General features: G+C 38.5%; 4 protein-coding genes, 8 non-coding genes and 1 pseudogene across 12 annotated transcripts in view; 7 read left to right on the top strand and 6 right to left on the bottom strand.

Moving 5' to 3' along the window:
• Positions 1-4,801, bottom strand: part of LOC130222817 (gastrula zinc finger protein XlCGF8.2DB-like) — an 8,016-nt gene extending 3,215 nt beyond the window's left edge. The window contains exon 1 of the mRNA XM_056455379.1: positions 1-4,801. This exon is cut by the window's left edge and continues 3,215 nt beyond it. Coding sequence (XP_056311354.1) covers positions 3,156-4,010 — 855 coding nt within the window. The 5' untranslated portion in view covers positions 4,011-4,801 and the 3' untranslated portion in view covers positions 1-3,155.
• A 51-nt stretch (positions 4,802-4,852) lies between these two features.
• LOC130222819 (gastrula zinc finger protein XlCGF49.1-like) lies at positions 4,853-10,031 on the bottom strand (annotated as a pseudogene).
• A 2,579-nt stretch (positions 10,032-12,610) lies between these two features.
• LOC130222682 (gastrula zinc finger protein XlCGF49.1-like) lies at positions 12,611-13,752 on the top strand. The gene has a single exon (XM_056455210.1). It carries the CDS (start codon positions 12,611-12,613, stop codon positions 13,304-13,306), a length of 696 nt encoding a protein of 231 aa, XP_056311185.1. The 3' UTR covers positions 13,307-13,752.
• A 13,276-nt stretch (positions 13,753-27,028) lies between these two features.
• On the bottom strand, positions 27,029-34,686 carry LOC130222816 (gastrula zinc finger protein XlCGF8.2DB-like). The gene is made up of 3 exons (XM_056455378.1): positions 34,646-34,686; positions 34,201-34,350; positions 27,029-29,332 (listed from the first exon to the last, which is right to left on the bottom strand). The coding sequence occupies exons 2-3, from the start codon at positions 34,283-34,285 to the stop codon at positions 28,452-28,454; spliced, it is 966 nt and encodes a 321-aa protein (XP_056311353.1). The 5' UTR covers positions 34,286-34,350; positions 34,646-34,686; the 3' UTR covers positions 27,029-28,451.
• A 3,953-nt stretch (positions 34,687-38,639) lies between these two features.
• Positions 38,640-45,722, top strand: LOC130222814 (gastrula zinc finger protein XlCGF8.2DB-like). Its single transcript, XM_056455376.1, has 3 exons — positions 38,640-38,687; positions 38,870-39,019; positions 42,522-45,722. The coding sequence occupies exons 2-3, from the start codon at positions 38,935-38,937 to the stop codon at positions 43,493-43,495; spliced, it is 1,059 nt and encodes a 352-aa protein (XP_056311351.1). The 5' UTR covers positions 38,640-38,687; positions 38,870-38,934; the 3' UTR covers positions 43,496-45,722.
• A 12,861-nt stretch (positions 45,723-58,583) lies between these two features.
• On the top strand, positions 58,584-58,665 carry trnas-gcu (transfer RNA serine (anticodon GCU)). Its single transcript has one exon. It is a non-coding gene; the product is annotated as a tRNA-Ser (tRNA).
• A 179-nt stretch (positions 58,666-58,844) lies between these two features.
• trnas-gcu (transfer RNA serine (anticodon GCU)) lies at positions 58,845-58,926 on the top strand. The gene has a single exon. It is a non-coding gene; the product is annotated as a tRNA-Ser (tRNA).
• Positions 58,927-59,599: 673 nt separating this feature from the next.
• LOC130224225 (U4 spliceosomal RNA) lies at positions 59,600-59,740 on the bottom strand. Its single transcript, XR_008837293.1, has one exon. It is a non-coding gene; the product is annotated as a U4 spliceosomal RNA (small nuclear RNA).
• A 1,641-nt stretch (positions 59,741-61,381) lies between these two features.
• Positions 61,382-61,463, top strand: trnas-gcu (transfer RNA serine (anticodon GCU)). Its single transcript has one exon. It is a non-coding gene; the product is annotated as a tRNA-Ser (tRNA).
• A 179-nt stretch (positions 61,464-61,642) lies between these two features.
• trnas-gcu (transfer RNA serine (anticodon GCU)) lies at positions 61,643-61,724 on the top strand. Its single transcript has one exon. It is a non-coding gene; the product is annotated as a tRNA-Ser (tRNA).
• Positions 61,725-62,399: 675 nt separating this feature from the next.
• Positions 62,400-62,540, bottom strand: LOC130224195 (U4 spliceosomal RNA). The gene has a single exon (XR_008837264.1). It is a non-coding gene; the product is annotated as a U4 spliceosomal RNA (small nuclear RNA).
• A 1,640-nt stretch (positions 62,541-64,180) lies between these two features.
• On the top strand, positions 64,181-64,262 carry trnas-gcu (transfer RNA serine (anticodon GCU)). The gene has a single exon. It is a non-coding gene; the product is annotated as a tRNA-Ser (tRNA).
• Positions 64,263-69,454: 5,192 nt separating this feature from the next.
• On the bottom strand, positions 69,455-69,595 carry LOC130224125 (U4 spliceosomal RNA). The gene has a single exon (XR_008837201.1). It is a non-coding gene; the product is annotated as a U4 spliceosomal RNA (small nuclear RNA).
• Positions 69,596-71,804: the final 2,209 nt, after the last annotated feature.

Raw genomic sequence — 71,804 nt, 5'->3', positions numbered from 1 at the left:
ACTAATTGATCATTCTGTAATTTAACCACAGCAAAGCCTGCCTTTAATGTTCCATCACCTACGTAAATAGTGTGATTGGGTTGTCTGCTTCAGGAAATGGGGAGGCCATCCGGCCCTCTCTAGCAACTGCCAATCTGTTGCTGAGGCGTCTGTTTTTAGCTAACTTCCCTTTCTCAAGCTATAGTTTCAAAATTCTCTTTTTTTTTCTTTAACAACTCACTTCCTTCTCTGTCCGCTCTCTCTACTGCTTTGTCTACATACCTTTTCCATCATCACTGCCTGGTACCTCATGAGACTGTTCCATGGTCTGGGTCACACCAGCAGGAGCTCCTTGTAACACTGCTGCCCTGAAAATTCTATTAGTAACAGGGTTAGACATTGGGTTTTTATCACGTGCTTCTTCTCAGTCTTTGACAGCATCTATTTATGTATGCTGCTCCTTTTTTACCATCCCAATGTTCGCTCTGATACACTTTGTTGTCTTTCATCTTCTTTACACTGTCCTTCTGTCTCTTCCTCATCTGTCCCACTTCCTCTGTCGCTCTCTTCATCTACTTCACTTTGTCTCTTACTATGTTCGTCCAACTCACTATTTCCCTCTTTTTCTTTCTTTTCATTGGCTTGCTTGTTCAACAGCCCTACTTCCTCGTTTCTGTGTCTTAAAACAGCTTCCTGTGCTGTTTTCTCTTTTATTCCCACTTTCTGAAACAGAGATCCCTTTTTGTCCATACAATCAGTACCATAATGTTCAATAATTTCGCGTGTACATTCTCCCAGTTCTTTTATCCGTTTTTTCCTATCTTTTTTGATCCGTTTGTGCTACTAAGATCTCTACCATTTTATCCCATTGTTGTCTTAAAGGAGGACAATCATATTCCTCACATTCTATATCAAATTCTCCTTCCATTTTGTTTATTGTGTTATTTTATCCCTACACTCTCCCTATTTCTCAATTCACTAAACCTGCTATCCTTGAGAAATTTACTTGAAAATATCAAACTCTCGTCAGAATAAGAGGGATTTTCAAGGGTTTTTCCTCCTCAGGGAAAAGGGCTTCTCCTTTAAATACTTATGTATTCACCCTGATAATTGGAAATATGAATGACTTCGTCAAGACAGACAATTTCCAATTTATTTGCCTATTTAGGGAACAGGACTTCTCCGTAAATCTAATGATTCACCCTATCTTTCTCTATCACAACTTATCACAATTCATTCTTCTCTTTTTTTTTATTCAACACTATTTTAGTTAAGTTTTAATTTATGCAGTCCTGCATTCAATTCAAATGTATCAAAGAAATGAACAGTCGTATTACCGATGCCAAAATCCACTTATTTAGAATATTCAATAGCAGAATTTTAGAAAAAGGTTTCTGCTTACCTTTCTTTAGAGAGGCGCCTCTGGATTTGGCATCAGAAATAAACGTTCATCTATTTGACAGTCTCCAGTCTATCACGTCGTCGGGTCACCAATTATTGGACTCAAATGGTCCTGAGACCTGAGCTGAAAATTAAGAAGTTTTATTTTGGAGAGTACCAGTTCTGCGGAGAAGAGATGTAATTTCAGTTCAGCTCTGCTCTCTTTTGGGCTCTCCTTCATGTTTTATAATGACTTTCACACACTATCTAATCTCAACATTATTGACTTATATGATGTCATCTTGGCAGTGTGACCATTCAGCAACCAAATGTTCCTTTTTTGGTATCTTCTCTTGACAGTTGGCCTTGACCGTCGACTAGGCAAATGTTTCAGAGCACGAACACACAGTTCATACATTTCAGAGCTCTCTGCATTTTACATACACCCATGCTCAATAACAGGCAGGTTGCCGAGAGCAGCCCATCAACTCTTCTCTTATGCACATATGGCATTTAACTCCTCAGAAAAAGAAACCCCTTTATGTCTGTATTTATTAGTAAATGTTAACAAAGCCTAACAATAAAAAATGCTATCCTTCACTAGCACAACAACTTTTATATACCCATTGAGGAGTAATGCAGGCATCCAATCAAAATTTACCACATACTCCAATCTGGAGTCTTGGGATCATCACAGTGTATTAATATTGTAAAACTTAACACCTGTCGCTCTGCCTAAATCATAAAATATTCATCAAGTTTGTATTCTACTCAAAAAAGTAAATGTAGTAAAGTAGAAAGAATCTTGAACCTAAAAGTAAAGAAACTTTACTAATAAAATATGCAAGACAGGACAATTGAATGAGCTTTCTAAACTTGAAGGGAGTCAGACAGAGAACATCATCCAAAACAACACTAGCTACATGAATACACTGGAGAGTAGAGTACATATGTATCTGCACCTGTACAATCACTTGCAAAGAGATTTTAGGCCGCAGAGGTGCTGTTTGCCAGAGGTTTATGAAACTGTTTTTCACTCAGCCGCCATCATTGTGTTTACAGTAAACGCGAGGAGCGCAACACATTTACAACCCCACCTACTGCAGTGTAGGAGTGTTGGAAAACAGTATACCATCACTACGCCTTTTCAAACTTTATTCAGACATGAAATCTCCTGTGCACATGAGAAAATGTTTTGCTGCATTTATGTCATGTGTGCAACTTATTGTCCATGTGTTTCTTAAGCTGCGCCGAATGAGTGAAACTCTGTAGACACTGATCAGATCTGTACGGTTTCTCTCCAGTGTGAATCGTCTGGTGCGGTTTCAGTTTTGGAGCTGTAATAAAAGTCTTCTCACACTCCAGCACATATACTCTCACACCAGTGTGGATCTTCATTTGTTCATTACGGTTTGCTGATCGGTTGAAACTCTTCCCACACTGAGTGCATGTGAAAGGTTTCTCTCCAGTGTGGGTCTTCATGTGTTTATTAAGGTCTGAGGAGTTGCTAAAACTCATCCCACACCGAAGCACCGAATTCTGTTGTACGGCACTGCGAAAAGGGGCGGGATTAAACAAGATGATTAGACAATAAAAAATGAGTGATTGGTCCATAATTTAAATTGCTGTCCAGAGAGATCATGTTTTGATCTTTGATTGGTCTCACACAGTCAAGTGATTCAATTTCGCAGGTCAGAGTTCACCAAGCTTGAACTTTGCAAGGCAGTGAACTGCAAAACTTGATGCATGAACTTGCGTTTCCAATCTGATGCTTTCGTGTGCGCATGAATGGAAGTCTATGGGAGGAAAAGTCCAGTGTGTCTGCAGCTTAAGTGCAAGTGAATGGTTTCTCTCCACTGGATCCTCATGTGTAGATTAAGGGATGATGATCGGCTGAAACTCTTCCCACACTGAGTGCATGTGAATGGTTTCTCCCCAGTGTGGACCCTAATGTGTTCTTTAAGGTGTGATGAGCAGTTAAAACTCTTCCCACACTGAGTGCATGTGAATGGTTTCTCTCCAGTGTGTATCCTCATGTGTTTATTAAGGTGTGATGAGCGGATGAAACGCTTCCCACACTGAGTGCATGTGAATGGTTTCTCTCCAGTGTGTATCCTCATGTGTTGATTAAGGTGGGATGAGCGGATGAAACAATTCCCACACTGAGTGCATGTGAAAGGTTTATCTCCAGTGTGGATCATCATATGTTTATTAAGGTTTGAAGACTGGCTGAAACGCTTTCCACACTGAGTGCATGTGAATGGTTTCTCTCCAGTGTGGGTCATCAAATGTAGATAAAGGGATGATGAGCGGAGGAAACTCTTCCTACACTGAGTGCATGTGAATGGTTTCTCTCCAGTGTGGATTTTCACGTGTTGATTAAGGTATGATGATTGGCTGAAACTCTTCCCACACCGAGTGCATGTGAATGGTTTCTCTCCAGTGTGGATCTTCATGTGAATCGTAAGATTGCCTTTTCTTTCAAAACTCTTTCCACACTGAGTGCAGGTGCAGGTGAAACGATTCTTGTCTCTCCTTTTCAAAATACCATCAGTCTGTAAATGAGTTTTTTCCTCAATTTTGACATGATGTTCCTCCTCTTTACTCCCCACATTCTCTTCAATTAGGTCTGAAATAAAGAAATAAAACATTAGTTTTCATTAAGTCTTAAAAACTCATCAAAAGCTGAAAATTGAAAAGACACAGGAAACATTGGCTACACACATTGTAATTTTTATGCAAATTAAATGTAAAATAAATCAGATCAGATTTAGTTCGGTCCATTAACATGTACACATTTGAGCAGATTCAATTCAATTCATCTTTATTTATCTAGTGCTATTACAAGGTAAATTGTGTCAAAACCGCTTGACATAGAAGTTATAGTAAATTGAAACTGTATCAGTCCAGTTTTCAGAGTTTCTTACATAATTGATCAAAGTAATTTTGATCATATTGATAAGACACAGATTTGAAAGTGTAGAAGTCCATCTATTAGCCCAATGATGAAACTAGGTTAAATGCATGTAAGCCCTTTTTAGTGCTTCTGAAAAGAATTTTGTTATTTATTAAAATTTATTTATATTCATTTTTTAGCTCCGAATTTAATCTGAATCCAATTTTAAGTGATCATACAATGTAGACTATTTCAAATTGTAAGAAAGGATCACATTCATCATCTATGACTTAATTTAGAGTTTTGATTTATATTTGATTCCTTAATCTTCAGTTACACGTTCATTAGGGACCAAACGCTGCTCAGAGTTTCATGCCCCGGGTTTGCGTGTCTTCTCACGGACAGAATGTCGACACTCTGAAGTTAGTCAGAGGGTGCAGGATTAACTAATATTCAAATAGACTGGTTGCAATCTGCTCACTCATCCTAAAAGAATAGTCAATTTAGCCAATCCCATGCAACTTGCTAAAATCAGCGATTAGATGATCAAAGATCTCCATATATATATATACTTTTTTTAATGGCAAAATTGTCGGCAAATATCTGGGAATTACCGCCACAAAATCAGTCATTTTTAAATCGCAAAAAAATCACCCAAAAAATTGTGAAAAACTAGGGGGTCTGTTTTAAGTAGAGCTCACTCAAGTTTTGTTTTTTTTAAGTATTCATTACTTACATTTTTAAGGCAAGCAGTTTCCTCCAATTTTTTTAATAAACTCAACTTATCTGGGCTTAGAGTGTGGATAAGGTCTCAATTTTGAGGACATTGTGAAGCGTCATGTGAGCGCTGAGGCTTCTAAACGATCCTATCCTGAGTGAATCATCATGTGTTGCTTAATGGAGTCTTTGTGAGTGAGACTCTTTCCACACTAATCACATTACTAAGGTTTCAGTGTGACCATTCATGTGGTTCATGAGGCTAGCTTTACATATGAAGCTCTTTCCACACTGATCACACGGAAACGGCTTCTCTCTGCTGTGACTTATCATGTGGTAATTGAGTGCACTTTGACATATGAAACCTTCACCACACTCTGTGCATATGTAAGGTTTCTCTCCAGTGTGTGTTCTCATGTGGATTTCAAGGGTGCCATTTTGGTTAAAACTCCTACCACACTGATGGCAGGAGTAAGGCTTCTCCCCAGTGTGAATTCTCATGTGCGCTGCAAGGTTTCCTGTATTATAGAAGCTTTTCCCACACGGTTGGCATGTGTACGGCCTCTCTCCAGTGTGAACTCTCATGTGAACATTAAAGTTTGATTTTTGACTGTAACTCTTCCCACACTTTACAGGTGAAAGGCCTCTCTCCGGTGTGAATTCTCATGTGGACTTGAAGGCTGCGTTTTCGGCTGAAGCAGTTTCCACATTGACGACAAGTTAAATTACACGCAGATTTGGATCTCCGAGGTCTTCTGCATGAAGTCTTTTTAGTCAGTGTGGGGTTTTCATCAGTCGTTATTTCTTGGGGTTTCTCAAACTGCTGTTTCTTCTCCATTTCATTCAGTTGATTAGTCTCTTCTTTCAGCACCATCAGGGCTTAAAAAAATTAAAATAAAAAGTGAACTTTAGTATGAAGGCACAAAGTGACTAGCATGAAATGGATGTTTTTCTCAAAAATTAAAATGACCTCACCATTTACTGTCCGTCATGTGGTTTTAAACATTTCCTTTCTTCTGGAACACACAGAAAGCCAGCGTTTTTTCACAATATCTCCTTTTGTGTTCAGCAGAATCAAGAAACTCAAAAAGGTTTAAAACCACATGAGGGAGAGTGTGACGAGGCGTGGTGGAATACAGGCCACAAAGAATATGGCAGAGGACTTATGTGCAAAATGTAATTTATTGATAGTTTCCGTTCCTCTTTACAGTCCACCATAAATATGTACAAATGATATCCGTAAAAAAAGCTATCAGGAAAATAAAGAAACAAAAATCAAAACAAGAAAACTAACTAGAAAATAAATATTTACTTGTAGAAATTACCGCTCTTTGGTGTTCAACCTTCCACAAAAAAGGTACGACACACTAGCTCTATTTGCCTCCTACTGCAAAAGACCCCCTCAACAACCAACAGGTCTGGCTTATATACTAGATGCCTCACCGCACATTAAGTCCGCTAAATTCCCTTCAGTGAGTATTAAAACATTGCACCTTTATAGATGATCACATACATCCCATTGAGATAATCTCCAGTATCATAACAGGTGTATTTAACATTAATAATACATCATATTGACCAATATATGTGTCAGTTCATGTATTTTCCTATTACTCTGGTTTTGTATTCCCAGCTCTCCCCCCAAACAGGCAACGTTAAGACGTTATCGGAGTGACCACGCATGTGCAGTGCAAGTTTAGCATTAACAAGCTTTCTAGACAGCTACCGGAGTTTGCCAGTTGCTTGCGGTAACCTTGACTGCAACACCACACAAACAAACAACAAAAGACGAGATGTTAAACTTGCAGATAAGTTCAATAAATATTTATGTGTACTCTTTTTGGTGTCTGTGTGTATATTGAAAATATCAGCAGATGTGGTGACGAGTGAATGTATGTGTGTGCGTTATATATGCAACATTAATATTATACCAACCTTTGTGTTCACCCAAGGTTAAGAATGGCAGAATCACTGATGGATATTAGACTGTGTGTAAATGAAATGACGTACTGTCGTGATCGTGAGAAAAATGAGGCAATTTTAATTTCTGGTTGAACTATCCCTTTAAAGCATATGTCTCAAACTCGATTCCTGGAGGGCCGCAGCTCTGCACAGTTTTGCTCCAACCCCAAACAAATACAGCTGATCCAACTAATCAAAGTCAGACTACTAGAGACTACTTTAGACATCCCAAGTCTCCCGGAAGTTCCAGGAGTCTCCTGCATATCCATAGGGACTCCCGGGTGCCCGCAAACGATTGATAAGCTCCTGGAAATTGTGCGTCTCCCCGCCGGTCCTCAAATACGTCGCGCACCCCTCTCCAATGCATCCCTCCCTGCCTTAAATGCAATTGATCAAATGCCCTCGCTCTAGATTACTCGTGTTGTGTTCCCTCATCTGTATCTACCACTCAATTTTAACATTTTTAACCTGCTTGGAAGACCCGATTGAGACAAATCCTGCATGTTCGTAGCAAGTGCGCATAATTCACGCTTGTACTTGTGAGTTTGCATTATTGTAAATAAATTATGCAAATGCTTAATGCAATGTTTGCTGTAAACTGGAGTGATGAGGAGATGGCAAGATGACATACTTTTCTACTTGTTTTCATTCATTTGTACTTTTGTTTTCCTGCCTTTGTGCATGTCCTGAGGCTTAGCTGAAGACCTACATAATGACATTTTATATACCTGACAAGATGCAGAAATGCCATCTTAAAAGGTTTCCTGCTGTTTGTCTAATCAGGGACAGTGACAACGTAAATATACAAATAATAATGTTAACCCGGGGTTAGGGAATGTGAACCGTCTGTTAATGAACACCCAGGGTTATTTTTTAAGCCCAGGTATAGCATGAGCAGTGTGGAACATGATTACAGATAACCCAGGATTCTGTTTATCCAGTGTTAGAATGACCCAGGGTGAACAATTTTTTGCATCTCATCAGCATGCTGTAATCCATTTCTTAAGTAGTAAAAGTCATTTTAGACTAGTTTGTTGGCCAGTTGTAGTCAGTGCAATGCTAAATGTTATTGTTCCACTATAATCTGTTCATTTTACCTCACGTCGTCTCACAGCAACATCATATAGTTTAGACTACTGTACAATGTTTTATAATAATTAATTATTTTAGTGTCCATTTCATTCAGCATATTAAATATTGGGGGCATCCACGTTTTTTTGGCATATTTTAAACCAGGGTTTCTGCAGGTTTCACCAAGTTAAATGTAAGACTTTTAAGACCCTTTTGAATGAAATTTTAGACTCATAAGGCTAAGGAATTTTTCAAATGGCCCAGATGAAAAAGATTTTTATTTGTCCCATCAAAAAATATTATAATTTAATACAATTAATAATACAATAATAAATGAATAATAAAAAAAATTTTCTTTTTGATATTTGTTAGCAAAAGATTTAAAATATTGTGTAAAAACAAGCAAGCTTTACTTGTATCCACACACTTTCTTTAAAATAAAATAAAAAAAATAAACAAATGTTTTAAAAACTATAATAAACTAAATCTATGGGCAACAATATGTCCAGGTCGATGTCCTCAGCAGAAAATACATGGAGCACGTTTAAACAAATGTTATTGTAAGGAAAATAATTAAACTATTATGAGAAATAGAGTTAAAATGACCTTTTTGAATGAAAAGTTTAAAGTTTTATTGAGATGGATTGTTGGTGATTGTATGGGTTTTGGCCAGATTGGATAGCAAAAGATGAACAAAGGAAAATGAAGACTTGTTTAAAAAAAAGATTTAAGATCTACAACACAATATTTCAGTAAATTTAAGACTTTTTAAGACCTGAAATTTGGAATTTACAACATTTTAGACCCCGCAGAAACCCTGTTTAAACACAATAGCCCTGCTAATTAGTTATTATAATGATGTAATTCTAACTCAGGTACTATCTGTGAGAACTAGTAACAACTATTAAAACAAGTTTAAACCCAGAAAGTTGATGAAAAAAAAGGGAATTGTGATCAACGTGACATATGCAAATGGAAAGTACTAAGCCAACACTATCACTGTAATAGCAGATATCTTCTATGAGAATACTGTAGGTCAAATATCATCAGCTCAGTTAAACTTTTTTAATTTTAGGTTTTTAATTATTTTATGTAGCGCCAGTGCTTAAGGACGCTTTAAAAACAGTAGAATAACAAGAAAAGCAATAACCTTAAAAAGGTAGAGAAGACGGGAGACTAAAATACATAAAAGAATGACAAAAGACACGATAACAAGTGACGAAAGAAGCTCATTCCTGTCTTTCAATGAGTGCTTATGTGCATTTAGGAGAACTAGGCAGCACACTCAGGGCTTCAAGATGGATTTAATTTAGTATTCTTATTATTAAAATATATCTGAATGAGGATCAAATGACTGAGTTGGTCTTTGAGAATGAAAACCAACCTGTTTGTTCCTGCAGATCTTCCTGTTTGACTGTGAATGTTTCTTCAATCTTCACATCTTCACTCTCCTCTTTAATAAACGCCATCTTTATAACAGTGTGGAGATCAGTCGCTTCAGCAGGAGTTTTTCTCTGTGTTTGGACACTTTATCCTGTTTAAAATGAACAAAACAATAAAAATATCCTGTTTAAAATGAATAAAACAATGAACAGAAACAAAATAACTTCTCTTCAACACTTGCTTCAACAGTTTCTTTATATGAGAGTAATTAAGAAACAAATCAGGTAAAAGAGCAAGTCCGAGCAAGAAACAATGACCTGATTAAAACTAGTACTCCTTTTCTTGTATACTTCGAATGGAATGACATTATGCTATTTAATAAATTAAACCTTCATTAAAACACTTATTACACACATTTCTGTTAACTTATTCAAACAATAGACCTTCATTACTCTGAGTAAAATAGTACTACGTTGTGTAAAGGGTTTAAAAAATTTTGTCAACAGCAGGTAAATAATTTAGCATCGGGTAAAAAACCTGAAACTTTAAACAATCGGTTAAAATTCATGTAAAAGCTTTAAACACAAACCTTTCTCCAGTTGAATCCCAGTGCAGTAGCGGCGCAGGCTTATGATGTCACATGCCACGCCAAAATAAAAGTCTTTTTTGTTTAGCTTTTTTTTGCCACTTACTGTTATTTTGGTGTGGCGTGTGACGTCATCAGGCGGCGCCGCTTCAGTGCTGTGATTCAACTGGAGAAAGGTTTGTGTTTTAAAACGTTTACAGATATAAACCGATTTAATTAATGCACAAAGAATGGAATTCGCCAAAAAAAAAACTAAGAAGAAAAAGAACCGATTTAATTAAAGTTTTAGGTTTGTTTATCCCATGCTATGTTCCTGCTGTTGAAAATATTATTTTAACCCTTTATACAACAAAGTACTTTTTTATTTTCAGTAACCGAGGGCTAATGGTTGAATATAACAGAAATGTGTGTAATAAGTGTTTTAATGAAACCTTTCACCAGATTTATTTTTGTTAATTACTCTCATATAAAGAAACTGTTGAGTGTGCTGCCTAGTTCTCCTAAATGCCCATAAGCACTCATTGAAAGACAGGAATCAGTTTCTTTCTTGTTACTTGGCACTAAAAAAATAAACAAAAACAATAAATTAAGAAAGTTTAACTGAGCTGATGATATTTGACCTACAGTATTCTCATAGAAGATATCTGTTATTACAGTGATAGTGTTGGCTTAGTACTTTCCATTTGCATATGTCACGTTCCCTTTTTTTCCATCTATTCCACAATTTCCATAACTTTTAAAGTTGTCTTAGTAGTTGTTACTAGTTCTCACAGATAGTATCTGAGTTAAAATTATTTCATTATTATTATAATAACTAATTACCAGGGTTATTGTGTTTAAACAGGGTTTCTGTGGGGTTTTAAAATGTCTTAAATATCTAAAATCTAAATTTTAGGCCTTAAAAAGTTTTAAATTTACTGAAATATTGTGTTGTAGGTCTTAAATCTTTTAAGTCCTAATTTTCCTTTGTTCATGTTTTGTTACCCAATCGGGCCAAAACCCATACAATGTCCAACAATCCATCTCAATAAATTTTAACTCTATTTCTCATAATGGTTTAATTATTTTCCTTACAATAACATTTGTTTAAACATGCTCCATGTATTTACTGCTGAGGACATCAACCTGGACAGATTGTTGTGCATAGATTTAGTTTATTATAGTTTTTAAAACTTTTTAACAAATGTTCATTTTTTATTATTATGTAAAGAAAGTTTATGTTTGAAAAAAGCGTATGTTTTTACACAATATTTAAAATCTTTTGCTTAGAGATATCTAAAATATTGTAATTTTTCATTTATTATTGTATAATTAAATACATGAAATTCTAATATTGTTTTGATAGGACAAATAAAAAACTTTTCCATCTGGGCAATTTGAATAATTCTTTAGCCCTTTATGAGTCTAAAATTTCATAATTATTGGTCTTAAAAATTTCTTAAAAAGTCTTGCATTTAACTTGGTGAAACCTGCAGAAACCCTGGATTAAAGTATGTCAAAACACGTGGATGCCGCCAATTTAAAATATGCTGAATGAAATGGACATTAAAATAATTAATTATGATGAAACATTGTACATTATTCTAAACTATATCATGTTGCTGTGGGACGACGTGAGACAAAATGAACAGATTATAGTGGAACAATAACATTTAGCATTGCACTAAAACTGGCCAACAAACTAGTCTAAAAATGACTTTTGCTGCTTAAGAAATGGATTACAGCATACTGATGATATGCAAACATTTGAGTGTAAAGTTCATCAGAATATGGACCACGTAGAATGGGACGATAACCACTTCTAATGTCTAAAACCGCCAAATGCTATATGTACGTTTTTTATGTTTTAAGTTTTTTAGGACACAGTATCTCTAGCAGAAAAGATATCCAAAGATGCCCTTTTAGATGGCTGCAGCTGCAACCTAGTACTGGGAAACATTTGCATAATTTAAATACAATAATGCAACAAATATTAGCGTGAATCATGCGTACTTGCTGTGAACATGCAGGATTTGTCTCAATCGGGCCTTCCAAGCAAGTTACAAATGTTTAAATTGAGTGGAAGATACAAATGAGGGAACACAACACGAGTAATCTAGAGTGAGTGCATTTGATCATTTGTATTTAAAGCCACAGGCACAAAAAGAGCTTGGTTTTTCTCTGACCCCCAAAATTAAATCTTCTGCAAGGTATATGATCTGATTTTGAGCTAAAACCTCAGACACATTCTGGGAACACCAAAGACTAATTTTACATCTTTTTAATTTGAGGGTGAAACATCCATTTCATGCTTGTTGCTTTGTGCCTTCATACTAAAGTTAACTTTGTTTTTTTAAGACCTGATGGTGCTGAAAGAGGAGACTCATCAATGGAACGAAGTCAAAGAGAAACAGCAGTTTAAGAAACCCCAAGAAATAACGACTGATGAAAAACCCACACTGTCTAAAAGGACTTCATCACGCGTAAGACTTCGGAAATCCAAATCTAGGTGTAATTTTAACTGTAAACAGTGTGGAAAGAGTTTGACTAAAAAGTCAAAGCTTGATGTTCTCATGAGAGTTCACACAGGAGAGAAACCTTACACCTGTGAACAGTGTGGAAAGAGTTTTGGTCAAATACAAGGCTTTAAAACCCACATGAGAATTCACACTGGAGAGAGGCCGTATACATGCCCCCTGTGTGTAAAAAGCTTCTGTCATGCAGGAAACTTGGCAGCGCACATTAGAATTCACACTGGAGAGAGGCCGTACACATGCCAACAGTGTGGAAAAAGCTTCAATAATACAGGAAACTTGGCAGAGCACATGAGAATTCACACTGGGGAAAAGCCTTACTCTTGCCCTCAGTGTGGAAAGAGTTTTAAACAAAATGGCACCCTTGAAGTCCACATGAGAACACACACTGGAGAGAGAAGTTTTACTTGCACACAGTGTAGGAAAAGTTTTTCTCAAAAACAAAACCTTGACACCCACATGAGGATTCACACTGGAGAGAAACCTTACACATGCACAGAGTGTGGTAAAAGTTTCCCATATAAAAGCACACTCAAACACCAAATGGTAATTCACGCCAGAGAGAAGCCGTTTGTATGTGCTCAGTGTGGAAAGAGCTTCACGACCAAAGCTAGCCTCATGAACCACATGGATGGTCACACTGGAACCATAGTGTTCACATGTGATCAGTGTGGAAAGAGTCTCACACGCAAAGACTCCATTAAGCAACACATGAACACTCACTCAGGAGAGGATCGTTTTAGATGCAGTGAGTGTGGAACGGGCTTTAAACATAAAAGAATCCTCAGCACTCACATGAAGCTTCACAATGGTGATTAGAGTCCTCAAAATTTAGGCCTTGTCCACACAAATACGGGTATAATCAAAACGGCAGCTTTTTAATATAGTTTGGCTGTTCATTCACGTGAAGTTTATTTATAAACTACTTTCGAGAGGATCACATGCTTATGATGGTCCTGCATTAGCTAACACATGATTCACCAATCAGATGAATCCTAACTCACTATAAATACCCAGAGTAGATTTACCTCAGTTACCTTCGTCTTGAAGAATACCCCTCTTTTCTAGATTGGGCGACACGGCAGCCCAGCGGTTAGCACTGTTGCCTCACAGCAAGAATGTCACAGGTTAAAGTCCTTACTAAACCAGTTGACATTTTGGTGTGGAGATTGCTCATTCTCCCCGTGCTGACTTGGGTTTCCCCTGGGTTCCCATGTTTCCCCCCAGTCCAAAAACACACAACCTAGGTAAACTGAACATTTTATATTGGTATCATAGTTGAGCTCTTAGTGAGCCAAATATCTCCCTTTTGCCATCCCTACAGTGCATCCGGAAAGTACTCATAGCGCTTCACTTTTTCCACATTTTTTAATGTTACAGCCTTATTCCAAAATGCATTAAATTCATTTATTTCCTTAACATTCTACTCACAATACCCCATAATGACAATGTGAAGAAAGAGTTTTAGATTTTTTTATAAACATATATTTTTTCAACATATGCAAACAAGTATCAGCATCTGAAAAGGTGTGAACCAAATGGCCTACAGGAAGGTTGTGATCCAACCAAAGCAGTTGGGTAATCTCCGGGGGGTTACATGCTTTGTTATAAAGTAATGTCTCACAGAGAGTACTTTGGGTTAAGTTACTTGAAGACCGACGAGTTAACATCACTGCTCAGGAACTGCACTATTCATCGTCTTCCGCCCGTAAGAACTTTGGTCAGCTTACTTATTTGATGTCATCTATACATTGGCGAGCCACCCATGAACGGTTAAGCCAAATACAGCAAATAAATAATCTAAGAATGTGTTTCAACTTATTATGAACCAATAACCATATTTGTGCACATTTCACACTTCAATCAAACGGTCGGCACTGAAAAGATAATAAGAAAGATTAGGGAGGAGAAAATGTTTAGGGAGATGCAGGGAACACTGTCCTACACCCTTAGATTGTGTTTTTGATCATTCACATTGCTTGATTGGCACATGCGTGAACAAACACAGATTTACCTCCAATTTTGGACTTTTGTCTGCAATTTCACAAAAACTTTTTTGTAACCCAGGTTATCAATATATACAAGATTAGAATTAATTAAATAAATATGCAGAACATTTAGTTTTTCTTTTTCTGTTTTACAAATTATTTTTATAGGCGATTAGAAGACATTAAAATATGTTTTTGCTGTAAAAGCGATGTGAAAGGATTTGGAATGTCGTGACGTCTTTCCAGTTCTGGATCACTGATGCGGTTAGAATTCGCGCACACTCGCATCGGCGGAGCGGAAGAGAGCAGACGCAGATTTAGGTCTCTTTACATTAACTTTGAAATTAACGAGCAAATAAGAGATTCTTGATTGAATGTTGAATTATATGTGTCTAAAGACAATATAGCAGGAAGAAAAGCTAGAAGAAACAGTTTATGTGAGAGAAATCATGTTTAATTAGTTAATGGTTGTGATGGAGCTGATAACAAGAAGCCTTGTTAAAGTGAAACTAACTCGATTAACATAGGAGATCGTCTGAAAAGAAACACGATTAGAGTTAAATTAGATCGAGTGAAGAAGTTCTTCACATTAATGAGATTAAAAGTTCATCTGGTTTTGGTCAGGTTTTATTTGTTGTTTTATTTGTCCTCTTTTACCTGGATTGGTGCCATCGTTGTGCTCCTGTGTGATCCATTGAATTGATGCTGGATTGGGATTGATGCTTACTGGATTCTGGATTCGTTCTGACTCCTGTGATCGCTGAAGGGGTTGGGACTGGCAAGCCACACGGACCTAACTTCAATTTGTCATTGTGTGAAACTGATACTGTTGCCGATCTGGATAGTAGAAAACTGAACTATAAGCACACACAGTCGTTCAATTCTTTCTTTTGGGAAAAGGAGGAGAAACTGAGTGACAGACATTTCGTTGTTGCTACCTGAGAAATTTTATAATCACAAAAATATAAGTGAATATACATTTACTGACTGCTTTTTGCAGGAAAAGAAAAGACTTTGGATAAACTGAGTTTATAGAGAATAAAAAGAACTGTGAAGTGATCATATGTGAACTGCTTTATTGGTTCGTTACTTCATTTCTTGTTGATGTATCAAGTGTAATAGGTTTGGGTTTGTTTTATTTGTTTTTTCACATACAAAAATTGCATAGATCAGAGAGGAAGAAGAATTTAACACAATTGAGAAATAATCCAGAAAATATATTTTTTATTTAATAGTTTATTTCATAACAATTTAAATCCTTACTTATAAGGGTCTTTCATCTTACTGATAAAGAGTCAAGTTTATTTTTTCTATCTGTGAAATTGAAGAGAATTGAGAGTGAAACCTGTGAAAATAAAGGATTATTTCGCCAACGAAAAAATATTCAAGAACTGGAACTGCAGCAGCTTCCATTACACGCATAGACACTGGGCAAGGAGGAGCATCTCCATCTGGCACACATTTTTTCTGGCCTGGGGCTCAGCACTTTCCTGGGTGGCATTCCAGGCAAGGACATTCAGATTGTTCTTTTCCATCATATCCACCATCAGCTCCACCGCCTCCAGGATGGTCTTCTTTCCCACCATACCAACAGATTCATACGCTCCACCACCGCCTCAGGGATGGTCTCAGCCGTCAGCTTCAGATCTACCACCCACTCAGGGATGGTCATTTCCAGCAGGCCAAGAGACATCAGCTCCACCAGCTCCATCACCATCGCCTCCACAATGGTCTTCTTTTCCTCCACCCAAGGGCGTAGCAACTGTTTTGTAACTGACTTGTTTTGACTTTCATACATACATACATACATACATACATACATACATACATACATACATACATACATACATGCATACATTTTCATACATACATTATATTTTAAGTTGGTGCATTTAAAGTGCATTATGTAAATTAGAATGTAAAGGAAAGCTCTTAAAGATTTAATAAATAAATAAACAACCAAAAAAATGGTTAACTTAAGATGTATTTGTAGTTATTGTTATTATAATGTACTTTAAATTTGATATATATATATATATATAATTTTTTTTTTTACTTATTTATCTTTAAAAAATAATGTTTTTATTTTAATTTTTACTGTTGTTGTGTAGTTATTTATAGTTATAGTTAATAATAATAATGTTAAAGTTTCTTATGTTTGTTTTTGTCCTATTAAAAATATAAGTTTGTTTTATTAATAGGTAAACCTTGAATGCATTGCCAAATTAATATGAATAGTAGTATATTGACTAAAGCTACAATTATTAAAGTTATAATAATTATTATTATGTAATTATTTAATTTGTTTACATTTCTAAAGGTCATGTTTAATTCATTTGTTTTAGTTTTATATCTTATTCAAATTCTGTTCTTAATATTATACTTTATATATATATATATATATATATATATATATATATATATATATATATATATATACAGTGAGGTCAATAAGTATTTGATCACCCTGTGATTTTTCAATATCTCCTACTTAGAAATCATGGAGGGGTCTAGAATTGTCACCATAGGTGCATTTCCGCTTTCAGAGACAGAATCTAAAAATAAAAATCCAGAAATCATGTTGTATGATTTTTTTTAACAATTTATTTGTAAATTACTGTGTCAAATAAGTATTTGATCACTTGAGTCAAAAATGTTTAATATTTGTTACAGAAGCCTTTGTTAACAATTACAGAGATCAAACGCTTCCTGTAGCTCTTCACCAGGTTTGCACACACTGCATTAGGAATTTTGGCCCACTCCTCCATGCAGATCTTCTCTAGATCTGTCAGGTTTCGGGGCTATCGCTGAGCTACATACAGTTTTAGCTACCTCCAAAGATTTTCTAATTGGATTTAGATCTGGAGACTGACTAGGCCACTCCAGAACCTTGATATGCGTCTTACGGAGCCACTCCTTGGTTTTCCTGGCTGTGTGCTTTGGGTCATTGTCATGTTTGAAGACCCAGCCATGACCCATCTTTAATGCTCTGACTAAGGGAAGAAGGTTTTTGCCCAATATTTTTACAATACATGACCCTGTTCATCCTCTCCTTTATACAGTGCAGTCGTCCTGTCCCCTGTGCAGAAAAACACCCCCAGAGCATGATGCTTCCAGCCCCATGCTTCACTGTAGGTAGGGTATTATTGGAATGATACTCATCATTCTTCTTCCTCCAAACACGGCGAATAGAGTTAAGACCAAAAAATTCTACTTTGGTCTCATCTGACCACAGGACTTTCTTCCATGATGGTAGCCTTGAAAACGGAGATCCCAGCTCTCTTCACAGAATTGACCAGCTCCTCCCGTGTAGTTCTGGGCTGATTCTTGACCATTGCTAGCATCATTGATACCCCACGAGGAGAGACCCTCCGTGGGGCCCCAGTCTGAGGGACACTGACAGTCATCATTAGCCTCTTCCACTTTCTGACAATTGCTCCAAAAGTTGTTCTTTTTTCACCAAGCTGCTTGGCAATTGCCCCGTAGCCCTTTCCAGCTTTGTGAAGGTCTACAATTTTGTCTCTTGTGTCTTTTGATAGCTCTTTGGTTTTGCCCATGTTGCTACTTAGACTTTTGACTGATTTTGGGCTGCACAGGTGTCTTTATGACAGCTAACAACCTCAAACCGATGCTACTAAATTAGAATCATGAGCAGAGTGTAGCTGGACTATTTAAAAGCAAAATAACAGGTCTTTGAGGGTAAGAAATCTGGCTGAAAAGCAAGTGATCAAATACTTATTTGACACAGTAATTTACAAATAAATTGATAAAAAATTATTCAACGTGATTTCTGGATTTTTATTTTTAGATTCTGTCTCTGAAAGCGGAAATGCACCTATGGTGAAAATCCTAGACCCCTCCATGATTTCTAAGTAGGAGATATTGAAAAATCACATGGGGATCAAATACTTATTGACCTCACTGTATATATATATATATATATATATATATATATATATATATATATATATATATATATATATATATATATATATATATATAATTTAGTGCAATAAAAAAAAAAATTGCCGCTGGGTTGGGAGCTGGGTCTATTCCACGCAAGCTATGATGACTTTCACCTTGATATTTTAGCGCGGATATATACCTGACAAAAAGTCCCCTTCTAAATCAAATCAGCAAGATGCCCTTCTGGATCTTTCACATACTTCGAAGACACTACAGACTATATCTACTCTGAAAGGGGAAAAACCTCAAGAACAACTTGTGAATTCTGTAACACGTATAAATGTATGCACCACAATAAAATTAAGGTGTTTACGTAAAGTGCTTTCATGTAAGAGTTTCCTGTAATTTTGGGTGACTTTAACTGCAGTTCGGCAGTTCCACATTCAACCATAAACATTGCATTCATGCCCCCATGACACACTGGGGTATTAGACGCAACTAGGGAGTAAGGACTGGTGAGAGTGTTATAGAATTTAATAACACAAGTCAAATGGAAAGAAAAAACTTCTGCATTTCACGATGTGTAATGTGTGTGTGTGTGTGTGTGTGTGTGTGTGTGTGTGTGTATGTGTGTGTGCGGTCCTTTACTGACATCCGCATGTGTGGATCTTGTTGGAAAATATGGCGAAAAGTCCTACATGACGGTAATAATTTGATCGCAGTGTTTACTTCAATAATGCCACTAATATATGCATACTCCACATCTTAATTCCATTTCTGTTTAGTTCAGTTACGACTTTAGTCAGATTAAGGTAATAAAAAAAAAATAAAAATAATTCGCTGTTTGGAGTTTATGTAGGCCTACAGTTCAACATTCATGTTTAACTGAATAAACAGTTAGTAAACACAAGTACTTCTTACTGAACATAATTTATTTTGATTACCAATTATCATAGTAGAACAGTTTCGTAAGCAGTTTGTGATGCATTTTGGAAACAGGAGATGCCACAACACATCAGGAGTTTCTCAAGTCAACATCTCATAATCTGACACAAATCTGATCTGTCCAAACTGGCAAACGGCACTGTGTAATCTGAAAGGCCTTTAGGGAGTCTGCATCGGTCGCTCACCTTCCTGATTTTCAGGCTCATGGAACTGAATTGGAACATGTCCATGCTCAACAGGTGCAGTTGGGGGCACCTTAGGCATCAGCAGTGGCTCATTTACCAAACCCACCTGCTGGGGAAGCTCTAGTCCTTGAAGCAGCGTGTCCCGTTCAGTTCTTTTTTGTCGGTCCAGAAGCCTGTGAGAAAAAAAAAACATTAAGTTTGAAGAGAGCACAACTACTCTTTATGCAAGTGTATAGAATGGTTAAGTATATACCACAAAGCAATGAGAAAAAACATATATAAAAAATGTCAGGAAATTATTTAAAGAAATATAAAGCATGTAGTTTGCAGTGTAATTTAAGAGACAGAAAAGAAGAGCTGGCTTCAGATAGCATCAGCCATCTGTTAAACATTACTGTTAATGATGTTCATAATTCCGTTAAAACTAAATTTGCAATCTCACCACTCACCAGTGAGAATCAAAAATCAAGCGGTGATTAATATTACAGCAATAAGGTACTGTAAGCAGTAACAGTTCTGTGTAAAGCTGTTGTGAAAAAACTGCTCTTTTATTGCAACTAATATAAAAATTAATTCGGACATATGAGTAGTTAGTTTCATATTTGCTTCTGAAGAGCAGTCGTTCATAGTAATATTCTACTTAAGTGATTGTACGAAGCCCAACTTACCATGATGACAATGTAGTAGTGTTGACTGTAACTAGCACCAAGTTGGTCTTGTCCAAAATCTCTCTGCAGTCCTCAAGCAGCTGCTTAATGTGCCTGTACGTCATCACAATTGCCTGAGGAATGGGTAAGATTTTGCCCTTTTGGTCTTTGGGCCTGTTTCTTGCTTCCCTGAAGTTCTTCAAAAGCTTCAGCGTCACACATTCTGAAACCCGGTTGACATGAGGTCTCTGGGCAGCCTGGCCATGAATCATGAACAGTCTGTGGATATAAAAATGCTTTGAATAAATTATGTATGATCTGTATTTAATGTCTCATTATAGTATTTTAGACATATAGATTGATTTTTTACATAGGCAGCATCAAAAGACTGATGTCAAATGTTACAGTTTAACCTGCCTCTCAGCTGCTTGTTGAACTGGGGCTGAGCCACTACGCTTCAGTGAAGCTCTCCAAGGACCTTCCAAGACCTTTTTCTTGTTCTTAAGCGAATACTTGGAGGGGAACTGGTCAATGGCATCCAAACATGAATACAACCGCAAGATCTCTGCTATCTCGTTGGTAGATAAAGCAGTGATAGTGCGGTTGAGGCTGACAAGATACCCTGCCAAGTTGTCCACTGCATCCCATCCAGAACCACCCCTTAAGTCACATCTACTGTCCTGGGCCTCAAAGACAGCTACTAGAGGGCCAGGATCGCCAGCTGCAAGGTCAGCTGCATGGCACACAATTGTGTCAATTTCACTGTCATCTTCAGGCTCCTCTGCAGGAATTTCAGGCATGTCAATTTGATGTGGAATCAACTGGTCTCCTCTATTGGACTGAACCAACAAGTACTCCACTGCAATGCGCTCACCTGCAATAGGTTTAACACAGGAGACAGAGAGAGCAATAATCCAATGCTTTGTCCTGAGACATACTCTTACCAGTGGGTTTTCCTGGAGGGGTGAATTCTGGCATCAAAGCCCTACCAAGGACTCGTTGGCTTATGCTATTTAAACAAGACATTAAGCACACATCAAATGTCCTGATGTTTGAGGTCCTCGCCACAGACACAGCTTCTTTTCTCCGGCTCATGTTCCATCTCAAGGCCCCCTCTAACATGTACATTGTGTGTACATGGCATTGCATCTCCATCCTAGGAATTAAAAAATCAGGTAACAGTTATTTTAAACTGAGAAAACTAAAATTTTATGACAGTAATAGAACAGTAACAAAATACAGAGACAACTATGGTTGTAAATTCCATGATAACAACTTAAATCAATAAATTTAATGAAAAGAAGCCAAATCCAGTTAGTGGCCAGGGTGCGACTATAATGCTTAAACAATAGCAGCAGTTTACTTATTTGCTTATAAGCTTAAAAATATACAGAACATTTTGCAATCGAACACTCAAAATTTACCAGGAATGAAGGCACAATGATGGCAGTGAAAACTTTCCAGTGAGGATGACCCCCTGCCACATCTAACAACATTTAGGACTTTACCACCCTTCTGGAGTGTCCCTGTCTTTGTGGATAACTCTACATGGGGAGGGTCCTGGATGAAATCCAGGTGTTTTTGGTGTGTCTCCCAGACATGGTCCATGCTCTCAGGGTTAACCAGATAAAGCCCCGTGGTGTCAGTAAGCTCCCACACTGATTCCAGCAGCCCTGAAATCATGGCAATGCTTTGCGAGTTCACCTGGGCTGATGCTGGCCATAAGCTGTGCCTCAGTAGGAGTCTGTCCTCCATGGCTACTCTTCCACTCCCCTCTTTTGGCTGCCTTAAGTTCTTTCCCATTCTCCTGATCCCACTCAAATATACAAGAGGAAAGTTTTGAACAAAAAAATACCATAGAGAGGGTGGTGCTTTGTAGTAAAGCCACAGTTAAATCTTCTCATAAAATGGAAGATATCTAGCCCAACAATAGACTTCCATGGCCGGAAAACATTTAGCACCACAGGTGCACCTTTGGAAAAAATAAATGTTGGAGGGAAAATATAAAATAAAAAATCATGGATTTGATTTGATTTCAATTCACAATTCATTTTCATTTACAATTTAAAAATAATTACAAACAAAAAAGACACATTTATCAAGATGATTACACAAAAACTTAATTTAATCAGAAATTAGTTCATTATAGTTTATAATAAAATTCAGATAATAAAAGAAACTGCATTTTGTCATTGTTGTTATTCAGATATTTATTTATTTTTAAATGTAAAAAGTCAAACGTTTTAAATACAATTATAATTATAATATTTATAGTTAAATACAATAATGGTGGGGCCAGTATTTATTAATTAATTAATAATTGATTTTCATCATCATTAGGGAAAGGAGGCATTTTTAAGATTTTAAAGATTTTAAATTTTTGTCAAATGCACTGCACATTTAATAAAATTTCACCTTACTGACTACAGCAATCCCGGTCAACATAGATGACCTCAGGCTCTGGCTCCCCAGCATTCTGGTAGCGTCTGACGATGCCCTGGCACAGCTCCTCCAGTCCTGCACCTCAGCTGTTGTAAGAACACTGTTCAAAACCTGACCAAGCTCATTCCCAATGTTGGTCATCCATGCAGCCGTGTCCCCAATGGCACCAGCCAGCTTTTTGGTAACCTCAAAAACAAACATAAAAAAACATAGACATTTTGGCAGGCCTGATATACATTTCCTTCTTTTTTGTCACAAATGCACATACTTTTAGGATTACAATGAAATTAAATCAATTGTAATTATTTACATGAATTGGTGAAGATAAACCTTATAGTCAAACCTTCATGTATTGTACCTATTTTGTAGCATCTGTTTTCAGGATACGGCCATAGGTGGAGGTAATCATCCCTTTCACCTCATCCAGATGGCTGACAATGTCATTGGAGTGAACAGTCTCAAACCACTGGGCGAGTGGCAGTGGCCGGAATGGTGCAGGTGCAGAAAAGGTAGGTACAGATACAGACTGGACCAGGGCAAACTTTTTCAAATGATGCTCACAGTCAGAGAGGGACTGGATGGACCGTCGGGCCCACTTTTCACTGTGGACTTCTTCCACAGCTGCCTGAGAGTAGGAGGAACTATTGCCGCTTGTCCTTGGCCTGAGGAAGGTCACACATATCTGTCCAGGGCTAGTTGAGTGGTAATGAAAGAATGTCCTGGCTCCATGGACGCACTGGTAACTTGCATGCACTGCATCGTGGATAGTCACCCCCACCAGGTAGTAGCGGCTATCCATGTCAATCACCTCCCTGACCTTTGGGTAGATCCCTGAATGGTGCATCTTCCGGCTGCACTGTGGATATTTAAGAGGAAAGCCCCACATCCTCATCGGTGCCCACAAGAACATCCTCTGACAGAAGTACCATCCAGGCTCAGGAGGAAATGGCTTGGGCTGCATCGGTGGATAAAACCAGTTTCCCTGGAACTTTTGCCTCAGCTGCCCTGTGGGCTAATAGAGGCACTTGACAATCCACACTCATTCTGCTGGCTGGAGAGTTCTCTTGAACTGACTAGGAAGAAAAATTTCCCAATCAATAATAGCCTGAGGAAGAGATGGTGCAGGCTGCATAGAGGGTGCTGGACATGAGGATGGAGTGGCCTGTGGAGCTGTAGATGGCTGCAGAGATGAAGAGGGGTGTGGAGATGAAGTTGGCCATAGAAATGGAGTGGCCTGTAGAGAAGAAGTGGACTCTGGTGGTGGAGTGGGAATGGAGGGGGAGTTGGCCATGGAGGTGGAGTTGGCCATGGAGATAAAGCAGACTCTGGAGGTGGAGTTGGCCATGGAGATAGAGTGGACTCTGGAGGTGGAGTGCTGTGCAGGTAAACCTCACTCCTCTGACTTCTTAAGGTGCTCTGGCAACAGACGCTAGGGGCCATGGTCTTTAGCCTATTTGTTAGAGCAACTGCCATGCGGAAGGTCGCCAGTTCGATCTCAGCTCGGAGCAGGTTGGGTGGTGTAGGGCCAGCGGGGTTACACAGGCCTGGGTAAACTCACTGTTCAAAAAAACATCACACAACACCTCATTGGATAAAAAATACAGACCAGTCTCTCTCCTTCTATTTATTGCCAAAACACAACAAGGGATGTTTTTAACTAAATTTCCAAATTTTTAACTCACATCAAACTACCTGAAGAACCTGTCTTCCCATTCCCAACTAAATGTAAATGTAAGATTCTCAAATGTAAGATTCTCAGTCTCAAAAATAATAAAACAAAAAACTAAATAACATTAATCCATGCACAGCACTAATCATTTACAAAATCAAATTCATAAATTCAAAAGACAATTAATTAGTGAATTTAAGAATTGTGTGCTACTTTAAAAAAATTCCAGAGATTTAAGGAGATCGCAAAATTTGTCCCAGTGGCCGTGGCTTTCTTTGAATATTACATGCGTTTATTGCAACCAAGTTAATCAATGGTTTGAAATGTATGTTGTCTGGTACTAAACAAAGGGTAGTGATATTAGCATATTTGTAAATGAAAAACTAGTATCAGAAACAGTATTTGTCTTGTAACATTTGATGTAAGATTTTTAAAAAGATTTTTTTGTGGATTTTACCACATGAAATTATCAAGCAGTCAGTTAATGACATACCCTGAGCATAACGGTATGGGGCGTGGGCCCGCCCTCCATGGCAACTGCTCATTGGAAGACAGTGCCATTGAGATGGGCCAAACCAGATCACTTAAAAACCTACTGCTACGGTAAAACAGTTTTTTGCATTAGCTCGATCATGCTCTCTGCCCCCTTTCGCCTTGCTCTTGGACAATGCAGTCGGGTCGCAAAGAACTTTTCATGCAACCTCTTAAAGTTTAGAAACCGCCAAAACTTCTGCAAACTGACTGTCTATCACCCCGGTAACCCACGACAACTTCCACTCACAAGCGAGTGAATCCCAAGGATGTCACTGAAGCTAAGTCACCAACCAATCAGAAACGCTTGTTGCGTCAGGCCAGTCAGCGAAGGACACTCAAAAAAAATGTTGTCTCTTGCTGATCTGGTGCAAATTGATCTTAAGCAGTTAAAGAAAAGCCAAACTTCTGCTTTTGTGGTTTCTCAGGTGTGATTCTAATATCTAGAAATAAGAGCTAAAATGTATTTGGGATGATTGTCAACTCATTTTGCACAAGTACCAGAATTGATAACCACTGCGCTAAGGTACTCAAAATGAATTGCCTTCATAAAGTTACTTCTCTACTTGAGTATATTTCTGTAAATATTTATTTACAATATTTAAAACAGTTTGATAATTTAGTCAATTAATTTCTCTGGAACAATAAGCACCCTTGGTTGCATAGGAGTACATTGCAACAGCCAGATGATAAAAAAGGGTTGGAGCTTCCTGAGCATTTATTTCATTATTACACCTTCAGTCTGAGACATCTCGCGCACTGGTCCATCCCTCCTGAGAGAGCTCCATCTTGGTTTATGGTTAAACAAGCTATCCTACTTCCCCTTCTACCACTACAATGTCAATCCATCCATTTATTCTTTTTTATTTTGTAAATGTGTTATTTTTGAGGCTGATTTAAAAAATGTAATAATTTTTACTGCAAGAATTTTAGGTGTAGGCTAGAACTGTCTCAGTTCTCAGAACTGTCTCATAACAGTGTCCTTTTGGCTTCATAGGACATGGACCTTCAGCATGCAGTGGGACGGTTTGCTGCTGATTGTGACATGGCAGGGAAAGACCCAGCACCTCTAAGTCAGAAACCATGGTGCTTGACTAGAAAAAGTTGACCATCTGCAGTTTAAAAGAGAGTCCTTACCCCAAATGGAGTTCAAGTATCTGCGTTTTTTTTTTCATGAGGAATGGAATGTGAGATTAAAAGATGGATCAGTGCAGTGGCAGCAGTAATGCAGTTGATGTGATTGTCTGTTGTTATGAAGGAGCTGAGATGAAAGGCAATGTTCCCAATTTACCACTCAATATAGGTTCCTACTCTCACCTTTGGTCATCACTGAAAGGACAAGATCTCGGATACAACCGGACACATTTTACAAAGTGTTATGACCCGCTCGTTTGAGTCGCAACATAAAAGAGAGATGAGCCAACAAAATAGCCTGAATGCAAATTATTTATTATAAAATGTCACTCATAGAACAATCAATCAAAGCAACCAGCAAATGTCTAGGGATAATAATGAAGATAAAGAACTTAAAAGAACTTGTTGTGATTATAAAGGATATAATCACAACAACACTTAAACTACATGATACAAGTAATGCAAAACAAAACCATAAGGTTAAAGAGTCAATGAGATGGCAGGTCTTGACATGAGGTTTCCTAAGTAGCCACAGCGTCCTGGGGTAGCTAGCACAACTTTTATATAGCTATTGATGAGTAATGCAGGCATCCAATCAGGATTTACCACATACTCCAATCTGGAGTCTTGAGATCATCATAGTGTATTAATATTGTAAAACTTAATACCTGTTGCTCTGCCATATCATAAAATATTCATCAAGTTTGTATTCTACTCAAAAAGGTAAATGTAGTAAACTAGAAAGAATCTTGAACCAAAAGTATAAACTTTACTAATAAAAGCTGCAACACAGGACAAATGAATGGTCGTTCTAAACTTGAGGCCCTGGTATACTGCAAACTAACCGTCCTGGAGCCCAGTGGTTTGTTTCTCATTCAGGAAGTCAGACAGAGAACATTATCCAAATTAACACTAGCTACATGAATACACTGGATAGTAAAGTACAGATATATCCGCACCTGTACAATCACTTGCAAAGAAATTTTAAGCTGCAGAGGTGCTATTTGCCAGATGTTTATGAAACTGTTCTTCTCTCAGCCGCCATCATTGTGTATTCACGGTAAACGCGAGAAGCGCTACACAACTCCTCCTACTGCAGTGTAGGTGTGTTGAAAAACAGAATGCCGTCACTCAGCCTTTTCAAACATTATTCAGACATGAAACATCCTGTGCACATGAGAAAATGTTTTGCTGCATTCATGTCGTGTGTGCAACTTTTTGTCCACGTGTTTATTAAACTGTGCCGAATGAGTGAAACTCTGTAGACACTGATCAGATCGCTCCAGTGTGAATCTTCTTTTGTGTTTTCAGATGTGTTAACTGATTAAACCTCTTGTCACAGTGTGACAACACTTGTACGGTTTCTCCAGTGTGAATCGTCTGGTGCAGTTTCAATTTTGGAGCTGTAATAAGTCTTCTCACACTCAAGCACATAAACTCTTTCACACTAGTGTGGACCTTCATGTGTTCATTAAGGTTTGCTGATCGGTTGAAACTCTTCCCACACTGAGTGCATGTGAATGGTTTCTCTCCAGTGTGGGTCTTCATGTGTTTATTAAGGTCTGAGAAGTTGCTGAAACTCATCCCACACCAAAGCTGCGGTCACACTAGAGTTTGAGCATGCGAAATTCTGTTGTACAGCGCTGCGAAAAGGGGCGGGATTAAACAAGATGATTAGACATTAAAAAAGTGAGCGATTGGTCCATATTTTACATTTCAGTCAAGAGAGGTCATGTTTTGATATTCGATTGGTCTCACACAGTCAAGTGATGCGATTTCGCAGGTCAGAGTTTACCAAGCTTAAACTTTGCAAGGCGAACTGCGAAACTTGACACACGAACTTGCGTTTCTGGTCTGACGCATTCGCGTGCGTATTGAAGGATTTTTTGATTATTTTAACTTCATCCTATACATTAATAGACTAATCCTTGCATTAACAGTTTAATTCTGTTTTTAACTAATTACATGAGCTTATGCTGATGTGTTTATCCTCATATAACCTCATGTGCTTAACCTCATCTAACCTTGCTCCATAACAGCTGTGTCTTTGTGTGACTGATAACCGAGAAGTTAACTCCTCTGTACTTATTATCAACAAAATGTTACAATTTCACTTTCAGAGTGTGCTCATTTACAGGAACCATAACAGACGGGAGGGGCGAAGGCTCACTCTCTTTCAGGCTCTGTTATGTGTATGTGTAACTTTTTCTGTGCAGATTTCCTGTTCTGCCTAACAACTGATGATTGAACTGATCTGGATGGAGGATCTTTCTTACTGAAAGAGAGACAACGATAAATATAGGGGGGACAAGGGTATGGGTGTGTGTGCCCAGCTGACACAGACACCCTGTGTTGCTGTTCTCTGACACCCGGAGCTCTGTAATGCTTTATTCATCTAATTAATTCAATTGATAAAACTTATTTAAAGCCTCTGACTCATTTAACATGGGAGGACTAGGAAAAGTCTAACAGTATGAATGGAAGTCTATGGAGAGAAAAGTCCAGTGTGACTGTGGCTTAAGTGCAAGTGAATGGTTTCTTTCCAGTGTGGATCCTCATGTGTATATTAAGGGATGATGATTGGCTGAAACTCTTCCCACACTGAGTGCAAGTGAATGGTTTCTCTCCAGTGTGGATCCTCATGTGTTGATAAAGGTTTGATGAGCAGTTAAAACTGTTCCCACACTGAGTGCATGTGAATGGTTTCTCTCCAGTGTGGATTCTCATGTGTTGATAAAGGTTTGATGAGCAGTTAAAACTCTTCCCACACTGAGTGCATGTGAATGGTTTCTCTCCAGTGTGGATCCTCATGTGTAGATTAAGGTATGATGAGTAGCTGAAACTCTTCCCACACTGAGTGCATGTGAATGGCTTCTCTCCAGTGTGGATCCTCATGTGCTGAGAAAGGTTTGATGAGCAGCTGAAACTCTTCCCACACTGAGTGCATGTGAATGGTTTATTTCCAGTGTGGCTCATCATGTGTTCATTAAGGTGTGCTGATTGGCTGAAACTCTTCCCACACTGAGTGCATGTGAAAGGTTTCTCTCCAGTGTGGATCCTCATGTGTAGATTAAGGGATGACGATAAACTGAAACTCTTCGCACACTGAGTGCATGTGAATGGTTTCTCTCCAGTGTGGATTTTCATGTGATTATTAAGGTGTGATGATTGGATGAAACTCATTCCACACTGAGTGCATGTGAATGGTTTTTCTCCAGTGTGGATCCTCATGTGAATTTTAAGACTGCTTTGTCTCACAAAACTCTTTCCACACTGAGTGCAGGTGAAACGATTCTTGCCTTTCCTTTTCAAAATACCATCAGTCTGAAAATGGGTTTTTTCCTCAATTTTGACATGATGTTCCTCCTCTTTACTCCCCTCATTCTCTTCAGTTAGGTCTGAAATAAATAAATAAAACATTAGTTTTCATTAGGTCTTATCATTTCTCATTAAAAGCTGAAAAGTGAAAAGACACTGGAAACATTGGCTATACACACTGTAATTTTGATGCACATTAAATGTAAAATAAATCAGATAATATTTTGTTTGGTCCACTAACGTGTACACATTTAAGCAGATTCAATCCTTTTACAATGTAAAATGTGTCAAAGCCACTTAACATAGAAGTTATAGTAAATGGACTCTATGCACAAACTCTGCTGATGTGTTTCCGGTAGAATATCAGTTAGGCTCTTTACTTCCGCATAGCACGTTCTACAGCAAAATCTAATAGCGGCGAAACCTAAACGCATCAGAGCATGGCAAAGAAGGGAGATTTACTCTTAAATTAATGAGGATCTAGTGCCAGTGGATGTCCAGCATCTGGAAAATCATTATTGTTCAGTTCTAGAACCCACGGTAGTTGATTAATACACCAGATCAGGCTGACACTGCTTCGATGCTGTTTTTGGTGATGTTATAAAATTCTAATGGTAGTTAAAAAATGGTGTACTAGAATATAACCCAGATGAAAGTAGTAACAAGTTGTAATTGTATTTTATATTGAATAATATTATGTTTTAACCCATACTTTCAAAAGTTCACACTTAGCTGATGATTGATTATAAAACTTGCTTGAAATGCTGTCCCGGGAGAGAGCCCTGAGCTCATAAGATCTTCGAGCCCGGGGCTCCCTCCCGTTTGCAAGGCGAGAGGGGAGTTTGAGCTCAGGTCTCGAGAACTCCCCTGCTGTAGTAGCTAATGAACAGATAGTGGTTACTCTTAAGAGATAACTACTTACTAGAAGCATGTCTATGGTGTCGATTTGGATTAGTCAAGTAACTTAAGTTGCATGTTTTTGGACGGTGGGAGGAACCGAGGGGAAACCCACGTAAGCACGGGTAGAACGTGTAAACTCCGCACAGAAACGTTGGCTGGCTTGGTAAGAACTAGAACCAGTGACGTTGTTGCTGTGAGGCAACAGTGCTAACCACTGGGCCACCGTGCCACTCATCTAGGAAAGGAGGAGGAGGTGGGTGGAAGGGGGGATTCTTCAAAATAAAGATGGCTGTGATATGGAACTTAGGGTATTTATAGTGCCTTAGGAATCGTCTGATTGGTGAATCATAAATTGAATAATTCGGGGCCGGCTGCAAGCAATCATAAGCACGTGATCCTCTCGAAATTAGTTTATAAATAAACTTCACATAGTAAATTCTATTATACTGTATATATTGTATACATGCATATACACACACACACACAAACGCACCAAACACTCTAGTGTAATGTAATAGGCAAATAACAAACTGAAACAAATGTGTTAAGCACAAGTATTTATATGCAAAACCTAATATATTGCTTTCTGACTTATACATCTACATCATACAACATCCAGAGTAATCTGTCCAGAGTAAAAGCAACTGTGAGGGAGACGCCGTTCATCACAAGGCTGAGGGTCCACACTGAGCAGCTCATCCGCAGGGTGAAACAACAAGCTGGACAGTCATCAGCTCTTTCTATTACAGCGAGCATTAACCAGATTTACACAATGGCTTGCCTTCTGCCCATCAGTAAAAGCTTGAGCTAAAGATTAAAAAGAGTAGATGACCAAGCTAAATGTATTAATGTAAAAAAATTATATAAACAAAAACTGCACATAATTTCTATGTTGTTGCCTGCACTGCAGGAATAAAAAGTTGTCAATATAAAAAACATTCATTTTCAATGCATTAATATACATAAGTAATAATGAATGAATGAGATACCACCCTCAACTCATTTTCAACAAGGAAAACTAAATACAAGTAACAAGACATTTGCACTGTAGTTATGTAAAAAATTAATTTAGACATTTGCGCTGCAACATAAATATAAATCCATTTTTGACACGTGTAAATTTGACACAATGTTAAGCATAAAAAGCTGTGTAAGTGTGTTTGTTCAAATCTGTAGTCATCTTGACGGGTAAAAGTTAAAAAAAGAAGAAATGGTCAGCTTCCTCTGAAACATTTTAATGATATTTCAGATGAGCTGGATCATCATGTCATCCTGAGTATAAATTACCTTTCACTCAAACTATGCAGCTTCTCTTGACTTCATCATTGACCTGAAATGCTGAGCTCTCCTGTCACTCCACCCTTATAGTTAGTAACGTTCATACTTATGCATATTGTTTGTTTATTTATTTATGTTTTAATGCCATATCAGCAGCATTATTTATATTCATGGCAAAAACATATACTAATTAATATACAATATATAGTCATAAAATCAAATCAGTTTCTTAACATACATTATAAAAAACAACAAAAAGTATACAAGTAGCAGCAACACTAAAAACAGTCTGATACTATCTTTTAGTTTGATTTAAGATAAATATTCTAAAAGTGCTCCAGAAGGCACCTTTTCAAACATTTGACTTCAAATATTTCCCGAAACGTTAAACGTCCAACTTCATTTAAAAATACACATTCTATTACAATATATTTTATCATCCAAATATTCTTACACAAGTCACAAATAGGTTTTTCTTCCTCTTTCAATAAATATGCGTGTGTAAGTCTTGAGTGTCTGATTCAACATCTTGTATGTACAACCTGCTCATGTCTATTTTCAAAAGGGTAATTATTTCTTTAATTTACAAATGGATTTATTTCATACAATTTGTTTTTCCTACATTCATCCCATTCCATTTGCCATTTCTCATTAATATACAGATTTAAAACATGTTTAATATCAGACACAGGAATTTTACATTCTGTAATCTCCAACTGTAGGACTTCCTTAGCTGCTTTATCTGCACATTCATTTCCAATGAACCCCATATGTCCAGGTATCCAGGAAAAAATAATATCAAAGTCTTTAGTCTTTAAAAGGTTCACTTTTTCTATAATGCAAAAAATCATAGGATGATCAGTTTTCAGAGATTCAAGTGCTTGTAAGAAGAACATAGAATCTGTGCAAATTAACAACTGCTGTTGCTGTTCTTTTTCTATTTGTTCCAGAGCTAAAAACAGTGCACAAGATCAGCTGTGAATATCAAGCTTTGTCCAGAAATACTCTTTCTGAAACACTCTGAACCAATCACTGCTGCAGCAGATACTCGTCCATCTGATTTTGAACCATCTGTATACACTGGTACATAAGTTGGTGGATTGCATCGAATATTTATAAATTCTTCCTGATAAACATTTGGGTGGATTTCCCTTTTTTTAAACTGAGACAGGTGCATTATAATAGCTGGCTTTTTAATATGCCAAGGTGGTATAGGGCATACATGCATCGTTGTTATTATATCCAGATAAATATCCAACTTCTTCAAGTGAGTTTTCATTCGAATTCCAAAAGGTCTGATGTATCTGGGTCTGGCTTCATATAGGTGCTGATATTGAGGGTGGAAAACTGTAGAATATGCTGGATTGTCTTTATTAGCTTTCAGCTTTACTGGATATTCGAGAGCCTGTTTCAATCTTCTGTTGTAAAGTGACATTTCTCCTGCTGCCGTAAACTTTGAATTGGAGAAGTCCTGTATGCTACAAGAGCAAGTCTCAGTCCTGTATGATGTACTGTATCAAGCATCTTTATGCATGATATCCTTGCAGATCCATAAACTATGCTCTCGTAGTCAATTTTTTATCGAATAAGCGTCCTATAAAATCTTAAGAGTATCCCCCAATCTGCATCCCATTTGATCTTTGCTAAAACCTTTAGAACATTCATTGCATTAAAACATCTTTTTCATAATACTTTAATATGAGGAATAAAAGACAACTTCTTGTCAAAACTCATTCCTAGGAACTTTACCTCTTTCACAACTTGTATAGTTTCTCTATCTAAAAAAGCTCTGAATCTAAATGCATAGATCTTAAAAGACAAACATGCATGCATACAGTTTTGGATTTAGAAAATTGAAAACCATTTAAAACTGACCAGTCATACATTTTAATTGTACATATCTGAATTTGTCTCTCGATTGTATTCATATTTTTCCCTTTATAACTAATAAATTCTGTGAGGCGACAGCACTACCTACTGCGCCACCACATCGCCAATAATACAACAATAAATAAGTAATTAAAAAATTTAATATTTTAGATATTTCTTAGCAAAAGATTTTAAATGTTGTGTAAAAAGCAAGCTTTACTTGTATCCATACAGTTTTCCCAAATAAACTTTCCTTAAAATAAATGAACAAATGTTTCAAAAGTTTTAAAAACTATAATAAACTAAATCTATGCACAACAATCTGTCCAGGTCGATGTCCTCAGCAGTAAATACATGGAGCACGTTTAAACAAATGTTATTGTACGGAAAATAATTAAACCATTATGATAAATAGAGTTAAAATGACCTTTTTAAATGAAAAGTTGAAGGTTTTATTTGTTGGTGATTGTATGGGTTTGGGCCAGATTGGGTAGCAAAACATGAAAAAAGGAAAATGAAGACTTGCTTAAAAAAGATTTAAGACCTACAACACAATATCTTTATTTTATATAGCACCAGTGCTCAAGAACTCTTTACAAACAGTAGGAGAACAAGAAAAGCAATAATGTTAAGAAGGTAGAGAAAATGGCAGACTAATAATACATAAAAAGAAAGACAAAAGACATGAGAACAGTGCATTCATTAGCATTAAATGAACAACCTGAGGAACAAGTGACGAAAGAAACTCATTCCTGTCTTTCAATGAGTGCTTATGTGCGTTTAGGAGAACTCGGCAGCACACTCAGGGCTGCAAGATGGATTTTATTCAGTATTCTTATTATTAAAATATATCTGAATGAGGATTAAATGACTGAGTTGGTCTTTAAGAATGAAAACTAACCTGTTTGTTCCTGCCGATCTTCCTGTTTGACTCTGAATGTTTCTTCAATCTTCACATCTTCACTCTCCTCTTTAATAAACGCCATCTTTATAACAGTGTGGAGTTCAGTCGCTTCAGCAGGAGTTTTTCTCTGTGTTTGGACACTTTATCCTGTTTAAAATGAACAAAACAATAAAAATATCCTGTTTAAATAAATAAAACAATGAGCAAAAACAAAATAACTTCTCTTCAATAGTTTCTTTATATTAGAGTAATTAACAAAAATAAATCTGTTAAGTCTGAGCAAGAAACAATAGCCACAAAAGACCTTACTGTGAGTAAAATAGTACTTCGTTGTATAAAGGGTTAAAATATTATTGTCAACAGCAGGTACATTTAGCATTAAATGTACAACCTGAAATGTTAATCAGACGGTTTATATCTGTGTAAACGCTTTAAAACAAACCTTTCTCCAGTTGAATCACAGTGTGCTAGCGGCGCAGCCTTATGACGTCACAAGCCACGCCAAAATAAAAGTCTTTTTTTTGTTTCGCTTTTTCCCCCCACTTACTCTTAGTCATGACTTATTAATACATTTCTCCCTCGTTTTCCACTTTATACTTTATCTGCTTTCTGTTTTGTAAGACCATCATAATTTCTGTTAATTGAAAAAAAAAACATTTACCCCCACTAGATCTTTGCCTTCTGGTAGGTTGGTAAGAGGTTGCATTTTCTTTAAACGATTGCATTTCTTTATCCATAGCTTTAACTCATTCATTTGCATTCACTGATGTTACCGCCTCTTTGTATGTTTGAATGGGGAAAATTCAAATTCTCCAAAATTGCCTGCCAGGTTCCAACCTATATATGTAATAGGTTGAAACTTATTTGGGCTACAGTCCATTTGTCAGGATAAAAACAATATTTATAATCAAATAAACAAACCAACAAACAAAAAACTAAATAGTTGTAAAGAGGCTTTTAAAAATGACTGAAGAACTTAACACAACGTTGAACAATGCATCCACACATGTTTAGATTTTATACATTATAATGTTAGCATTCAGATATTATTTGAGGGTAAATTCAGAATGTCCAACTTACCTTTTCAGTCTTCAATGAAGTGGGATGAGAAATGGGTTTTTCTTTGTATGTTGTTGTTGGTAATAATCCCAATGTAGGAATTTACGATCGTAGTTTCTCCTCCTCAGTTGTTATCTTATAGCTAAATAAGCCAATGAAGATTCAGTTAGAAACCCAGAATATATAAACACAACCCTGCTAAGCTACTGGATCTGCAATGTGATTGGATAGGACTCAATTGGCACCCATTAATGCTGGTATAAATACGCAAATGAGCAGTGGAGAGCAGTGAAGACTCAAGACACATTACTGTGGGGGATGGGAAGTTCAGCAGCTTTACAAACCAGTTTTACAGAGAAATAATGATGTATTGGGAAAATAAGTTGACTTTAGCCATCATCTTCATTTGTTTTGTTGCTGTTTTTTATATGACTATTAATGGAAGCTTATTTTTTACTTTAGCTGCTGCATTTTGTAGTTAATGTTGATACAATTATGTTGAGGTACTTTGATTTGAAATTTCACATTCATAATTTCACTTATATAATAGTTATGTAAGTCTTATCCTATGATACAGTGATATATTATCATTCGTTGAAAGAAACCATTTCTAAACTTCACAGTGAGGTTTTATTTGTTAAGTTCAGTCAATACATTGACATGAGCTAACTATTAGCAATGTTTTAGTTATTTATTTATCATTAAACTTGTTCTTTATGTGAGTTTAAAGCACATGGAGCTCATTACTGGTTTCTGTAAGACTGTCAACACACTCTTAGAAAGAAATAATCGACCTGTTCAACTAAAAACCGAAGGAAAGAAAACTAAATTGGCACAGAAACAAGTTACATTTTGATTGTTAAAATCTATAGACACTTTTAGAAAGAAATAATTGACCTGTTAAAAGTGTCTATAGATTTTAACAATCAAAATGTAACTTGTTTCTGTGCCAATTTAATTTTCTTTCCTTCGGTTTTTAGTTGAACAGAACATGTGTGAGCAGCTCAGCTCTCTCGAAAGCCTCTTATTCACCTGGTAGGTAACAAAGATGTTTTACCCTCTAATTATTACTTGTGTTTGTGCATACAAATATGCATAAACATTCGCAAAAGCAAATATAAGATACCCTGTGACAAAACCTTTTCCTTTTAACACAGTAAAGCGATCACATACTGGCCATTTTTTTTACTTTTGGCCTTTGTAGATAATTGTTTGTACATTAATCACAAATGGATGAGACACATTGTAACATCAAACTCATTTGTGTTCATTCCAGGTGCTGTGAAATGTTGTGTATAATCTGCAGAGGTAATCAGGTGTGAGTAAAGTGCCATATATCTGATCCAGTCCTCCAGCATATTTCTTGCTTCAAATTAAAGTCTTTTACGCTAAAAGCATTATGAAATTGGTCTTTTGTTGATAATAATTGATTTATATTATCTGAAATATAACGAATTCTATTATATAGCTTTATCTCTTAACCAGGAGAATGAGGGAAAATGCACTCACTCTGCATAGTGACATTCTGAAATCAAATTAAAACTGGCCTAATAGACAACGGAATCAATGCAGTTGATTCAATGTGGGATAAGGTGGGATAAAACAATATGATTAGATGTTGCTAAAAGCGAGCGATTGCTCCATATAGCTCATGTTTTGATCTTCTATTGGTCTCATGCACTCACATAGTGCAATTTCAAGCTTTGTTCTTACCTTTCTGGAGTCCACTATTAAATCTGTCATGCATCTATAGATTTATAATTAGAAAATAATCACATCACAAGTAAAATTATTGCATAGGCAGTTTATACAGGGTAATTCAATGACAAGTGTTCACTTTCATATCTACACAATGCAGAACTTTTAATGTGATTAACCTGCTCCACCTACACCAACTACAGCATTTCTCAGACTTCTTTTACACTATGGTGTAATTACAGAGGTGGACATCACATAAAACAACAACTGCACTTACTCCTGTAACTTGTTTGCAACAATGAAATTTAAATACTTGTGTCACATATTCAATTAAATAAAGGATCATCATGTGCAATCATCTTTATTAATAGCTTCCTAATAGGCCAGACCATTAACTGAATAGGACCGTTTTACACATAAGAAACCTGATAACAGGTATAGCTGTTCATGCCGATACCAACTTGATAGCCTAAAGCATATTACATGAACAGTATTTACCTTACATCTCTTAAGACAAATAAGCAAAGATGTCTATAACAATACATGCTTGATTGCCCAAATCATTACGATCATTACATCTGAATGGTGCCTTTTCACATGTTTAAAAAATAACAACCATTTGTAAGCATAGTTCTTCACCAATACCAGTTTAACACCTCAAATAATTACACATGTAAAGCGTCACAGTGGAGCAGTGGGTAGCACGATCACCTCATAGTAAGAAGGTCGCTGGTTTGAGCCTCAGCTGGGTCAGTTGGCATTTCTGTGTGGAGTTTGCGTGTGACTTTAGTGGTTCAACTGTAATCGAGTTCCAAGAACATTTTGTGTGCAAGAAAATGTTGAAAAAAGTAGCCAAAGTAGGAACTGTTAAACCATATAGTGGCTGTTTTTGCTCCTGTATTCTCTTTATTTGCATTCAGCAGAAGAAACTAAAACAGGTTTGGAACAAGTAGAGGATGAGGAAATGACAGAATTGTAATTTTTATGTGAACTACCCTTTTAATGCTTCTGTAAGTAAAGGTAATTTAAATATTATTACTGAAGATATTGCTAAAGAATGGCAGGAAACGTGGAACAAAGATAATAAGAGATGACAATTCATATAAAAAAGAAACCCTATATAGGCCTATAGTTGTAGAAATAGACAAGAAGAGGTCATATTCACATATTAATAGGAAGTAATGTGTTGTAGACATGCAAGTCATGAACTGGATTAAAAAGCTTCTCAAATTTTTCTTAAAATGTTTAGATTAAAAGTTTTGATCAACTTTAAATACTGAAGTGTGTGTTTGTGAGAGAGAGAGAGAGAGAGAGAGAGAGAGAGAGAGAAAGAGAGATCTAATCTATTTTTTATTTTTATTATTCTATTTTTTAAAATATATTTTTTATTAATCTTTTTATTTTCATTAACCTATTTTTATTTTTATTCATATTTTTTAATCTACTTTTATTTTTATTTATCTACTTTTATTTTTATTAATCTATTTTTTATTTTATTAATCTTTATTTATTTTATTTATTTCTGTGTTTTCCCTGTATTATATGAGAGCGAGAGAGAGAGAGAGAGCAGATGTAGTGTAAAGTAAAAACATGGGACAAATGAATCAATAAGTCATGACTGCAACAGTAAATGGCAAAAAAGCTAAACAAAAAAGACTTTTATTTTGGCGTGGTGTGTGACGTCATCACGCGGCGCCGCTTCAGCGCTGTGATTCAACTGGAGAAAGGTTTGTTTTAAAGCGTTTACAGATATAAACCGAATAAATTAAAGTTTCAAATTTCTTTTTGTTAATTACTCTCAATAGAAGAAACTGTTGAAGCAAGTGTTGAAGAGAAGTTATTTTGTTTCTGTTCATTGTTTTATTTATTTTAAACAGGATAATTTTATTGTTTTGTTCATTTTAAACAGGATAAAGTGTCCAAACACAGAGAAAAACTCCTGCTGAAGCGACTGATCTCCACACTGTTATAAAGATGGCGTTTATTAAAGAGGAGAGTGAAGATGTGAAGATTGAAGAAACATTCAGAGTCAAACATGAAGATCTGCAGGAACAAACAGGTTAGTTTTCATTCTCAAAGACCAACTCAGTCAATTGATCCTCATTCAGATAAATTTTAATAATAAGAATTTTAAATTAAATCCACCTTGCAGTCCTGAGTGTGCTGCCTAGTTCTCCTAAATGCACATAAGCACTCATTGAAAGACAGGAATGAGTTTCTTTCGTCTTTCATTTTATGTATTATTAGTCTCCCATTTTCTCTACCTTCTTAAGGTTATTGCTTTCTTGTTCTCCAACTGTTTGTAAAGTGTCCTTGAGAACTGGTGCTATATAAAATAATTAAAAACAATAAATGAAAAAGGTTTAACTGAGCTGACAATATTTGACCTACAGTATTCTCATAGAAGACTCAATTTTTAGACCTTAAAAAGTCTTAAATTAACTGAAATATTGTGTTGTAGGTCTTAAATCTTTTATAAACAAGTCTCCATTTTTCTTTGTTCATGTTTTTCTACCTTATATGTTTTTCTTCTATAAAAAATCCCACTGCTTGTGTGTGCACAGCTCTTTGTAGTCATTATCTTAAACTTAATGTGCTGATGTTAAGTACATTTTGAATGTTACAGTGAGCCTGCAATGCATTAACTTTTCCTGCATTAACAATTGGCAGTAAGTGCATATTCTCTCTCACGCACGCAAGCACATATACCAATGTATTGTGACAAATATTTAACTGAACATTAATAGGCCTAAATAATGGCCTTTTTAATATATATATATATATATATATATATATATATATATATATATATATATATATATATATATATATATATATATATGCAATTTCCTGTTAGCCTTCTTTTTTTGCTTTGGTGCAAGCCATAGTTTTTGATTGTTTAAATGATTATATATTTGAACTCAAAAATCAAATGCTGCTCACTCGCTGTGAACATTGCTGTCTCATTTCAGAGCTCTTTCTTTCATCATAGTTAACATGGTAGCACACAACATAATCGATGCATTCGTACTTGACCTTCAGGGTTTCACAACAGTAACGTGCACAAGCAGTTATCTAGATTATTTCAACTGAATTCAGATTAGTTAGAGCAAATGATCTTTAACTTGCTGTTATGGAACCAAATTAAGTATGGACGTTTAGTTCGGCTCACTGAAGTCAGGTTTTTGACTTTTAATCCCCGCTTTTCTAAACCACTTTTATGAAACAGCCCCTAGGGGTTATAAAATAATCATGGGTTTTCATTAACATTATTATTTGTATATTTATGTTATCACTGTCCCTGATTGGACACACAGCAGATAACCTTTTTAGATGGCATTTCTGCATCTTGTCGGTTTTATAAAATGTCACAACGTAGCTCTTCAGCTAAGCCTCAGGACATGCACAAAGGCAAGAAAACAAAGGCAAAAGTACAACTGAATGAAAACAAGTAGCAAAGTATGTCATCTCATCACTCCAGTTTACAGCAAATGTGGCATTAAGTATTTGCACAAGTTCATTCATTCATTTTCCTTCGGCTTAGTCCCTTTATTCATCAGAAGTTGCCACAGCAGAATGAACCACTAACTTATCCAGCATATGTTTTAAACAGCAGATGCCCTTCCAGCTGCAACCCAGTACCCAGTACATTTGCATAAGTTATATACAATAATGCAAACTCACAAATATAAGCATGTGTTATGCGTACTTGCTAGCAAGTTAAAAATGTTTAAATGGAGTGGAAGATACACATGAGGAAACACAACGTGAGTAATCTAGAGCAGCGCTTCCCAACAGGGGGGTCCCGGCCCACAAGGGGGCCTCAGTGAGCTTTGTGGGGCGTCGTGTAAATATTAAAAAAAAAAATCTTAGCAGTGGATAATTAGGAGAATGATCATGTTCATTTTATCCCTATAGCTCGGTGGTCCTCAACCACCTGTCCATGGATCAATTGGTACCGGGCCGCACAATAAATCGTTAATTATTTCCGTTTTATTTATTATATGAGTCTGAACAATCTTTTATTTTGAAAAGTCTTTTATTTTGAAAAATGACCGTATTTTCTTGGTTACATCTCGATCACTTGAGCGCCCAAATTGAACCCACAAGCAGCAAAATGAGTAAGAAATGGACGTCTTTGGAAAGCTTTTTACTAAAGGGAAAATGCCCAGTGAAAGACCCACGAACTGCCAAGGAATGGATTCGCAACCCATTAGTCAACAAATCAAGTGCATCCACTATGGCTGTGGAAGAAGATCAACTGATGGAGATCGCAAATGATGGCGGCCTTTTAGGGGCCGTTCGCATATTGCGTATTTCTAGAGTTTGAAAAGTTTGTTGTTGTTTCCTATGGAGGTGCGCGGCTTGCGCGCACAAGTGGCGTGACGCGCTCGCACCAATGAACCCTGGGCCACGAGCGCAACGCAAGTCACTTGACAACAATTGAGAGATCAGCTTCAGCTTGTATGGAATATTCACATTTCGGTAAGACTAATTTTCTCAGACAAACATAGAACATAAAAACACTGCAGTGCTTTGCAATTTTCTCCATGAATAAAACTTCTATCAGAGCGACAGCAGTGTTTTGTCAGCTTGTCATCTTCTAAGAAAACTGTTGATGGTCGCCTAGCAACCTGTGAAAGCCCCACCCACCCTTGTCAGGTAAAATTGTCAATCGTTGACCGCTCCTCTGTGATAAAAAGGTTGAGGACCACAAAAAAGTCTCACTGATTCGCCTCGCAGCAATCCTCACACTAATTGACAGAGCATAACAAATAACATACAAGTTTTAAATTGTAGTAGCCTATATTATTTTTTCCCTTATACACCAGTGTGAAGACTGATATTTTTGTTATTGAATTTAAATAGGGCCAATTCAAAGGCTTATGTTTATCATTTACAAATGGCCTACTAATGTTTTGCTTTTATATTTTACATTAGGCTATTATTTGTCCACAAAACATATCTAGAGATACTAATAAACATACCGTTTAAAAAAAAAAAAAATTTTCATCATTACTGCAAACCTATACGATCGATAATATTAAATGTGGGGGGCCTTAAAATATTTTCCAGGGGAAAAGGGGGTCTTAGGCAAAAAGGTTGGGAACCACTGATCTAGAGCGAGTGCATTTGATCAACTGCATTTAAAGCCACAGGCACAAAAAGAGCTTGGTTTTCTTCTGACCCCCAAATTTAAATATTCTGCAAGGTATATGATCTGAATTTAAGCCAAAACCTCTTACATCTTGTAAAAAAAGGTTCATAATAGGAACTCTTTAAAGGGATAGTTGATGTAGAAATAAAAATAGCCTCACCATTTTAGCCTCACCATTTATTCTTCCTCATGTGGTTTTAAACCTTTATGAGTTTCTTGATCCTGTTGAACACAAAAAATATATTTTGAAAAAAATCTGGCTTACTTTGTGTTCCAAAAAAAGGAAATGTTTAAAACCACATGACGGAGAGTAAATGGTAAGGTCATTTTAATTTGTGGGTGAAACATCCATTTCATGCTTGTTGCTTTGGGCCTTTATACTAAAGCTAACTTTTTTTTTCAGACCTGATGGTGCTGAAAGAAGAGACTCATCAACCGAATGAAATGGAAGAGAAACAGCAGTTTGAGAAACCACAAGAGATAACGACTGATGAAAAACCCACACTGAATAAAAAGACTTCATCACGCAGAAGACTTCGGAAATCCAAATCTAGGTGTAATTTCAGCTGTACACAGTGTAGAAAGAGTTTCAGTCAAAAGTCAAACCTTGATGTTCACATGAGAGTTCACACTGGAGAGAAACCTTACACCTGCGAACAGTGTGGAAAGAGTTTTGGTTATATACAAGGCTTTAAAACCCACATGAGAATTCACACTGGAGAGAAGCCTTTCAGCTGTACACAGTGTAGAAAGAGTTTCAGTCAAAAGCCAAACCTTGATGTTCACATGAGAGTTCACACTAGGGAGAAACCTTACACCTGCAAACAGTGTGGAAAGAGTTTTGGTTATACACAAGGCTTTAAAACCCACATGAGAATTCATACAGGAGAGAGGCCGTTTACATGCCAAGAGTGTGGAAAAAGCTTTTATAATTCAGGACACTTTGCAGTGCACATGAGAATTCACACTGGGGTGAGGCCATACACATGCAAACAATGTGGAAAAAGCTTCAATGATGCAAGAAACCTTGCACTGCACATGAGAATTCACACTGGAGAGAAGCCTTTCAGCTGCAAACAGTGTAGAAAGACTTTCAGTAAAAAGTCAAACCTTGTTGTTCACATGAGAGTTCACACTAGGGAGAAACCTTACACCTGCGAACAGTGTGGAAAGAATTTTAGTTATACACAAGGCTTAAAAACCCACATGAGAATTCATACTGGAGAGAGGCCGTACACATGCCAACAGTGTGGAAAAAGCTTCTATAATTCAGGACACTTTGCAGTACACAGGAGAATTCACACTGGGGAGAAGTCTACTCTTGCCCTCAGTGTGGAAAAAGTTTTGAGAAAAATGGCACCTTTGAAGTCCACATGAGAATTCACAACAAAGAGAGAATGTAGGAAAAGTTTTTCTCAAAAACAAGATCTTGACATCCACATAAGTATTCATACTAGAGAGACACCTTACCGAGTGTTGTAAAAGCTTCATATGTAAAAACGCACTTTATTACTACATAAGTCACACCGGAGAGAAGCCGTTTGCATCTTCTCAGTGTGGAAAGAGATATACAACCGAAGCTAGCCCACAAGCTCCCACAGACCACAACATTCTAAATTATCACAATGGTCAAGCTCTTAATAAGCCGTATATCTCCCTTTAGCCATCCCTGTCTATTAACCATTTCTGTCATTAGAACAGAAACAAGTCGGGGGAGTTCATCGAGATCTATCTGAGCTCAAACTCCCCTCTTGCCCTGCTTATGAGAGGGAGCCGAGGGCTCGCAGATCTTTTGAGCTTAGGGCTCTCCCCCGGGACAACATGCCAAACAAGTGTTAACTCTTGTATACATATCAAGTTACTGAAAATGAAAACCCTTGACAACTGTTTTGTAGTGTAGATCAGGGCTCACAGCCCAGTACCAGGTTGTGAAAGTTGCTACCGGACTGCAAGAACGCAAAATAACTCTATATGTTGATAGACTGTGTGGCTTGTTTCATATGCAAACAAGTATCAGCATCTGAAAAGGTTTGAACCAAATGACCTACAGGAACTACAGGACCCAACCAAAGCAGTTGGGTAATCTCCGGGGGGTTACATCCTTTGTTATAAAGTAGTGTCTCACAGACTGTACTTTGAGTTAAGTTACTTGAAGACCGTCGAGTTCACTGCTGAGGAACTGCACTATTCATTGTCTTCAATAAAGTGTTCTCCTTGTAAGAACTTTGGTCAGCTTACTTATTTTATGTATTAGAGTCATCTACACATTGGGGAGTCACCCAAGAACGGTTAAGCCAAATACAGCAAAATCTGACTATGTGTTTCAAGTTATTATGAACCAATAACTATATTTGTGCACATTGCACACTTGCCCGGCGCTGAAAAGAAAATTAGAAAGATTGGGGAGGAGAAAATGTTTGGGGAGATGCAGGGAACACTGTCCTACACCCTTAGATGGTGTTTTTGATCAGTCACATTGTTTGTCACTTGCGTGAACAAACACTGATTTGCCTCCAATTTTGGCTTTTGTCTGCAATTTCACAAAACTTGTTGGCGAATGAAAGTCTGGCTAAACTCGTGTGGTGTGAACTTGCCGATGACAGTGACCGACCATCAGACTCCCTAAAGACCTGTTCAGACTACACAATGTTATTTGTTAGTTACGACAGATCAGATTTTTGTCAGATTATGAGATTTTGACTTGATCAAATCTTGATGTTTTGTGGGTAACAAATGAAGACTTTGGTTTCAAAACACTACACATTTATTTTGATGGACTAATTTGAGAAAAGAAACAAGTTTTCTTTATGAAGACAATTAAACTTTCTGTAGACAACTGGTTGCCTTTAAAGATACGCCCATTGTTGTGCCTGGTTGGTCTTATGACATTAATCGTAAGAGACACAAAAAATCAATGATGTATTCTGATATCCCAATGCGTAACAGCACAACTCTTAATGAAGAAACCAAGCGTAAGAGAAAGGAAAGGCGCCTCCGCCAGAGGGCGCGCAGGACCAACAAACCAACTGAAGGACCTCTAGCTGACCTCGCTACTCAGTTTAAACACATAACTCTTAGTGCATGAATGTGTAGGCACACTATCTATGAAGGCTGAGCATATAACTGCCAAATAATTGACTTATACTCGGGTGACTATGTATTTGTCTTCCCGGGGGATTTTCCCACTGTTTAAATGATATATGCTCTTTGAATGTGGAATTTAATTAAGATGTGCACCTGTGTTTATGATTGATCTATGTTCTGTTTCTGAACATTGTTTATGGGACCTGTCTCCCAACACTGTCCCAGCTTCGATCGTTATCTATGCATGATGAGTATAAAAGCTGAAATGTACAAAGCAGCTTTGCGCTTTCTGACTTCTGTATACTGAAGTCGGTTGCCCTTTATCCTCAACGGAGGATAAAGTAAGGATTTTGTTTCTGTTATTTGTCTTTTGTTTATTCTACTTTTTCACTGGATTTTATTTTATTAATAAAAGTATATTTTATTACTTATCTTCACTGGAGTGGACATTGACTTCATTTTCCAGAACCCATCAAGTTACCCTGTGTGGTAAAGTATGAGTCTAATTTATTCTTTTTGCAAAAACATTATAAAGACGATCCTTTAACTAAACTCTAGCTAAGAAATATAGCGAAGGGAGGATCCTGGTTTATCTTTGTTTAATTAGGGTAATTAAATAAAGGCGATCCAGCACATGGAGGCCCCAGGCGAGGAACTTTAATATTTTGCAAAAAAGAAATATAATTAGAAAAAAAGAGAGAAAAGTAGGGGACGCCCGAAAAAGATCTCTCAAAATAGGTATAGAATAAAGTGCACATAGACCTAAAGAAGGATCTATATTCTATACAAAAATGACTGCAACTTCTGTCATACAAATCCATCTGATCTCAAATAAGGAGTTGAAACTGCGTAAAAAGGAGAATCCTTTGCATGTTTCAACTGAATTGCGTACAATAGGTAATTGCGTTTACATAGGCGTAAATGATCCAAAAAAAGAACTGGCAGGAATTGTGCGACGCCATAGACAAGGCAATGGGCACCGGTGAACAAGCAGATGTAATTCTACATAATCACAAAAGCCCCGCACAATATCCAGAGCGATTCAGAGGCAGGATAAAAGTGTTAAATAAAAACACGACTGTAAATCCTTAATTCTATGCAGAATCGGAGAATGAAAAACCAGGTTAGTCTGGTAACCATATTAATAAAGGTACCCAGTACAAACCAGAAGTTATATTCTCCCCTCGGATAAAGAGGAGAGAGACAGATAAAGAGGAGAGAGACAGATAAAGAGGAGAGAGACAGAGACCGATGATGAAGAAAGGGTTCCCCTGCGCGGGGAGAGATCACAAGCACGCCGTATAATGAAGTGCAAGGAAAAAAGGAGAGGGCTAAAAAGAGTTCATAAATTACATAGCTAGGGCTCATAGACTAGCTAAACCGAACACAGACTTGTCATCAGAAGGTGATAGTGTTTCACAAACAAGAGACAGAATGAGGCAGAAAAAATGCTAGAGCAATCTCCAAAAAGAGAAGGGCTCCAGCCCATATAGATAGTCGCTTTTTGTAGACAGGGAGTTCAATAATTAGTCTCCTACATGGGTCCAAAGTTCACCTAAACAAGGTGGGACTCAGAAAAAAAGAGAAGGCTGAGATAATATATCTAGCTTCGGCTAATATCTCGTACTGCAGGCGAGATGTTAGGATGAACTGATATATTAAGAAAGCCAGACTCGATATGATCCGTAAACTGGCGGACAAAAAACCCGTCGAGCAAACAAAACCTTAAACTAGGAATGGTTCATAAAATACGAAAACACTTTGCTAAAGGTGGCTTTCAAGAGAATAGAAGCAGGCAGTTAATCACTGAGGGAAAAATGAGGCAGAATACCCCGCTACCCAGTGCGTCGAGTGAGACAGACAGCTCCGAAGCGGCATGCTCCTCTGAAGGCGAACTTTCCGTTCAAAAGTCTGTAATGTTAGCGGAAGCAAACAGAAAGAAAAATCATCTCAGGCCGTTAGCGAACTGAGAGAACGAGCCCTGTACGCGCTAACACAAATAACCTTTCCACCTGAAGCAACGGTAATGGAAAGAGCTCAGGAAATAGTCAGAATGGGCGAACTCTATAAAGCCATGCTGATGCTGACGACCTGATTGAAGCAATGATTGTACATCACACGCGTAAAAAATAATAATAATAATAATAAAAAAATTGCAACAGCTACCGTGAGGTTACAACTAGTCACTATACTGGGCAAAAGCCCAGATGACGAAAAGAATTGGGCGAGCTGAACTGATCAAATCAATTGGAGTTTACCCGTATATTGTCTTGATAGACAGGGTAGAGTCGAATCAGTGTATGCGCTGATAAGAGCTCCAAGAGGTGACAGAATTAGTACCGGGATTAGCAGAAGCGAAGCTCTTAGGGCCAGAAACCACCTGGGTGGAATTATCTAATTTTGCCATCAGATGGGAAAGAAAGCGAAAGCTAATCACTGAGAAACAAAGAATTCAGCCACAGAGGGCTGCAGCTCAGAGAGCTCTGAGAGCCCCGCCCGCACGAAAAAACAGGCAGCAGAGACAGAGAGCAGACGCTGCGGCTGCAGAGAGAAATCAAAAATCAGTTCAGGAGAAAACCAAAATTAAGAATAAATTCCATAAATCAGATTTTAAACAAAAATCTGGAGAAAGTGATTATGTCTCTAAAGAGAGCTGGGAAAAAATGACCCCAGGGCAGAGACAGGAATTAATCGATAAAAGAAATAAGAAGAAGCAGCCGAAATCAAAAAATAAGACTAAAGAAGTTAAAAACAACGAGAAAGTTGTTAACAGTAACAAAAATGTATCCCGATATCGAGAAGAATAGGGCTGCCTGACTCCAGGAAAAAAGGCCATAATGTCTGAACAGGTTACAGAAACGGCAGATATGAATTTAAACCTAAATTATGAGGGAATAATGTTTGATCTTGATACAGGAGCAGACGTTACGGTAGTAAGTCAGCTGCCTAAAGAAGCCAAAGAAACTGAAACCTCGTTTAATGTTAAAGACTTTAGAGGCAATATAGAAACGCAAAAAGTTTATGATTGGAAAAACTTACAAATTATCAAAGGTGTTAATAAATTAATGACACTGAAAGATGCCAGTACAATAATACAAAATAAGCAAATAAGCTGGTTAAAACAAATAAACCTGGAGCAGGAAATAAAGAGAATGGCCGAAACTAGCAAAGCCAACCATATTAAAGTCACCGAGATATTAAGAAAATATCAAAGCCACGCCGCAAGAAGTAAGAATGATTGCGGAAAATTATCTGATAGGTGGCAATATGAAATAAAGGGTGGATATACCACCACCACAAAGGCAATATCCGATTAATAGAAGCGCGTTGCCTGAAATAAAAATTACTATCGAGGAATTAAAACAGAAAGGTATCATAAAAGAAGTTGATAATGCGCCAACAAATTCCCCTATTCAAGCAGTAGCAAAACCAGATGGGGGGTGGAGGTTGGTAACGAATTATAATGCATTAAACAAACAAACTGTACCAGATACAAGATATCTGATTAATGCAAGAGACGCTACGGGCGCAGCCCCAGAGGGTAAATTATTATCCAAGATAGATCTTGCAAACGGATTTTGGTCTGTGCCGCTGAAGCCTGAGAGCAGAGCGCGCACAGCATTTACCTTTGAGAATAAACAGTATGTATATAATGTTTTACCTCAAGGATTTAAGAATTCTCCGAATGCTTTCCAAGCCATAATGATGGAAATTCTTAAAGGCCTTCCCATTGTAGTATACATAGATGACATTCTAATTGTTACCAATGATGAGGAAGAACATCTTAAAATATTAGATGAGACCTTGAGCCGACTAACTAAAGAAGGGTTCCGGTTAAATTATAAAAAGATGGAAATCGCTAAAGACGATGTCGAATTTTTAGGATTTCAAATAACTGGTAATGAACGATTCCTTTCACAAACTACAGAAAATAAATTGAGGGAATTAAGAGGAAAAAAGATAACCAGTTTAAAACAATTACAGAGCATGCTGGGTACATTAAACTTTGTAAGAGATTTAATCCCTGGATATGCTAAACATGCGAAACCCCTTTATAATGCAACTAAAGGTGGTGTTTTAAATTGGAATGAGAAGTTATCCGAAATAAAAGCTAAACTAATAGATGAAGCTTTGAATAGTGGTCGCCTCGTGAGAAGAGACGAAACCACTCCGTTAGTAGTAAAAATAGCTAATACGGAGGATGAAATTGAATTAATTCTCTATAATGAGGGAAATGAAAAACACCCAGTGAGTTTTATCTCCTCTACTAAGCCAGCAAACCAGAGAAAGATGCAAAGCATGAGTGGCGGCGACCTTCTTGCTACACTCGCTAAATCACTGCTAACGCTGAAAACCCTCGCACTAGATCAGCAAATTGTAGTGAAGGCAAAAGGTGAGGGGATAAATCAAATAGTCAGAGAGGCTAAAAACCTTATAAGTGAGAACAAACGTGTGCATTGTCATACGTGGGCAAAATGGTCGTTGATTTTAAACGATACTCAATTTCAATTTAAATCAGAAAAAATTCCCAAAGCCGAAAAGACTACCAAAGTGCCCATAAATAAAGTTTGTTATTACACTGACGGTACGACCGAGCAGGGAATAACTAGATGGGCATGGATTCGAAAGAAAGGCCGCAAGGTCACTGAATCAGATAAAGGTAGTTTACAGGCAGGGTTGAGCGCACAGGCTGCTGAAGTGAAAGCATTTAGAAAAGCTTTAGAAAAAGCGAAGCAGCTGAGCGACATTAAATGTTTTATAGTGACTGATAGTGACTATATTTACCAAGCTGTGGAAGAACATTTAAGTACATGGAAAAATAATAATTTTAATACTTCCAAAGGGAAGCCATTAAAACAAGCCGACGACTGGCGAGCAATAGGTGAGCTAATCTCAGAAATTACACCTACTGTACTTCATCAAACCAGCCATACGACACAAGAGTACGACGGCTGCTATAGGAAATAAGGAAGTAGACAGTTATGTGCGAAGAGTACGGGCTGTCACAAAGGAAAGTCAAAAAGACTTACTTGAAAAACTTCATGTAGAATTAAAACATCCTACAACAAAATATTTAGCGCTATATTGTCATGCTTTAGGCCTAAATATACAAAACTTAAAGTCTGAATACTATAGGATAAAAGTGAACTGTCCAAGTTGCAGAAAGGCAATAGATTCACGAAATAATGATTATGGGTCTATAAAAACAGATCAGGAAAATGATGAAATCAGTATGGATTTTGCCGGACCTATTAGACCTCAAACTAAAAAGAAAAATTGTTATTTTCTTTTAATCACGGATAATGCGAGCAATTACACACAGATTTATCCATGTGAACGTGCTACGGAACAAGTAGTAATTAAAAGCTTGGAAGAGTGGTTTAAATATAGAGGAATAGCCAACCGAATCAGAGGTGACAACGCATCTAATCTTACGGGACATGATGTTGAGACCTTTATAAAAAATTCGGGGGCGAAATTGATTAAATCCGTGAAATATCAACCTGCTAGTAATGGAATTGCAGAGCGCATGATAAAAGAAGCAAAAAATTGGTTTTTAAAGAACGGTAATAAAGAATGGGACGAGCAGATTATTGACTGCTTAAAATTTCTAAATTACAGAGTCCCTATACCTGAAAAGGAGGAAAACCCGACACGAGACAGGGCTCCGATAAAGGTAGGAGACGTAGTTTTTATACAGAAAAGAGTAAAAGGTCGTAGATTTAAACAAAATTTAGGTACAGAGGATAAAGTTATATCCGTGCCATCTAAAACTACAGTCGAATTAGAAGCTAACGGTATTTGGAGTCTCAGAGACCTAATTAAAAAGCCGGAATAATGGCAGAAAGAAACTTGACCTGTGACCTCAAGTCTAGTGAAGTTCTTTATAAGCAAAAAGGCTTCATCAGAATTATTAGAGGTTTTTCTGGACACTTGACCATTGAAAAATGGCTTAAGCCAGAATATGACAGAGCTCTGGGAAGAAAATCTATTAGTGTACAAGGTAGTCCAGCTATAAGTTATAGGATTGAAGACTGCGCCGTATGTGGAAAACCTAATGTAGCGTTTAAACTAGCTGAAGGCTTATATGCAAATAGGCCGAATAAAGCAGAGTTGCTAAATCAGCATGGTTTAGGGGCTCATTTCCCGTGGTGGAATGAGTCAGGGGATATCGATGCGTGTGCTCTGCATGACGTCACCATTTGCGGTGATTGCAGAGAATCACACCAGAAAGTCGAGATCGAACAATATGAGATAAAGCAGGATGGATGTTTATGCCGAAACTGTCAGTCATGTAAACAGCGGTTTATTGCCCTAGGAAGGGAATGCCGATGTATGTATGATGGGGAAGAATTTACATCTTGTGATAGATGTAAAAGTTTATTCAGTTGCAAATGCCTAAAGTTAATTAGCAAAAAGCAAATATGGATGACTCGAAAATCCAGAAAGGCCTTAGGGGCCTTAGTTGAAAATAGAATAATGACTATGTGGGAAGTAAGCCCAATATCCCTAATGACAAATGCAGATTCAAAATTAATGGCTCAAAGGCTCAGAGAACTGTCCTTTTGTCCGGATGGAATACCGGGGGGACAGGAGTCTTTGAACGGAAACGAGAGTTTTCGTAATGGCCTGACTTATCTCACCCATTTAGGAGGGTGGGAAACCGCTATCAAATTGCAGTTACACAGACATGTTAGCTACAAGCGAAGCGGTGGAGGTGCATGTATATGGCTCTTGCATGACACCAAGTGGTTTAAATGTGAACTTTCTGACGCTATAATAATGACAGCAAAAGAAATGACATTTAATCAATGCATAAAAGTATGCGAGCAAAAACAAGAGCCAAGCTATTTCTGTGAATCAGACATATCCATTTATGGAAAGCAACAGTCCTTTGAAGAAGGGAAAGCTCAGATCAAGATAATCAGATCCACACATCCATATCCATCAACAACTCCTGAACCCAGTGACGAGGATAAGTCTAGAATAGAAATTCTAGATTTAACTATTCTGTTAAATTTAACTGGAAATTACCTGGGCATTGGTGAATGTATTCAGGGAGTAAATGTTTATCTGAATAGATCAATAGATAAAACAGATATGGAGGAAGGAAATAAACTAATAAAATTAAAAAGGTGGATCTTTAATTGTAGTCGAGGGACAGAGTAGGATATGAAATATGTTTGTCTCTGTCCTCTGTTGCAGAAAGCATGCAGAAAGGTGAGCCTGAGCAAGAGGGAAGGGCCAAGCGGAAGTGTACAAAGTCACACGTTAAGGATACTGTGATGAGTATACTGATAACCAGCTCTTTACTCCTGATCATTACAGGTGTCATCTGTACAGGACTAGAGATAAAAACTGAAAATACGGAAGAGACCCGACACGTGTGTAAGCGTGTTGAGAGAATTGAACATTGGATATGTCCAAATCAAGAAATAGCTGTAAAAAACAAAACCTACAAAAGTAGTGATTTTGGAACAATGATAAAGTCGTACATCAAAAATATTGACGACAGATTTTGGGTATGTAATCATTCAAACCCAAGTGCGTTATTAATACCATCCAAATATAATGGTGTGATTAATAACAAAGTAATATTTAAATGGGACCGGCTTATAATTTTAAATGCCACCCATGTAAAACTGATTGGGCTTGAAATCCTAAACAAAAATCAGACAGTATGGACTAATGAAAGTAGCCTAAGCGTCTGGAGTTTAGAATTAGGAAAAGAATTGAGCAAATCAGTAGGCCATTGCTGGCAGAATTTGACAAATAGTAAAAAATGGATAATGACTGACTCCATTTCTGTACCCAGAAATGATAAAATACTTAGAGGCCTAAACAGTAGCCGAATAAGTAAGGTGGGGTTATTATCGGAAAAAGGCAATGACACATCAAGGAAACGCAGATTAACAAATTGGTTAATGGCGGGAGCTAAAGGACATGTGACATATTGGCCTGACGATTTGAACAGTACTCACCTAATATTAGGTGTCTATAAGTCAAAACCAATAATTCCTTATGACAAAATTAAATGGGTAACATGTAGATCGCATTTGACCCAAGGAAAATATTGTGATAGTGAAAGAGATTGCATTTATAAATTAGGAATGAGACCTTTTGGCTCTAGTGGAGCTAAATTTCTCATCAGGAAATATGGATCATTAAAACCAGATTCATGGGCAGCCTTTTTCCAACACAATATGGTAAAATATTGTACAGATCTGTCTAAAACAGAATACTGGTATTGTTATATATCAGGTCAGTCACTTTATGATCAAAATCTAATGGATCAATATGAAAGCGAAATATTTGACAAATGGAAAGCTTATGTGAGATATAAGGGCCTTCGAGAAGAGAGGATTTTAAATGAAACCTGTCAAACAATAAAATGTTTTATCGAAACCCATTGGCTTGATAATCGAGGAATACATCCATGGATGTTAGATAGCAGTCACGGTATACCTGAAGCATTAGCTAATAAAAGTGGAATAACAGATTTTATTAAGTCTATTCCAGATCAACAATATAGAATGGCTCTAGCTTTATACGTATACAAATGGGACATGCTGTCGAGCGAGGAATATAAAATTAGGCCAAGCCCGGTACATATGGGACTGGTAGACAGCATACACGGCCTATGGCATAATAAGTTTTATATTAAATTTGATTTTATTCATAAGCTCATGGGAGCTTATCGCCATCAATTTAATAAACTAAGTTTTTTCCATGCAAACTTTAGAAAAACCATTTTCACCAGAAACGTCGATGTTTCAAATAAAAATCTTACAGATGAACCCTGGAAGAGTGAATCAACCTTAAATATGGGCTTCAGTGGATTTAAGTGGAATTTGTATAAAGATGATGGATTGAATAACACTGCAAGCCTAATAGGGGCTGAATTGCAAGGGTGTGATCCAGATATCTTTAACAATTGGACTTATAAATATATGCCACCGTATGCTCGACAAGGAGAAGAAATAAGATTATTAAAGGGAGAGAATAGCTTCTGCTCCTGGGAAAACTATTCCATCATAACTGGAAAAATTAGGAATAAGTGTGACAAAATTAACTGTTCCATCCCTTGGCATGCAATGTTTGTGTCAGTACTCCCTTTAGTGGTGAAGTACGAGAACCAAGTTAAAAATCATTGTAGTATTATTGCTCTTGAACCTTATAACCCTAAAAGGAAAATTGTTCAATTAGTCGATGACTATATCGAAGGTGTGAGCTTGGGTCCAAATTGGCATTTTGTGCACAACTGGATTTCAGCATTAGAAATTGAAGATTATGAAATTCCAACCATTGTAAAGATTAAAAAGACTTTGCAAAATGCAGGCATAATATTTAGCATGGGTACAGGAACAGTAGTTGAAATTGTTAAAAGAACTATTATGACCTGGTGGAAATGGATAAAGTTAATTCTGATTATTGTAGGATGCATAGCTGCAGGGATATTAATCATATCTGTCTCACTGAAGCTTGTGAAGCTGTGTACCTCATTAGGAGCTTGCCGCTGTCTGTGCAACAGGAGAAAATATATGAGATTAGGGTCAAACTAGCATGCTGCCGTTTGATAAGGCCCAAGGCCGCTATACTGAATATATACCGCTTCTATAGCTCAGAGGTAAAACTAAGACGGCAGGTTGTTGACTAACTCCTGATTATCAACGCTTAAACTCCTAAAGATGGCATCTCTAAACAATGATCACGAAACTTCTGATATCATCGTATCGGGAGCAGACTATGCGCAGGTAAATTGATTTCTAATTAACTAAATGGTAATAATATTGAATTACTATGGTTTCTTATAGTCCTGTTATTACTTTACAACTGAATGGAAAGAATATCAGTTATGATCGAATTAATGGGCAGTGTGTTTGTTCGTTCGATCATAACAAGATGGCAATACCTCCGCACGAGATACGATGATAATCAGTAAAGGGGGTTTTTAGGGTTTTTATGCTTTTTAAGATTTTTTAAGAAGAAAAATCTTTGTTTGTTTTTTAAGTTTCCTGTTGGACTCTTTGAAAAAACTCAATGTATATCAAACCAATAACGATTTGTTTTTGAACATTGTAATCTAGTACATGATTTTACAAAGTAAATGTTAAAACCCATTCATGTGATGAGAGTGAAACAGAAAGTTGTACTTGTCTCCTAAAATAACATTTGATTGAATTATGACATGTATGATGTTTGCAGGTTCCCTTTGAAGGGGACTCAAATTGGATACGTCCTGACTGCAATCATTACAGAATGACTACATGCTAAATTTATTGGCACATAAACGGTGTTCGAACACATTGTTGTATGGACTGTTTTATATTAAGTGGGCAAGATTTTAACAGGATCCATTATATACTTTGTTGGAGTGATGATTACTTACAGCCTTTATTACAGACTTTAATAAGTACTGTTGGACAGTCAGTTTTGCCATGGAAACCCATTATTACTTATAAGGGGCATGGACGGACAAAGTATTTTGTCCAACCTTATTGGGTTAATGGGGAGATGTTGATGGGGGTTATGTCTGCTAGTGGTAACCTCTATGTCAAACCCGCAGATCGAAGTCTTGGCGTGGGTGCAGGGCCAATGGATGTGTTCCAAACTGCCGAACACTCTGTTGAAGGATCGTCTGATTCTCAGACTGCCCTGGGACCAACTGCCGAACTTGACCTTGACTGGGCGGCGTTTCTGGAGGATGAGGAGAATTGGCCGGAGGCTTTTGACCTCATTGGGACAGAGTGACTTACCAACTGTCCAACTATCTTACCATAGAAGGGAAAAGAAATTTAATCTATGGTTAATTGGTAGTGACGGTTGGGCTGTGCCACTAGAACATTGTATATACGGATCTTGTGTACTAGATGAATTGGATAATGATTATTTCATGTCTCAACGAAGTATGTCAAGAGGGGGTGTTGTGCCTGGTTGGTCTTATGACATTGATCGTAAGAGACACAAAAAATCAATGATGTATTCTGATATCCCAATGCGTAACAGTACAACTCTTAATGAAGAAACCAAGCGTAAGAGAAAGGAGAGGCGCCTCCGCAAGAGGGCGCGCAGGACCAACAAACCAACTGAAGGACCTCTAGCTGACCTCGCTACTCAGTTTAAACACATAACTCTTAGTGCATGAATGTGTAGGCACACTATCTATGAAGGCTGAGCATATAACTACCAAATAATTGACTTATACTCGGATGACTATGTATTTGTCTTCCCGGGGGATTTTCCCACTGTTTAAATGATATATGCTCTTTGAATGTGGAATTTAATTAAGATGTGCACCTGTGTTTATGATTGATCTATGCTCTGTTTCTGAACATTGTTTATGGGACCTGTCTCCCAACACTGTCCCAGCTTCGATCGTTATCTATGCATGATGAGTATAAAAGCTGAAATGTACAAAGCAGCTTTGCGCTTTCTGACTTCTGTATACTGAAGTCGGTTGGCCTTTATCCTCAACGGAGGATAAAGTAAGGATTTTGTTTCTGTTATTTGTCTTTTGTTTATTCTACTTTTTCACTGGATTTTATTTTATTAATAAAAGTATAATTTATTACTTATCTTCACTGGAGTGGACATTGACTTCATTTTCCAGAACCCATCAGTTACCCTGTGTGGTAAAGTATGAGTCTAATTTATTCTTTTTGCAAAAACATTATAAAGACGATCCTTTAACTAAACTCTAGCTAAGAAATATAGCGAAGGGAGGATCCTGGTTTATCTTTGTTTAATTAGGGTAATTAAATAAAGGCGATCCAGCACAGTACCAATCTGGACATGCAATGACAAGGTGGCATCAAACTTTAAACTGCCAGCAATCAGCCCTCTGGCATCAATGAGTGCATGCTGTGTCAGCAGAACAGGGTATTGATTTGTCCAAAAAAATTACTCATACATTGTTTCATTTTTACTGAAAGAAAAGTATACACTACTTATGTGAATCTGGGAGAAGAGAATTGTGGGTAATCTGGTAAAGGGGGTGGAGTCACAATGCTGAACGGCAGAGAAAAGGGATGAGATTGGGATGTTTTTATTGGGCTGTACAGGGATTGGGGTAAGGTAATGAAGAATGCAAGGGCACTGAAACCATATTTAGACAGAAATCCAAGGTCAGCTATGCTGCCGTTTTTAGACTCAGGCATTCTGTCTAGTTTCTCTCCAACAAAACCAGAAGAAACATGTTGCAGTTAATGTTGAACAATAAAGCCTGGTTTATACTTCTGTGGCAAGTGATCAGCGTGATCCACGGCGCAAGCCTTGCGCGTAGCCGTGCACTTATACTTCTGCGCACTGTTTCTGTTGCTCTGCAATACACTTCCGAAACGCTAGCTGGCAGTAGGTGTTTATGTTTCTCTGTGTTGAAATTCCTTGCTGGTGTTTTGTTTTTTCTGAACGCTTCCTTAATGTGCATGTGGCTCAAACTCGCTCATTTTGAGGCAGGAACCAATTGACGTGCAACAACTTTAATTAAAAGGTAAACACAAAACAACAGTCTCCATGCGGAGCTCCTTCATGGGACTCCACACTTTTAAACACCCGCTGCTTCACGCTCGTGCGGCTCTCACCTCCGCCCACACTCGTCAGCGCTACCAAGTCGACCAATCTCAGAGCTACGCGTACGCGTTACATTTTTTGAGAAGTGCGCGTCAATGTCGCCGACGGCCATAGCAAGGTGCTATGCAACCACGTGTAGGCTGCGCCGTAGCATACACGTGAGCTTGACGCCGAGGTATAAATCAGCCTTAACTCTGGGGCACTGATCAGAGCTACTGATGAAAGCTCCTTATGACAACCTTTATCTTCATCTTTTCTGTAAGAACATCCATTCGAGTCCCAAAAGTTAATCCTTTCTCTAGCACAACGCTGTGCTTACACGTGAAGAGGTGGCCGAGTGCTTAGGTTAGTATGTTGTACTCTGCAAGTTCTGGTTTAAATCCCATCCTCATAGTTTCACTGTTTTGAGAGAGGCAACTGCTTCTGTCTAAGGTTTCTTACTTGCACCTCTCAGCATCTTAAAGGATGTTTATGGCAAAATTGTATGTAATATTTAGCCAAAATAGCTGCAAAAACATACGTATATGCCATAGTCCAGCCTCCATTAGGAAAGCACCTATAGGCACGGCGAGGTGGCTGAGTGGTTAAGGCGATGAACTGCTAATCCGTTGTGCTTTGCATGTGTGAGTCGAATTCCAGCCTGCTCATTCGTTTAAGAGAGCCCGGTGTTTACGTGGAAGGTAACTTACTTGCACCCTCTTTGTGCTTCGAAGCATGTTATGGCAAAACTAAGTGTCATCTTACCGAAAATAGTTGCAAAAACATACACGTGCCACAGTCCAGCCTCCATCAGTAAAGTGTCAATGTATGTGATGAGGTGGCCGAGTGGTTAAGGCGATGGACTGCTAATCCATTGTGCTCTGCACGCGTGGGTTCAAATCCCATCCTCGTCGCTCAAATGCTCTGGATTTTGAGAGATCCCGGTGATTCAGTGGAAGGTCTATTACTCGTGCCCTCTTAGCGTTTTGAAGGATGTTGCTGCAAAATTTAATGTCATCTGTATCGAAAGTAGCTGCAAATACATACATATATGCCAAAGTCCAGCCCCCATCAGGTAAGTGGCTACATGCATGATGAGGTGGCCGAGTGGTTAAGGCGATGGACTGCTAATCCATTGTGCTCTGCATACATGGGTTCGAATCCCATCCTCGTCGTTCATTTAAGAGAGCCCGGTGCTTCCGGGGAAGTTATCTTACTCGCACCATCTTCGTGCTTCGAAGCATGGTATGGCAAAATTGAATGTCATCTTACAGAATATTTTTGCAAAATAGTTGCAAGAACATACATATACACATATGTGCCACAGTCCAGCCTCCATCAGGAAAGCGAGAACATATGTGACAAGGTGGCTGAGGGGTTAGGGCGATGGACTGCTAATCGATTGTGCTGATGAGGTGGCCGAGTAGTAAAGGTGATGCACTTCTAATCCATTATGCACTGCATGTGTGGGTTTGAATCCCATCCTTGTCGCTCATTTGCTCTGGTGTTTAAGAGAGCCCGGTGCTTCCGTGGAAGGTGTTTTACTCGCACCCTCTTAGCGTTTTGAAGGATGTTATGGTAAAAGTTAATCCAGCCTCCGGCAGGGATGGACCGCTAATCCACTGTGCTCCGCCTGTGTGGGTTCAAATCCCATTCTCGTCGTTCAATTGCTTTAGCATTTTAGAGAGCCTGATGCTTCCATGGAAGGTTTCTTACACGCACTCTGCTTGCATTCTGAAAAATGTTATGGTACAGGTTAATCCAGCCTGCTGCATGTTTAGGAGCTCAAAGAAAGTTGCAACATGTTAAAGAAACAAGCACAGCTGTCCTTTTCAACAGGACATTAAGCCTACTAAAAGGCTGTCAAAAATTGCCAGAGCTGACTGTATTTCAAGTCATCTCAGCGAGGTATTGGGTAAAGTTTTCAACCAGCAATGATCACGCCTCGGATAGATCTCATAGGCTACGATATTGCCTCTGCGAAAGCATAGCTGTAACAGCTATGAACTCTTCTGTCTACCAATGTGGACATGCAACGACAAGGTGGCATCAAACTTTAAACTGCCAGCAATCAGCCCTCTGGCACCAATGAGTGCATGCTGTGTCAGCAGAACAGGGTTTTGATTTGTCCAAAAATAATTACTTATACACTGTTTCATTTTTACTGAAAGAAAAGTATACACTACTTATGTGAATCTGGGAGAAGAGAATTGTGGGTAATCTGGTAAAGGGGGCGGAGTCACAACGCTGAACGGCAGAGAAAAGGGATGAGATTGGGATGTATTTATTGGGCTGTACAGGGATTGGGGTAAGGTAATGAAGAATGCAAGGGCACTGAAACCATATTTTGACAGAAATCCAAGGTCAGCTATGCTGCCGTTTTTAGACTCAGGCATTCTGTCTAGTTTCTCTCCAACAAAACCAGAAGAAACATGTTGCAGTTAATGTTGAACAATAAAGCCTGGTTTATACTTCTGTGTCAAGTGATCAGCGTGATCCACGGCGCAAGCCTTGCGCGTAGCCGTGCACTTATACTTCTGCGCACTGTTTCTGTTGTTCTGCAATACACTTCCGAAACGCTAGCTGGCAGTAGGTTTTTATGTTTCTCTGTGTTGAGTTTCTTCGCTGGTGTTTTGTTTTTTTTTCTGAACGCTTTCTTAATGTGCATGTGGCTCAAATTCACTCATTTTGAGGCAGGAACCAGTGGACGTGCAACAACTTTAATTAAAAGGTAAACACAAAACAACAGTCTCCATGCGTAGCTTCTTCATGGGACTCCACACTTTTAAACACCCGCTGCTTCACGCTCGTGCGGCTCTCACCTCCGCCCACACTCGTCAGCGCTACCAAGTCGACCAATCTCAGAGCTACGCGTACGCGTTACATTTTTTAAGAGGTGCGCGTCAATGTCGCCGACGGCCACAGCGAGGTGCTATTCAACCACGTGTAGGCTGCGCCGTACCATACGCGTGAGCTTGACGCCGAGGTATAAATCAGCCTTAACTCTAGGGCACTGATCAGAGCTACTGATAAAGCTCCTTATGACAACCTTTATCTTCATCTTTTCTGTAAGAACATCCATTCGAGTCCCAAAGTTAATCCTTTCTCTAGCACAACGCTGTGCTTACACGTGAAGAGGTGGCCGAGTGCTTAGGTTAGTTTGTTGTACTCTGCAAGTTCTGGTTTAAATCCCATTCTCATAGTTTCACTGTTTTGAGAGAGGCAACTGCTTCTGTCTAAGGTGTCTTACTTGCACCTCTCAGCGTCTTAAAGGATGTTTATGGCAAAATTGTATGTAATACTTAGCGAAAATAGCTGCAAAAACATGCGTATATCCCATAGTCCAGCCTCCATTAGGAGAGCACCTATATGCGTGGCAAGGTGGCTGAGTGGTTAAGGCGATGAACTGCTAATCCTTTGTGCTTTGCATGTGTGAGTCGAATTCCAGCCTGCTCATTCGTTTAAGAGAGCCTGGTGTTTACGTGGAAGGTAACTTACTTGCACTCTCTTCGTCCTTCGAATCATGTTATGGCAAAATTGAGTGTCATCTTAACGAAAATAGTTGCAAAAACATACACGTACACATATGTGCCACAGTCCAGCCTCCATCAGTAAAGTGGCAATGTATGTGACGAGGTGGCCGAGTGGTTAAGGCGATGGACTGCTAATCCATTGTGCTCTGCACGCGTGGGTTCGAATCCCATCCTCGTCGCTCAAATGTTCTGGCATTTGAGAGATCCCGGTAATTCAGTGGAAGGTGTATTACTCGTGCCCTCTTAGCGTTTTGAAGGATGTTGCTGCAAAATTTAATGTCATCTGTATCGAAAGTAGCTGCAAATACATACATATATGCCAAAGTCCAGCCCCCATCAGGTAAGTGGCTACATGCATGACGAGGTGGCCGAGTGGTTAAGGCGATGGACTGCTAATCCATTGTGCTCTGCATGCATGGGTTCGAATCCCATCCTCGTCGTTCATTTAAGAGAGCCCGGTGCTTCCGGGGAAGTTATCTTACTCGCACCATCTTCGTGCTTCGAAGCATTTTATGGCAAAATTGAATGTCATCTTACAGAATATTTTTGCAAAATAGTTGCAAGAACATACATATACACATATGTGCCACAGTCCAGCCTCCATCAGGAAAGCGAGAACATATGTGACAAGGTGGCCGAGGGGTTAAGGCGATGCACTGCTAATCAATTGTGCTGATGAGGTGGCCGAGTAGTTAAGGTGATGCACTTCTAATCCATTGTGCACTGCATGTGTGGGTTTGAATCACATCCTTGTTGCTTATTTGCTCTGGTGTTTAAGAGAGCCCGGTGCTTCCGTGTAAGGTGTTTTACTCGCACCCTCTTAGCATTTTGAAGGATGTTATGGTCAAAGTTAATCCAGCCTCCGGCAGGGATGGACCGCTAATCCACTGTGCTCCGCCTGTGTGGGTTCAAATCCCATTCTCGTCGTTCAATTGCTTTAGCATTTTAGAGAGCCTGGTGCTTCCATGGAAGGTTTCTTACACGCACTCTGCTTGCATTCTGAAAAATGTTATGGTACAGGTTAATCCAGCCTGCTGCATGTTTAGGAGCTCAAAGAAAGTTGCAACATGTTAAAGAAACAGAAGCACAGCTGTCCTTTTCAACAGAACATTAAGCCTACTAAAAGGCTGTCAAAAATTGCCAGAGCTGACTGTATTTCAAGTCATCTCAGCAAGGTATTGGGTAAAGTTTTCAACCAGCAATGATCACGCCTCGGATAGACCTCATAGGCTACGATATTGCCTCTGCGAAAGAACAGCTGTAACAGCTATGAACTCTTCTGTCTACCAATGTGGACATGCAACGACAAGGTGGCATCAAACTTTAAACTGCCAGCAATCAGCCCTCTGGCACCAATGAGTGCATGCTGTGTCAGCAGAACAGGGTTTTGATTTGTCCAAAAATAATTACTTATACACTGTTTCATTTTTACTGAAAGAAAAGTATACACTACTTATGTGAATCTGGGAGAAGAGAATTGTGGGTAATCTGGTAAAGGGGGCGGAGTCACAACGCTGAACGGCAGAGAAAAGGGATGAGATTGGGATGTATTTATTGGGCTGTACAGGGATTGGGGTAAGGTAATGAAGAATGCAAGGGCACTGAAACCATATTTTGACAGAAATCCAAGGTCAGCTATGCTGCCGTTTTTAGACTCAGGCATTCTGTCTAGTTTCTCTCCAACAAAACCAGAAGAAACATGTTGCAGTTAATGTTGAACAATAAAGCCTGGTTTATACTTCTGTGTCAAGTGATCAGCGTGATCCACGGCGCAAGCCTTGCGCGTAGCCGTGCACTTAAACTTCTGCGCACTGTTTCTGTTGCTCTGCAATACACTTCCAAAACGCTAGCTGGCAGTAGGTGTTTATGTTTCTCTGTGTTGAGTTTCTTCGCTGGTGTTTTGTTTTTTTCTGAACGCTTTCTTAATGTGCATGTGGCTCAAATTCACTCATTTTGAGGCAGGAACCAGTGGACGTGCAACAACTTTAATTAAAAGGTAAACACAAAACAACAGTCTCCATGCAGAGCTCCTTCATGGGACTCCACACTTTTAAACACCCGCTGCTTCATGCTCGTGCGGCTCTCACCTCTGCCCACACTCGTCAGCGCTACCAAGTCGACCAATCTCAGAGCTACGTGTACGCATTACATTTTTTAAGAGGTGCGCGTTAATGTCGCCGACGGCCACAGCGAGGTGCTATGCAACCACGTGTAGGCTGCGCCGTAGCATACGCGTGAGCTTGACGCCGAGGTATAAATCAGCCTTAACTCTGGGGCGCTGATCAGAGCTACTGATAAAGCTCCTTATGACAACCTTTATCTTCATCTTTTCTGTAAGAACATCCATTCGAGTCCCAAAAGTTAATCCTTTCTCTAGCACAATGCTGTGCTTACACGTGAAGAGGTGGCCGAGTGCTCAGGTTAGTTTGTTGTACTCTGCAAGTTCTGGTTTAAATCCCATCCTCATAGTTTCACTGTTTTGAGAGAGGCAACTGCTTCTGTCTAAGGTTTCTTACTTGCACCTCTCAGCGTCTTAAAGGATGTTTATGGCAAAATTGTATGTAATACTTAGCGAAAATAGCTGCAAAAACATACGTATATGCCATAGTCCAGCCTCCATTAGGAGAGCACCTATATGCGTGGCGAGGTGGCTGAGTGGTTAAGGCGATGAACTGCTAATTCGTTGTGCTTTGCATGTGTGAGTCGAATTCCAGCCTGCTCATTCGTTTAAGAGAGCCCGGTGTTTACATGGAAGGTAACTTACTTGCACCCTCTTTGTGCTTCGAAGCATGTTATGGCAAAATTGAGTGTCATCTTAACGAAAATAGTTGCAAAAACATACACGTACACATATGTGCCACAGTCCAGCCTCCATCAGTAAAGTGGCAACGTATGTGACGAGGTGGCCGAGTGGTTAAGGCTATCGACTGCTAATCCATTGTGCTCTGCACGCGTGGGTTCGAATCCCATCCTCGTCGTTCATTTAAGAGAGCCCGGTGCTTCCGGGAAAGTTATCTTACTCGCACCTACTTCCTCTACTTCCCGCTCTACTCTACTTCCTGCTTCGTTACTGTTCGGTCGTCTTTGCCTACAGCTCCGCTCTCTGCTCACTTGCTTTTATATCTTAAACCCTAATTTTAACTTGAGCCTATCAGCACAGTGCTCAAACGACACAGCTTGAAGATCAGCATCGATTCTACAAACTTTCTGGAATATAGCTTTACTAACAAGAGGGCAATTATCGTCTTAACAATCCTCCCGCTACCAGCTATCAGCTGCTCACATTCCTGAGACGGGAAAACACGGCTGTGAAAATGCCTCTGGATCGGATTAATTCAGATTCTCACTGCTGTACAAACTGCCACAAACTTCTACAAAAGATTGCAGTTCTTGAAACAAAGTTACTTGCTATCCGACCAGAACTGCAGCGTCATTGTGGACGCTCACAGCATATCGCCGGTAAGTCCCATAAATCTATTCCTACCACTGTTTTGAGCACAGAAAAACAGATTAAAACTGTTGAAAATGAGCATTGGCATAAACAAGGTGCGAAACCAAAGGGTACTCGTGGGGTCAGATCATACGCTGCCGCATTAGCGTCTTCTACCCCAAATACAGCTCAGACTCAAATACAGCTTGAGAACAGATATGAAGTATTGAGTAATATGGATGAAGAATCCCCAAATGTAGTCAGACAGAGATCGCATGACTCAGCAGCTAACTCTGCATGGAACAGAGACTCAAGGCCGACTAGACAGCGGCATTCTGCTCCGATCGCACCTGAGATAAGAACACTAGTTGTAGGAGATTCAATAATCAGGAATTTTAGGAGCAAATCTACAATCACATACTGCTTCCCTCATGCAACAGTTTCTGATGTAAACAAAGAACTTAAGGAAATTCTGGAAAAGCACAAGACTGCAAAACGGATTATCATCCATGTGGGGAAGAATGATATTCGGAAGGAACAGTCAGAACTGCTCAAGAGAGATTTCTGTGAGCTCTTGGAAACAGTTGAAAGATTGAAAATTCAGCCATTCATCAGTGGACCACTCCCTGCAAGAGGGACAAATATGTTTTCACGGCTTCTTGGTCTAAATGTATGGCTGCAGAAAACATGTAACAGGAAAGGACTGAATTTTATTGACAACTTTAATCTCTTCTGGAACCAAAACCAACTGTTGACATCAGACAGCCTTCCCCCAAACAAACTTGGTGCAAAGGTGCTAAAGGACAATATCTTTTTCTCCCTTCATCATTCATCAGCTGTGTGTGCCACTGACCTCAATCCAAATGGCACATACACACCTAGCAAATGTCCCGATGACCCCAGGACCTCAAATCAGCTCCCGAATGGACTTGGGGCTGACGCATCTCCCAAGGACAGTGATAACGCCACGCAGCCAAAACACCCACTGTTGATAGAGACACTGTCACTAGCCCTCTGCTCAACACACACAGACTGTGACGCATTAGAACAGCATCAAGTCTCGTCACTCAAAAATGATCCTCAGGAAAACAGCCAGGAAAACATATTTCAGCAGCCAGAATCTCCAGAGCCACAGCCTCTATCACCAGACACGTTATCATTGTCACCTTGCTCGCCTCTCTTGGGTTTCACAAAAAAGATGGAGGAACTGGTGCATGCTGGAACTAAATTTTCACACTCCATTGCCGCAAGCCCCCAGTTACCAACCAAAAAGTGGCCTGCTCCACAACCACCTCTGAGCCCACCTGGAAGAGCCCTCCGACATTTGCCCCACCGCCAGGGCCCAAACAACAACGCACCATCTTTAGCTGGTGAACAAAACTGCTCTCCATGATGTGTCTCGGGTGCCTGCTTAGATAACAGTGTCTTTATCAGATGTTTACAGAACAAGCAGGAACCCAGTGTGCCTGTAGCTTTCTCTACACATATATGAGTTGTATTACGTGACAGAAAACTGAATACTTTTTCAGGCCGTATAGCAAATCACTCAAATCTTGTGTCTATTAAATATAAATCTGAGACTACTGTAGCAAAAACAGCTAAAACTGTTAAGTTAGCACTTTTAAACATCCGATCACTTAACAATAAGTCACTTTTAGTCAATGATTTTATCAGCACAAATTGCCTTGATTTTATGCTTTTAAATGAAACTTGGCTAGATGACAGCTGTAGTGCAGCAGTTCTGAATGAAACAGCTCCTTTAAACTTCGACTTTTTGAGTGTTTGCAGAGCCAATAGGAGAGGTGGAGGCATCGCTGCCCTGTTTAAAGATGTCTATGAGTGTAAACAAGTGTCATTTGGTGACTTTTTGTCTTTTGAATATCTGAGTATAGCACTAAAAGGTGCTCCATGTATCTTACTGATCATTATCTACAGACCTCCAAAATATTCTCCAACTTTTATTGATGATTTTACAGAGCTGTTATCATTAGTAACCTCTGAATTTGACTATTTTACCATTGCTGGGGATTTTAATATTCACATTGATAATCCAGAAATCAATGCTGTAAAAGAACTGATGACTGTTTTGAACACTTTTGATCTGACTCAGCATGTTCAAGGACCCACACACAATCGTGGACACACTCTTGATCTACTTATAACTAAGGGTTTACACATTTCATCAACTGTTGTTAAGGATGTTGCACTATCTGATCATTTCTGTATTTTCTTTGACACATTGATCACTCCAGCTATTAAAGACAGATCTGTCTCTGTCAGAAAGAGATGCATAAATGAGAACACTAATGAGCAGTTTATGAAGGCCATATCGCTAGCACCAAGTATATCTGCAGACTCTGTTGATTCTCTCCTTGATTTGTTTAACTCTAAAGTTAAGAATGTCATAGATGACATTGCTCCTGTTAAAGCCAAGAATATAACTAGCAGGCAAAGGGGATCCTGGACTAGGTCCCCAAGAATACAAATGACGAAAAGACAGTGCAGAAAAGCTGAGCGTATGTGGAGAAAGACCAAACTAGCAGTCCATTATAATATCTATAAAGACAGTCTTTGTGCTTTTAATATGGAACTAAAAACTGCTAGGCAGACTTTCTTTTCAAGCCTTATAAACAGCAACGTAAACAATGCTCGTAAACTCCCCCCCCCCCCCCCCCCAGTCAGATTCCCAGTGAGCTACTCTCTGAAAGCAAATGTAATGAGTTTGCTCATTTCTTTACTGACAAGATCAATAATATCAGAAAGGCAATCAGCTCATCCAATCAGCCAAGTTGTGTCGAAGTCAGACTAGCTCAACCACAACTTAAGAAATCAGACATTATGTCTTATTTCATGGCAATTAATGGCAAAATCTTAGAAGAGATCGTGCAAATTATAAAAACATCAACCTGCAGTCTTGACATGCTCCCCACATCATTCTTTAAAACAGTGTTTACCTGCTTAGAAATGGATCTTCTAAAAGTGGTAAATGCTTCACTTCTCTCAGGGATTTTTCCTAACTCACTTAAAACTGCAGTTGTTAAACCCCTCTTGAAGAAGAGCAACCTGGATAACACCATATTGAGCAATTACAGGCCCATCTCAAATCTCCCTTTCATTGGCAAAATCATTGAAAAAGTTGTTTTTAACCAGGTTAACAAGTTCTTAAACTTCAAGGGGTGTTTGGACAATTTTCAATCTGGTTTCAGACCACATCACAGTACAGAGAGCGCCCTTATAAAGATAATCAATGACATCCGCCTAAATACAGATTCAGGCAAACTAACAGTGCTGGTACTGCTCGATCTCAGTGCCGCATTTGACACTGTCGATCACAGCATACTTCTGGATAGGCTGGAAAACTGGGTTGGGCTGTCTGGGACGGTCCTCAAATGGTTCAGATCTTACCTTGAAGGAAGAGGTTACTATGTCAGTATAGGTGACCATAGGTCGAGGTGGACACCCATGACATGTGGAGTCCCACAAGGCTCGATTCTGGCACCACTCCTGTTCAACCTTTATATGCTCCCTCTGAGCCAAATAATGAGAAAAAACCAAATCTCCTACCACAGCTATGCTGATGACACTCAGATCTACCTAGCCTTACTGCCTAATGACTACAGCCCCATTGACACCCTATGCCAATGCATTGATGAAATTAACAGTTGGATGTGCCAAAACTTTCTTCAGTTAAACAAAGAGAAAACTGAAGTGATTGCATTTGGGAACAGAGATGAGGTTCTCAAGGTGAATGCGTACCTTGGCTTTAAGGGTCAAACAACAAAAAATAAGGTCAAGAATCTTGGTGTGACTCTAGAGTCAGATCTGAGTTTTAATAGTCATATCAAAGCAGTTAGTAAATCAGCATACTATCATCTCAAAAACATTGCAAGAATTAGATGCTTTGTTTCCAGTGAAGACTTAGAGAAACTTGTTCATGCTTTTATCAGCAGCAGGGTGGATTACTGTAATGGCCTCCTCACTGGCCTTCCCAAAAAGACAGTCAGACAGTTGCAGCTCATACAGAACGCTGCGGCCAGAATTCTGACCAGAACCAGGAAATCAGAGCACATCACACCTGTCCTCAGGTCTTTACACTGGCTCCCAGTTACATTCAGAATAGATTTTAAAGTATTATTACTGGTCTATAAATCACTAAATGGCCTAGGACCTCAATACATTACAGATATGCTCACTGAATACAAACCTAACAGATCACTCAGATCTTTAGGATCAAATAGATTAGAAATCCCAAGAGTTCAGTCAAAGCAGGGTGAATCGACTTTCAGCTACTACGCCCCTCGCTGCTGGAATCAGCTTCCAGAAATGATCAGATGTGCTCCAACATTAGGCACGTTCAAATCAAGACTGAAAACACATCTGTTTAGCTGTGCCTTTACTGAATGAGCACTGTGCTATGTCCGACAGATCGAACTACTATGTTTTTCTCTTCTTTTTAATTCTTTTATAACACATTTTATCAGCTTTTATTTTATTTTCATTTTTACCATTTTTATTATTTGTTTTTATTTCTCTTATACTTGTTTCTTTTATTCCTGTTTATGTAAAGCACTTTGAATTGCCACTGTGTATGAAATGTGCTATATAAATAAACTTGCCTTGCGTTCTGAAGAATGTTATGGTACAGGTTAATCCAGCCTGCTGCATGTTTAGGAGCTCAACGAAAGTTGCAACATGTTAATGAAACAGAAGCGCAGCTTTCCTTTTCAACAGAACATTAAGCCTACTAAAAGGCTGACAAAAATTGCCAGAGCTGACTGTATTTCAAGTCATCTCAGCGGGGTATTGGGTAAAGTTTTCAACCAGCAATGATCACGCCTCGGATAGACCTCATAGGCTACGATATTGCCTCTGCGAAAGAATAGCTGTAACAGCTATGAACTCTTCTGTGTACCAATCTGGACATGCAACGACAAGGTGGCATCAAACTTTAAACTGCCAGCAATCAGCCCTCTGCAACCAATGAGTGCATGCTGTGTCAGCAGAACAGGGTATTGATTTGTCCAAAAATAATTACTTATACATTGTTTCATTTTTACTTAAAGAAAAGTATACACTACTTATGTGAATCTGGGAGAAGAGAATTGTGGGTAATCTGGTAAAGGGGGCGGAGTCACAACGCTGAACGGCAGAGAAAAGGGATGAGATTGGGATGTATTTATTGGCTGTACAGGGATTGGGGTAAGGTAATGAAGAATGCAAGGGCACTGAAACCATATTTTGACAGAAATCCAAGGTCAGCTATGCTGCCGTTTTTAGACTCGTTGTGTCTAGTTTCTCTCCAACAAAACCAGAAGAAACATGTTGCAGTTAATGTTGAACAATAAAGCCTGGTTTATACTTCTGTGTCAAGTGATCAGCGTGATCCACGGCGCAAGCCTTGCGCGTAGCCGTGCACTTATACTTCTGCACACTGTTTCTGTTGCTCTGCAATACACTTCCGAAACGCTAGCTGGCAGTAGGTGTTTATGTTTCTCTGTGTTGAGTTTCTTCGCTGGTGTTTTGTTTTTTTCTGAACGCTTCCTTAATGTGCAAGTGGCTCAAATTCGCTCATTTTGAGGCAGGAACCAGTGGACGTGCAACAACTTTAATTAAAAGGTAAACACAAAACAACAGTCTCCATGCGGAGCTCCTTCATGGGACTCCACACTTTTAAACACCCAATGCTTCACGCTCGTGCGGCTCTCACCTCCGCCCACACTCGTCTGCGCTACCAAGTCGACCAATCTCAGAGCTACGCGTACGCGTTACATTTTTTGAGAGGTGCGCATCAATGTCGCCAACGGCCACAGCGAGGTGCTATGCAACCACGTGTAGGCTGTGCCGTAGCATACGCGTGAGCTTGACGCCGAGGTATAAATCAGCCTTAACTCTGGGGCACTGATCAGAGCTACTGATAAAGCTCCTTATGACAACCTTTATCTTCATCTTTTCTGTAAGAACATCTATTCGAGTCCCAAAAGTTAATCCTTTCTCTAGCACAACGCTGTGCTTACACGTGACGAGGTGGCCGAGTGCTTAGGTTAGTTTGTTGTACTCTGCAAGTTCTGGTTTAAATCCCATCCTCATAGTTTCACTGTTTTGAGAAAGGCAACTGCTTCTGTCTAAGGTTTCTTACTTGCACCTCTCAGCGTCTTAAAGGATGTTTATGGCAAAATTATATGTAATACTTAGCGAAAATAGCTGCAAAAACATACGTAAATGCCATAGTCCAGCCTCCATTAGTAGAGCACCTATATGCGTGGCAAGGTGGCTGAGTGGTTAAGGCAATGGACTGCTAATCCGTTGTGCTTTGCATGTGTGAGTCGAATTTCAGCCTGGTCATTCGTTTAAGAGAGCCCGGTGTTTACGTGGAAGGTAACTTACTTGCACCCTCTTCGTGCTTCGAAGCATGTTATGGCAAAATTGAGTGTCATCTTACCGAAAATAGGTTCAAAAACATATACGTACACATATGTGCCCTCTAGAGTGCCCTCTAAACTCTGGTTGCCTTTCGCAGAAACCTACGCTCTCTCTCACCCAATAGACTATCCACCATTGTTTCAAACTCTCTTCCTCCATCTTGCAAACTCTCTGCACTTGATATGAACAGCGCCACTGATACACTCTACTCCACGCTAGCATCATGTCTAGACAGACTATGTCCTCTTACATCCAGGCCAGCCCGTGCCAGTCCTCCTGCAACTGGCTCTCTGATGTTCTCCGTGAGCATCGCTCAAAACTTCGGGCTGCTGAGAGAAGTTGGCGAAAAACTAAAAATCCTGAACAGCTCATAACATACCAAACTCTTCTGTCTTCTTTCTCGGCTGAGGTTACTTCTGCAAAGCAGACAAATTTCCGTCAGAAAGTCAACAGTGCCACCAATCCTCGCTTACTTTTTAAAACATTTTCCTCCCTCCTCTATCCTCCTCCTCCACCCGCATCCTCCACACTCACTACTGATGACTTTGCTACATTCTTTTGCACCAAAACTGCAAAAATCAGTGCTCAATTTGCTGCACCTACAACAAACACACAAGATACACCACCAACACCACACACACTCACCTCTTTTTCCCAGCTCTCTGAGTCT

Source organism: Danio aesculapii, chromosome 4 (genome assembly GCF_903798145.1).
Source record: "Danio aesculapii chromosome 4, fDanAes4.1, whole genome shotgun sequence".
In the NCBI taxonomy this organism is placed as follows: Eukaryota; Metazoa; Chordata; class Actinopteri; order Cypriniformes; family Danionidae; genus Danio; species Danio aesculapii.
Note: the sequence above shows the minus strand (reverse complement) of the source record. Positions and strands in the feature narration are given on the sequence as shown.

Excerpts from the sequence above, each read along its gene's own strand:
- LOC130222814 (XM_056455376.1), top strand. The coding sequence starts at position 38,935 with ATGGCGTTTATTAAAGAGGAGAGTGAAGATGTGAAGATTGAAGAAACA. Across the intron at positions 39,020-42,521 it reads AGATCTGCAGGAACAAACAG|ACCTGATGGTGCTGAAAGAA; the intron begins GTTAGTTTTCAT and ends TTTTTTTTTCAG.
- LOC130222816 (XM_056455378.1), bottom strand. The coding sequence starts at position 34,285 with ATGGCGTTTATTAAAGAGGAGAGTGAAGATGTGAAGATTGAAGAAACA. Across the intron at positions 29,333-34,200 it reads AGATCGGCAGGAACAAACAG|ACCTAACTGAAGAGAATGAG; the intron begins GTTAGTTTTCAT and ends TATTTATTTCAG.
- LOC130222682 (XM_056455210.1), top strand. The coding sequence starts at position 12,611 with ATGAGAATTCACACTGGAGAGAGGCCGTATACATGCCCCCTGTGTGTA.